The following is a 72,089-nucleotide window of genomic DNA, read 5'->3' on the forward strand; positions in this document are numbered from 1 at the left end:
AGAAAAAGAAGAAAAAAAAAAAAGCTTTGTCCTGTCTATATCTAATTTTTCTCCCTGTTCTAATCACCTTCACATTGCACAAGAAATAGTGGATTCATTCTGTCAGTGCAAGTGAAATATTCCCCAATTACTGCGTATGTCACAAGGGCTAAGAACAACAGTACAACATCTGTGATGGAGCTGAAAGTTTTGCAAAAACCTGCTTGGCCAGCAAGTGCTCTTTCTCTCTTTATAGCTTACTAAGCTCATTATGTAAACGCACAGGATGATATTAAGCAAAGAATTTTAAGACTGAACACTAAGAATAATTTCCCATGCTGATGATTCTGTTAACTTCGTGAGAGAACTATGAAACACGTAAAACTGGACTAGAAAAAAGATTGGTAAATGTGTCCCAGGAACATCCATCCAGCTCTCTGAAAGATGATTAGATACCCTGAAGGATCTTCTTTATCTCTGATTTCTGTCATCACAAGAAACTGGTGACATAATGCTCCTGAACCATTGTTTGTACACCCTGCACCACTGCAAAGTGTTATTTTGTTATCTGAACCTTTGGTGCCTGTGCAAACGCAGCAGTTCATTGTTGTGGTAAATGTCAAAGGAAATCAAGTTTGAGGGAAAACTTAGCTTATTCTTAGTTTCTATAATTAACTGTATGTAATAATAATTAAGTGTACTATTCTGTATTTTTCTCATGCTTATTTTCTATATTACTTGGTTATACCCTTTAATTATTAACAGTAAAATAAGCCTACTCTTTTTACTCTGGTGTCTGAGTTTAATTGGCATCCTCAATCAGAATATAAATTGGCGTCACGAGTGGGATCCGACAAAAATGCCATTATTTAAAATCAAAGCTAATGTGTCAATTCCACCCGACATTCCAGGGTGGGAAAACCCTCCCTACAGCTCGCTGGCCCAGGAGTGGGCTAAGGTTGGAGGACCACGCGAGCAATGGGAGAGTTGGCTAAATGGAGCCAAACTTTGTATGACAAGAGTATCTGTTGAAAAAGGAAAAGAGACTACAAATTTAGGTAAACGAGGGTGGATCTTGTTAACTGCATATAAAAACCAACACCAGAGTAAAGAGAGGCTGTTGTTAGAACGCTCCCACATGGAGCGACAAGTATGTGATTTGCAGAGTCAAATTGTAATGTTACAGTGCCAAAATAAGTTGACGATAAGTTGGATACTTATCAGACTGTAGCTGAAAGACCTGCAGTACGGGTTGCACAGTATAAGTATAAGAAAAGGAGATGACAAGTGACCTTGGAGAGTGGGGCCCCCAAGGGAGTCCAGGGAATCGAGATACTCGAGACAGCCCTAAAGGCAGTGAAAACAGTATTTTTCATAAGGAAATATTTATGGCTTTGTTAAAAGACGGCATGTCTCTTGAAAAAATTGTCGGTGTTCCAACTCACGAGCTGTGGCGAATATATAAACAGAGAGAGCTCAATAAACCTAACAAGAGAGTGCAGAGTTCTAAACCTAAGGATCCAGGCACAATTCAGCCTATGGTGCCCCTTCTCGAACCTCAACGGGACCCTCCATCTGCTCACGGAGGGCCCCCTATGAGTGGGTCAGCGGTTCCGGGGGTAAAAGAAGATTGGGCACCGTTTTCTGACTTGTACCCTTTGCAAGAGGCAATGGGTGAACTCATCATCTTTGCTTATATGTGGAAATTCCAGTTGAAATTACTTGTACCTGTGGAAGAAGAGCATAGGATAGGAGTGTGGTGATCTGGAAAGCTCAGACAGGTTAATAAAGGAGAAAGTTTTGGCAAGGAAACTGCAAGGGAGAAGGGACAAGAAACAGGATTATGGGGTCTTTTATGAGAGACACTTGGCCTGGAGTGACAAGCGGGTGCTACTGTCACCCCAGCTGCCAGTTGTAGCAGACATTATTGTTCCTCCTGTGACAGGGAAATTCTCATTGGCAATGCATAATAAAGCAAGCTAAGGTCTCTGACATCTTGTTTTAGAATCTCATAATTTATGAGATGCAAAAATTCTAGAAATTATTTTAGTTGCATATTTAACTACAAAGTCAGGAGTGTTATTTAATTTTATTCTTGTGACAGGCCTTGACCATGCTTAGAATTGAGAAGGAATGAAATCCCTTTTAGCACATTTTTTTGTATTTTCTGTTTCTGAGGATTGAATAGAGTTCTGTGCATCACCCCCTCCGTCATACCTATTTGCACATCCTGGGAAATGACTGTCCCATAAAGCCTGTTCTGCCCATCCTGTTATTCCACTTCCTTGATGTGGTATTTTATCCCTTTGTTACCATGACTGGTGTCTGAAAGGAAGTCATGGGCTGTTATAACTGCTTTTTATTTTCTGCACCGTATATCTAATCATCTCTTAGATATCTTATTTACTATTGCACAGTTTTCTAATGGCTTACAGTTATGTAAATAAGAACACACAATTTCTTTAATCTTGCTTGATTCCTTCCTCCCAGATCAGTTTAGAATAATAGAAGTGAGCTGCTCATTTTGCATCCAGTAGATGCCTCATGGTAAGCTAACACCAGGACTTTTTTAATTTGAAATTCATTGCTGTGTCAAGCTGAAAGATGCTTTTATTTAACACAGGAAAACAATTGGATGCCTGAGGCGCCTGCATTCTATTCTCATCTGTCATTAATTCACTATGTGTCTTAAGCGATTCACTGAGATCAAGATGTTTACATTCAATCAGCTAAATATATCTGAATAAACAGCGTGATTTTACAATTTTTTAAATGAATCTGTGGATGTTTAGAGTATCAGAAAATCATACTTCAATATTAAGTGCTTTCACGTGAATTTAAATTCCTAACTTTTTTAAATTTGAAGACTGAAGATTTTGATTTTTCCCTTGGTTTTGACTGTTTTAAGAAATGCTTGGGCTTTAATACCTTCAGATAAAAATATTTTATAGAAAAAAAATATAATGATATTCATGGAGAAGGAAAAAATTATAGAGCGTAGGAAATAAGGAAATAGCCACTGGGTTCCCTTTCTCCTTGTTCCGTCTACCTCCTTCCTACCAAATCAGGAAGGAACTTACATTCTGTTTCCCAATCCCTGTGATTCTCATCAGCAATCTAGCTCACTGATGATTTTCTGCTCACCAATGTTGGACATTTCATCAGAGCAACATGATCTGGATCATTTTCAGCCAGTTTAGTCCCTTGTTGCGTGTTTCTCCCTTATTTGGTTTTGAAAAATGCTATGAGCCTACAAATCAGCAGAAGTAACTGAATTTTTATGGAAATCTAAAAATTTCTAAAACACATTTTGGGATCAGATTCTGCTTGCAACCTTAAAGTCTACATGCATTTAAAATGTTTTCTAGGCTAAGCTACATTTTAAATGAGGATAGTAAAAGTCAAGAATATCTTTAAAGCCTGGATTCGTTCTGCTGATGTTATGAAAATATGAAATAAAACCACCAAACTTGAATTAAACTTATGTCAAGAGAAGCCAGTAACTAAGTGCTGATCATACAACCTGTGTTCTGGCTACCACAGACAGATGGGATTAAAAAGCCTCTCGTTACATATACCCCAAGGAACAGATGGATATGAGTACTCAGATCCTGTTTTCTCTGACCCATTAGCAATTTCTCATCTTGTACCATGAAATTAAACTGACATGACCTTTTGGGTTTGACCCATTCATCTGCAAGTCACTATTTGTATGCTGTGTCTTGAAAATGTTTTCTGGCGCAGCAACTAGTGCTGCAAAGAAAGAAAAGTGTTTCCACAGACAGGAAACTTTAAAGCACATTCCTCTATATTTATGTAAGAATTTTTTATATAGTTGTATCTAAGTAGATAGTAAGTCAAAATAGTCTACAAATCTGCAAATGCAAAAACCATTTTCTTCTCTTATTTCATTTTTGCATTTACTCTGTTAATTTTGTAAATTACTCTTACACCTTTGAAACAGTTTATCAGGTCCCCAATTCCATATAATTTATTTACAAGATAAGATTGTCCAAGACTGATATAGATTTCAATTATGAAACTGTAAATCAGATGTAGCTTCAGTGAAATGACGGTGAGAATCAAATCTGTTATACAAAATAATATATTTCCTTCTTAATGGAACCTTGTCCAAAATCCAATTAGTGAATTTTATTTTTATTTTTTTATCTATTTCTATCATATCTGCAACTCCAGACGTCTGAATTTTTTTATAATGAGAAGAGAAAATTTAATCTTAGCCTGCCCGTGGACTTTGCAGTAGGTGTCTCAAATCCTCTTTTAAGAAGTGCTCTTTCTCAAGCTGCCTCCTGCCCACTGCCAAATATATGGCTTATTGTATCAGGAATCCCTTCAAGAAGACTTATTGTCTTTTTTCCAAGAATGTCTCTTAAATCATCAGATCCAGGTGTTTCTGTTGGTTTTTTTCTTCAGTCAATATTTCTCTACTTCTTGGTTTCTCTTTTCCTAAAACCTGTTTATGGTAATCATTCTGGGCCCATAGTGTTTGAAATATCATTATTCAGTAAGGCAATTCCAGATGCTTCTTAATGAAACGGTATTTTCTACATCTTCATTCATTGCTTCCTGTTTCTGAAAGACAAGTCTCCTAAAATTCCAGATATCATAAAGCTTACTTCACACATTCAAGCCTATTCATTACTTTGAAAATCATAATGGATCAATTAAAAAACAGCAATGTTAACAGAGATGAAAGAAAATTACATGTTCAGCCTTTGAATACTTAATTACGTGAAGGCTTGTGTGTGGTTTCTGTTAATTTAAGTGTAGACTGTGATAGGACTTCATGTACTTCTTACATAAATAATTTCTCTTTGAATTGGAGGATGAATCTAATAGTCTGCTTCATTATGCAATCTGAAGAGCGTGAAAAATAAACATCTGAAAAACCATAAACAAGAGTCATGGCTATATAATTACAAGATGTTCCAATATGTTACGTCATACAAAAGGGATTTAAGTCCTGAAGTTATGTATATGTAAACTGGTAAAGGCTTATGGCTGAGCACAGACCATCCCCATTCAGGATTTCAAAACTTGCATAATGCCTTACCAGGATATGAGGTGTCTCATCAAGATAAATTTTAGCGGCTTTTTATACTTCTGAAATGATCTACTTCAAAACTTGATTTCTTCAAGTACATTCTGTCCTTGATAACAAAGGGACACTTCTGTTGTGACTTCTTTTAACCTTCTTCTGATTGATAATCTAGATGATTGCCTCTGATTTAATCTTGACTGATTTTTAGTGTTACCTGTACTCACCCACCAACTCACAAGTTAACCAGTCAAGCACTAAAAACCTAAAGCTTCTTTAGAGTTGTGAATTAAACATTAGCATACAACAAAGAGTTAGTATAGATATATTTATTTCTGCCTCTTGGTGGGTAATAATAGAGCATTAACTCTTCTTTTGTTCCTAAGAAACTTAGAAAAAAAGTTGGGGGCATTTTTTTCTCCATGGAACTACCCCAGGCTACAGTCGTCCTGAAGTCAGTTAACAGTCTCTCAAGAAGTAACAAGATACTTCATAGTAATATGTTGACTACATTTACCAGCTAATTCTAAATGTTTAGACAACTCTACAGTGATTTTCTGTATTTCTGTAAAACACTGTTAGAATTGAGACCATTTCAGCTAAAACCACTGTGTATAGAAAATATATGTTGCCTCCTAACTTAGTTAAAGCCCAGGGCTCTAACTGGGTAGACATGCAATCTGGAAAAGGTGTGGGAAACCCAACCTAACAGAAAAACTCAAGGCATCACTACTCAATGACTTCTTTCCCTTCTGTATTCCTAGTGTGTTCATATTTGAAATGAATTTGAAATAAAACTGCTGTTCCTCAGTATTGCTATCTTTGGTTGGTTAAGATAATCTGGTTCATTTCCTCGTTGTTAACAAACCTGAAGGACACATTCTGGCTGATGACAAAGACAGCACAGAGTCAGATGAGGACAAGATTGGTGTCTGTACATTAAGAGGCAGTCAAGAAACATGAAGGTTCTCTAGGAATCTTCAGCAAATTTGTATCAATTATTTCTGATTAAACTTCCTTAACCAGGAAGACTCATCTCTAGATACTGATACTAAGTACAAAAAGAGTTGTTATATGTATTAATAAGGCTGTGGAATGATCTCTCCTGAGTTTGTGAAAGCCATGACATATATGTGGGAGGCCTAGTAAGTGCCAGACTATTTCTGTCCACTTAATAATTTTATTTAACAGACAATAATCGGTTACTGTTTTCACTTTATAGACTTGGTTTGTTGTTCTTCTGCACTGATTACGTACCTTAAAAACTGCAGGAGGAAATGATCTTTGATAGATGATTGCAATCAGGATGATAATACATAATTTTGATTAATCAAGAGAGTTTGATTAATTTTGATGTTGAGTTTAGAATAATCCTATGCTGGAAGAAAGAGCTGTTTGCTGTCATTCAAAATGGGTAAACATATAGAGTTAGGAGACTGCTTATTTACAACTCTTTCAAACACTGAGCTGTAGATTTCCTAAATTTTGTCTGGAAAAGGTAAACAAGACAATACTGTATAGTGAATTCCACATCAGTGACATAAATATTTATGAGTACATACATTGGATGCAATGCCTATCTGTTGCCTGAGGTGTCTGGAAAAACCCACATTTATTTCTGTGGAGCATTTCCTAAAAGGCTTTTGATTATTATGTTCAGTATCTATTTTTTCTACCACTTTTTTCCCTGTGATGTCTGTGGTGCCATTCCCACAAAAGTCAAACTAAGCGTGTCTCTGTGAAGTCCACAGTTATGACCTCCTGACAGTCTGTTAGATACTGTAGGCACAAGTGAGAGTAACTTTTAACTGGAAGTCACTTCTCTGTATTCATTTGTGTAGATTTTCTTAAATTTCCTTAAAATTGTCAAGCAACATACTGCATATTTATTTAGGTATGTGGTGGTGCAATTCTCACCCCCCCTCACCCCTCCTTGTTGGGGTGCTTGGTGCTAGGTGTGATTCCACCCACCTCCCCTGAGCTATACACCAGTTTGTGGAGATAAGGACTGATAACCTGGCTCCTGCTCTCTGGATTGCTCAGAAACGGTTATAACAGCCCATCATCTCCTGAAGGCCTGGCACACCTGTGCCTGGGATGTGGGCAAATGGGAACAATAAGAGTTGCACATTCATCCAATTCTTGTGCAACTGCTGGAAGGCACCGGATGGGATCTGACAAAAGTCAATTCTCTTGGACCCTATAAATTGTGACCACCAGGGAGACCCTTTGAGCTCTCCTGGATCGCAGCGGGCCTGTGACCAGCATCTCCCCTGAGCTGGAGCCTCTCAGGTACCAAACCCTTGAGGTGTCGTCTGCTGCCAGAGCTGACGGAAGGCCGGGGCGAAGTCAACCCACTCGAGTCTCAATGATCGCCCGTTGAGGAATGCCAAGGGGTTGGGAGTATTTGCTCTAAACTCGAGAGGAGGAAAACTTTACCTCGAGCTAGCTTCTCTTTCACCCATCCTTTCTCTGCTTACTGGTGTGTGTGGGTACATACTTCATTCTACTGGATCCGAATCCTTTTGCCTCTGTGTGTGTTTGTAGGTTTTGTGTTTGTTTATGTGCATGTACATATGTATGGATTGAAGATACCATAAAGTAAGTTAGTGTGAATCTTGTCATCTTAGAATCTGTAAACAAGTCGCTATTTTTATAACATTTTCTGCATTATTTTGTAATGATCAATTGCTGTTAGTTATTAATAAATCTAGATTTCCTGTTAAATCATTACCATGTTAATACTTTCATCCGCGACAAGGTAACATTTTTGGCATAATTCCCTATTAGTTAACATGATCTTTCTACTTCTTTAACAAACAGAACAACCATGTGTAGCATGAAAGACCAGGAAAAACAGTATTGGGTAATGCACACTGCATATGACCAAAAGGGTGTATTAAAAAGATGAAAGAAAGGAACCGATAAAGATACGCTGGGCCACTGACTACCATTAAAATCAAACCAGCCAATCCTGGCATTCTTATTAATTTCAGGACAACTAGTAGAATTAAGGTACCCAACTTTGGAGCTGACACAGGTTGTGATGGAGTCAAGAAATACAATTTTAATTACTGCAGGCGTTAAACTAGCATTACAGATTGCATTTGTTTCTCCTGCATTCTCCTGAATTACTTCTGTGGCAATAATTAACTTTATGTAAAAGGTGTGTGTTCCAGTGCCAGGCAGAATCAAATCTACTGTGACAGAAAGACATTTCATTCTGTTTTATTGATCTAGTTACTGTTTCCTACTGTAAATTCAAGCAGAACTGCCAGGGTTACAGAGACTAGGAGAAGTGATAAAGACACCTTTCAATCACTTTCTGTGCATGCCTGGATGAATGCAGGGCACTGAGCATCTGTTCTAAACCAGAGACATGAAAGCTATTATAAAAGCACAACCTAATGCTTCCTTCTGGCCTCAGTGTTTGGTCTGGCCTATAGACATTCTCATCTCTGTTACACATAGATAGGAAAAAGCACATTGAAAATCTGTTATGGTAATATCACCGTTTGCAGTTATGGATTAGTGGAAAAATGTTGTATGTTGTGCATGAAGGTCAGCATACAGTGATAAAAAGAAGCATGTCTTCAGTGCTATTGCTCCACGCACAGCCAAAGAACCCTGAAGGTTAAGTACAAGTTGAGCCACAGACATCAGATATGAAATGCATTCCAACGTTTATTACTACTGTAATAACAGCAAGGAACATTCCAGCTATAGCGGATAAGAAACACTTCAAACAGCTGAGAAGGTGTTCCTAGGGATAAATGCTCACTTAATTTGCTCACAGCTTCTGTCTGGAACACCTGCATGTAAATACAAAGGCCTGCAACAAAAAAAAAAAATTAGAAGCCCTGTCTCTGTTTCCTGGTGTTAGAAAAATTTTAAACTTAAGTAGCGAATTGTTATCACTAGTTCTTAAATGTTCTTTTGAATGCCTCTTTGTAGCTCTCTCTGAGGCTTGCTTACATTGCTGCCTGGCCTCAGGGAGCGATGGGATCACAGAATCACCTATGTTGGAAAGGACCTTGAAGATCATCTAGTCCAACCATTAACCTAACACTGATAGTTCCCATCTACACCAGATCTCTCAGCGCTATGTCGACCCTACTCTTAAACACCTCCGGGGATGGGGATTCCACCACCTCGCTGGGCAATCCATTCCACTGCCTAATAACCCGTTCTGTAAAGAAATACTTCCTGACATCTAGTCTAAACCTTCCCTGGCGCAACTTGAGGCCATTCCCTCTTGTCCTATCACTTGTTCCTTGGTTAAAGAGACTCATCCCCCCTCTCTGCACCCTCCTTTCAGGGAGTTGTAGAGGGCCATGAGGTCTCCCCTCAGCCTCCTCTTCTCCAGACTAAACAACCCCAGTTCCCTCAGCCGCTCCCCATCAGACCTGTGCTCCAGACCCTGCACCAGCTCCGTTGCCCTTCTCTGGACACGCTCGAGTAATTCAATGTCCTTTTTGTAGTGAGGGGCCCAAAACTGAACACAGTAATCGAGGTGCGGATGATGATGGCTATAACCAGTATTCCCCTCAGAAATAAGAAGCTTCAGATTTCAAGGTCTCGGTCAATGCATCCACTCCTCAGAGTTACGTGGACTCTCAGAGGTGCTTTTCAGTGCAAGCGAACACCACGGAACTCTTGACCGATGAATACAACATACAGATAAACATGAGAACAATTTTCTAATTCAGATGAAAGCACAATTGTCACATTTTTGTTCTGGTTTCAGAAAAGTTCTACAGATCATTTTTTTATGGTTTGCAAAAGTTAAAGGCTGTTTTGGATCAGACGACATTAATTTAAAACACTAAAATCAAGAGCTTAGAGACTGTCCAGCTTTCTTAAAAGCAAACTAGAATAATCTGAATACTTCACAACTCAGTATACCTACACATATTCTAAACCAGAAAAATGTCAATCTTAACTCCTTTAAAAACAAATCAGTAAAGTTTATGAGGGAGTTAAAAGCAAACTAATTTCAGAAAATATCACTGGACAAGCAAATATTGCCCAAGAGGAACTGTACAATGAAGGTGAACATGTTTTTAAAATGTTACCTGTAAAAAAAAAAAAAAAAAAAACAACACCCAGAGTTTTTCTTTCCTTCCTTCATTTCTTCCTTCCTTCTTTCCTTCTTTCCTTCCTTATTTCCTTCCTTCCTTCTTTCTTTCTTTTCCTTTCTTTCTTTCTTTCTTTCTTTCTTTCTTTCTTTCTTTCTTTCTTTCTTTCTTTCTTTCTTTCTTTCTTTCTTTCTTTCTTTCTTTCTTTCTTTCTTTCTTTCTTTCTTTCTTTCTTTCACCAGGGAATACCAATATGAAATTTAAAATAGGAATATAATATTTTGATGACTCTCAGTACCATATTGCAGATTTAAACCTGGTTTAGGTATGAAATTTAAAACCATTGCAACTCTTCTTTCTCTCTTAACAGCTGCTGATTCATATAAAATACAAACCACCACAAACCACTATGTTGCCAGCATTTTCTGCACATTCTGTTATAGCAGGAACAGAAGGTTGATTTGGCAGGAAAAATTTCTACTGTTTGAAGAAGTTTGCACATTTGAGTTTCTTTTATCTAAAAGCTATCAGCATATCATGTCTCTGACTAGCCAAATAACCTCATATAAAAACATTAAAAGAAAAGGATGGGTTGGGTTTTTTTCAAAACCAGCATGCCTAATCAGACTTAGGTTACTAAATTTCAAGGCAAGAGTTTTTCTTGCATGCTCAACAAAGTTCTAAACTTCCATTTTTACATTATGGATTTGAATATTTTAAAGGAAAGAAAGCACGTTTTATATGATATGACACCAAAAAAGGTCCAAGATCCCTTTGCTAATGCAATGGGCTGCCTTTAAAAGTACAGAAGTCAACATAAACATTTACAGAGGCCTTCTAGACCTATAACTTACCCACAGAGCATGCAAAGCTTTTCTTCTAAGAATGCCCAGATGAGTTATAAAGGTATACTTAACTTTTATGTTCTCATGGCCCATTAAATCTTTTTTAATGCAGTATTATTTTGAATCAATAAGTTTTGAATGTACCAAAGTACAATAAGCTGCAGTTTTCACCAAAAACAGAGCTTATTATTCAAATATGTCTATTTTCATCATTCATTCACTAAACAGTATTAACCTTGGTCTTAAAAATGTCGACTAGAATTCTATGGTTTATTCAGGCAAATAGACCCTTCAGGTTCTGGAAGCAGTGTTAGGCACAACTTATCCATGCAGGAATTCCTATTAGACTCTTGTCATTTAATACAGTGCTGGTGAATCTTCTTTCTGCTCCAATTTTTTTAATTGTAGATTCTGAAGATGACTATATTGTTTTAATTCAATGTCTACATAGCACTATTCTCAGTGAGAGACTACAAATGCAAACTCTGTTTTAGGACTAAATGTTGCAGAAGATCATGCAGGGAAACAATTTCAATACAGATCTACTTTTTTTTGAGAAAACCATTGCATTTCTAAATCTGTTTCTGTTGGAAGATAATGACGAGCTGCTCCTCACTTCCAGATCCTGCAGCACTGATAAATTAGCATCGTCTAGTTCCCACCTGTTTTTGAAGTCCAAATCAGCAGTAAATGGTTCCTTGTAAGGCATTATTTTGTCACTATGAGTGGTTTCTACTCTGGCTGAATTCAAAACTAAATATGAGCTGTAATGACCAAAATTTTCTTTGTCATACACAGGCAAGATACCTGCGATCATCCGAGAGAGCTTCCTATGGCGGTGGCTAAGTGATGGCTAAAATATTATGATGTGAAACTGGCAAGAGATCTTAGACTCTAAAAAGATTTATTTGAGAAAGCACAGAAGAAATAAGTACTATCATTTCTCACATGTGCTGAACCAAAGGAAAGAGTTTTAGTTAGAACCTTGCTCAGAACGACACTTTATGCCCTCAGCCAACATTTGTGCCAGAACTGGGATGTTCGACCAGCACTCTCAAGGTCTCCATTTGACATTTAAACCTCCAGGATAACCTTTGTTTTATCCCATAGTATGCTAAAAGGATTTTATTTACTGGAAGCAAAGCCTTAGTCTCTTGTTAAGGCCTGGGGCAGCCAGTGTGGTTTCATATGACAGCAAGGGAGGGCAACCAGCTTTTTACAACTGTACCTAAGGGTACACACGTTTTCCTTTGCACCCCAGAAACACAGTACAGCAAGACTCTTCGTGGCATTACACTTCAGTTATAGCAGAGGTGATCTGGAAAGGAACCATAAGCATAATTTTTGGCTTTGTCTTAGCTGTCAGTTGACCACAGCCAACAACTACTTGCTCACTGCCTCCCCACCTCTCTCTCCTGCTTCCGCCCCAGCAGGGTGGGGGAGAGAATTGGAAAAGCGAAAGTGAGAAAAAAATTGTGGGTCAAGACAAAGACTGTTTAATAAGGGAAGGAAAGAGAAAAAAATCAAATGATACAAAGCCATCACTCACCACCTCCCACACACGGGCTGATGTCCAGTTAGCCTCAAAGCAATGGCTACTTTAAAAAGATTACCCCTGAGACTTCTTGCTCTAAAGATGCAAAATGGAGATCAAACTACCACTTACAAGCTCTGACACCTTCCTTGGTTTTAAAAAAAAATATTTTTTCTTTTTTCTATTATTTTCATCTGCCTCTCTAATTCTTCTCGAGAGAGACTTACATTAACAAACTCTGACCTTAAAGATTTCTTACTCAGTTTTACAGGTCATGAGGTTTGAGCTATTCAGATAATGTCAGCAGCTGTTCTTGATGTTTACCCAGCCTGAACTGCCCCTGAACTGAATGTTTGTCACTAACAAATAAAAAGTTCTAATGAGTTTATTATTGATTTTTAAAGTTTTTCTTTTTGGAACTTGTTTTCATACACATGCATAAGAATGCTGTGGAATGTAATAACTTGGAATGCACAGGAGGGTTCAGTTTCTGTTCTAGTAACTACTTTCATGCAAAACACTTTATTTCAGGTCCTTTTCATGTGCAGAAGAAGTTGTAGCTGAAAGAAACCTTGAATTTTGCTATCTAGGGCTACTTGTCCTGGCAGCTTAGCCACTGACACAGAGGGACTGCTCTGAGCACAATTACAGAGATCATAATAAATTAAATAACCTTTCTTGAGGATGAAAACTATGATTTTGTGTTTAGTGTTCTAGATTACTAGCCGCTAACGTAATCTGAGAGTTTAAACGAGTCACTTTTTCTTTGTTAATTTTCTAAAAGGTGATAAAAACCCCTCACTTCCATTAAAATCAGATATAGCTGAATATCTTGACAGATGTCCGCCTCAGGCATGCAGGTTTTTATGTTCCTATGCAAATGTTGTCAATTCATTTCCTAAAGCAGTTAGGGACATTAGAATTTTCTTGGCCTAAAACTCATAAATACGACAATTTCACTTTCAGAAGGTAGATAATCATTGACTTTAAATCCTAATAATGGCAGCTGTCTCTATACATTGGATTGTAAGATAGAAAACTACTATTTTGTAATTAGTATCCAAAAACTAAGGCGCCAAGAGTTATTATTTTTATAGCTTTGCTTTGCAGCTTTCTATAGGTCTCCTTTTCGTCTCTCAAAATTACGAAGTAAGACACTATTGATAGGGAGCAACAAAAGTGGCTGCACTGCCAAGCAAATTGAGCTGGGAGCCAAGGGTGACAGCAGGAGAGACCAGAGCAGTGCTCTGCCAGGTGAGGGTTACAAACCCAACGTACCTGACGAGAAAGTCAGAGAAGACCTGGAGATGGTAACTAGGCTCATCCAACAGCTCAGGGCTCAGTGGATAAGTCTGCAGGGGTAGAGCAGATCCAAGATCAGGTGTAAGGGATGAGGCTGAGCACAGACACAGCTGCAACACGTCAGGTAAGGCTCAAGGATGAAGGCCTGAATTAAATGCAGCTTCCAAAGAGAAGGGCAGTAGGGGGAGGATGTAGACAAGACTTCTCGTAGATCTGTTGATAGAAGCATCTTTCCAAGGTCTCACAGCTGCACCGTATCAGCTTTTAGGCTAAGGACCTGGGGAGGGGAAAAGAGATTGTAGGCTCTGCTGGTGCAGGTAAAGCCCTGACAGCTGTGCAGGTACTGTGGGTCTGAGAAAGTATAGAACTGGTGAAAGCTTCTCCCCTGTTCAGGCAAAATTCAGATTCATTCTACTGCTAGCGTAGATTTGGGTGGGAGAAGATAGATAAGCGAAAGTCTGAGAGAAGGCTATGTAGCTTGCAGGGGGTAGGAGTAAGTATCTCTTTAATTTTTTTCACTCTCTTCAGCTCTTTATCTATATTCATGGTCTGGACTGTTTGATTTCAACCCGGATTTAGACATGCTAGTCTGAACAAATCAAGATTTTGTGCACTAAGGATGAGCATCATGTGGTTACGTTGCACCTCTTAGCAAAACTGTTTCGACTCAAATATTATGTTGAATAGTAAACACATGAGGGATTTGTGAAGGAATAATGACAAAAAATAATGTTTCTTCATGAAGATGTTATTCAGATAAGGCTCTGTGAGAAATATCTAGTCTTTGATTGTTTAAATATAAATTGTAGCTCCAAAACAGATAAATTCAGTGGATTTGAGGGTTGTCTGTTTGCTTTTATGCTTATAAGAATTAAGGTACATTTTTCTAAATAAGACACTGTAGTATGAAATAAAATGTGAACTATACTAGTTTTAACACTCATTTTTTTTTTAATGCCCTTTTATTTTTTTCTAATTCACTGAAAAAAAGTAACATTACTGTCTCTTCAAATGCACAGTAAGTTTAAAGCTGTTGCCTGGACCACAGATGGCAGTACATGTTTAAGTATGACTATATCTAAGCAGCTTGTGTCAGAATAGGAAGAAACTCGATCCTTAATTGCTCTAGTTCAGCTAATCAAGATCAAGCAGCTAATCAAGATCAACTATTATATTTCTTAGACTGTGTGAAGACAAACCCGAGTTTAAAAGGTTGTAGAATGTGTAGGAAAGTAATATTAGAGAACCTGAGAATGAAACATGTTTACATCCTAAAGTAACTGTGGTTATAGTAAGTAATGCTGTAGAATAGGAAATATTCTGTGTATTGTCTGCTCTGAGTCCTGGTCGCTTTTTTTTTTTTTTTTTGTTAGGCAGATGAATTAGCTTATCAAAGCTAGACATGGATGGATTTATTAATGGCCCCGTTTCTACCCTGGCATGTATGAGCTCCAGCATTTTTTTAATCTCTTTTGTATTTGTTTACTTTTCCTAAAAGTAGATGGTGGTTACCGACAGCTTTCAATACAATTACCAGAGGCTGTCTCAGACTTTCAAGAGACTATTATTTTAAACAGAAGTATGCTAAAAAATGCTAGGAAGCTATTTACATCCAATAACAAAATGCTAGTTTTGGTATCCGTAACAGTTAAATAATTTATCTGCAGTAGTTAAACATTTTCATTTCTGTAACACCCTTCACTATAGCTCTCTGATAAATTCTGAGGGACGAAGTGGTTAAAAGGATCATAGAGAACCCACATAGTGGAGAAAAGTAGTCAGAGAACAGCTGGATCCACATACCTTGTGGCTCACGTTAGACTCAAACAGGGACAACTGGAAGAACTATTAGGCTTGATTTTTACATTTGAGGCTCAATCTTCATTAGCAAAACAGCATATAGGCATTCAGGGATAGTGATCCAAGGTTTCCTTCTACCCACTAATCTTCCTAAATGACCAGAGGGCAGTATGGAAGAGAGAGCTTTTGAAAAATGATGTAGTTACTAGGCTGTTATCTTAGAATCCTCTGCATATTATTTACTATTTCTTTTTATAGTGATGGGGGGAGGAAATAAAGTGATGATTACATGTATGAAAATAGCTGTAGTAGAATTTCTTGTCTCTAGAAGGAAATGACCTTGAATTCAATTCCTGCAGAATACATAAGTAGCATTTTATTGCTAAAAGGCTGTGTCTTTTGAGTTAATTTTCCGACTTAAAGTGAGCATCTAGCTCACAGAACTGTTCTAAAAACTCAGTCATGTCACTGTTCTCAGCTTCTAATGACTAGATTACTAGACAGCTGTATTTGTATGGAGTTCATGGTAAAGAGGTTTTGTATCATTGCTATCTCGTAAAATACGGGGGTTTTTTGTTTCCCCCTAAATATTATATGACCCCTGGACATTTACACAGAAAAGTCTATTCCTCCTCTGTCTTTATTTTACAAGGTTAATGTAAAATGAGCAAGGTCTTCAATTGGCAGCTCTCCAAGGACCGTACTAACAGTCTTTTCTAAGGATTCTCTCAATTAATTCCTCTTTCTCATTTATATACATATAGTGTGTGTATATATATATTTAAAAGTTGAATACAGTATTACAGTAAAACTCAATGCTCTGTATAATGTAATTATTAACTTCCTTTTTTTGGTGGAAATGTCTACCAGAAAATGCGTGATACCTCCTAGGGTTACATTTACCTTCTCCATGATGCCTGACACTCAGCCACTGATTAACTGGTATCTTTTATCTCTGGTTTTTCTTTTTCTGGCTCTTTCACTTCCAGTTCATCATCTCAAAGCAAGACTTGCAGCTCTGTGGTCTTCAAGTGCTGGACTTCACGTGCAATATCATTAATCTTTTATCCTTTTTCTCTGCCATATCATCAAGACATCACGAAGTTAACTAGGTTGTTTTTTTTTTTTTGCAGTGGAACTGCTCCTCCAGTTTTTAATCTTAGCTGTCCACTAACTCGAGAGGACCCTCATCAGCATGTAAAGGTGCTTTCAGCACCACTGATTATACTCTTGTGGGATTCAGCTTAGAAGAAAAAATTGCTATCGACTCGCTATGTTTGATGACCTGTGTTGCAGTCACCACTATCAGCTCCTTTGACTGTATAGATGGTGGGTTTGGGTTGCTGTCAGTCTGCCTAATGTCTCCGAATGGCAGGCTGCTGCAGGGAAGCATAAACAGCACTAATAGCTAGGGTAAACAGCAAAAAAAGTTTTGGTTTGATCTTTTAGATGAAACACACCACTGTAATGTTTAAAAATTGAAATCGGTTCTATTAATAATGAAATAATAACGACATGCACACTTTATTCTAGAAAGCATTTCTTAATGAAGCCCTTTTGATTTAGTTAAGTGCCTACACATACAGTTTAAGGGCCCAAATCATTAAAACACATGACTTCTTTCCATTTAGAGAGAAACTGTGGATACTGCGTAGGAGGTTTGATGTTTCACTGAGTCAAAAAATTAAAAATGTTAGGTCAATTCATACACAATTTTGGCTCTGTGTGCATATGTGCTTTGCGCCAACATCCCAATTGTAAGCCAAGCCATTAAATTAATGTCCTATTTCTGAAGCACAAGCTTGCAGACAAACAATTGTAGGTATTGAACAAAGAATACAATTTATTTTACTGTTATTTTTTTTAACCACTTATAAAGAGGTTACTGGTGACTGAGCTCAGCATCTTTTACACTTGTAGAAACAAAGAAATACAAACCAATAACCAACATCAGACAAAACACTTTAGGGGCCAATGAGTCAGAACTCTTTTTCTGCATGTTTTGTAGTACACTTCATTATCCAATACAAGAGTGAAAAAGATCAGCATGGGGGGAAAAATGGAAGACTAAAAAAATGAAGCCTATCACATTTTCCTGCTCCAAGTTAATATACCTTGTTATTTTTTTTTTTGGCCTGCTTATGTTTCTGTTGATAGAAGATACAGTTTCTCTGAGGTATCCTATTTTATTTAAAATGTAGTGCGTTTTAAGTTATTGTTTTCTCTACTCGACCTTATTACCTCTCACCCTCTACACCCGTCAGATGAGAGGCAGTAATTTATTATAAATAGCTGTGACACGCTGTGATGCCTTACCAGTGCGATACACGGTCATGCAAAGTAACATACTTTACCAGGGAAATTACCTTCACTAGAGGTGCTTCAAGGGTAACTTTTTGCGGGGTGAAGGGAAAAGAAGGGTATTTTGTCAAGCTAGGAATACATAGATACTCTAACTTAACATGCATATTTACTACGGTGTCCTGGGTTTGAGTGAGGGGCGGGGGGTTTTGGTATCAGGGGAGGGAACTATAGTGGTGACCCCTGTGAGAAGCTTCTTGAAGCTCCTCCGGCTCCAAGTAGAACCTGCTTTTACACCAAGGTCAGGCCAATTAGCCGCATCTCTGTAATAATGTATTTAAGAAGGGGAACCTGGGAGGAGTTGTGGGAGTTGTGAGGAGAAGGTGCGAGGAGAACAGCTGTGTGAACACCGAGTGGAAGGAAGGAGAAGGAAGGGGGTGAGGTGTGCCAGTGCAGAGAGAGCACCCCTGCATCCCGTGGTGAGAGGGCAGGGCCACCCTCCTGCCACACATGGGGGTCTACAGTGGAGCAGATACTGATTTTCAGTCTGTGGGGGGCCCCACGCTGGGACAGGTGACTGCACCCAAAGAAGGTTGGGACCGTATGGGAAGAAGGCCCCGCTGTTGTAGTTTGGCTCTGGGAGGACTGTGACATGCAAGGGTGACCCACGCACCCATGAGAGTGACTCATGTCGGAGTTCGTTTGTGGAGGACTGTCTCTTGTGAGAGGGGGATCACGCTGGAACAGGGGGAAGAATGCCAGAAGTAGTGCTGCCCCCCCAGGTGGAAGAAGCAGCAGGACTGACCAGACCCCCATTCCCTGCCTTCTGCACCACTTAGGGGGAGGAAGTAGAGATATGGGGAGCAAAGCTGAACCCAGGAAGAAGGTAGGGATGGGGGAAGGTGTTTTCAGGGTGTAGTAATGCTTCTCACAGTCCTACTTTGTCTGTTAAGTGTTGTTGTTTTTAGTGTCTGTATTAAATTTATGTTTTTTTTTTTTTCTTCCCCTAAGGAATCTGTCTTTTGCCCATGACCATAATGGATGGATCATCCCTCCCTGTCCTTATCTCAGTTCCTGAGCCTTTTGCTTACTTTCTCCTTCCCAGTGCTGGGAGGGACAGGGGGAGTGAGTGGCTGTATGGTGCTCGGGTTCCCTCTGAGCTCATACCACAACATAAGGTAACAATGCAGAGAAGGAGTGTTATTTTCTAAAATGAGCTAATTTTATCACTGAATAGGATCTAATTGTACTTCCCTACCTGATAAGGTTCAGGTATGGTACACCACCCCCCACGCCACCCTATTACCTATTTTGTGTTATGCTTGTTTTAATTCTCAACTTCAGATTATGGGGAATTTTATGGCATTTAAAGTCGTGCTGCTTTTGAAAATATTAAATCAGGCAACTGCTCCCTCCTTTAGCTATTCTTTCCTGGGCTGAAAGTTGATACTGAGTAACCGCTGTTACTCAGTGACGCAATGAACTTCTGGTTGCAGAGCAGTAGTAGGGATATGGACGTGATGGTGCTATTCTCCAATCATAGGCTGATGAAGCTGCCTAACTTCAAATGACAAAAAGTAAGTCTGATCTCCCCAAAACTACTTTTCATCAATTTTACCATCAAGTGTCCTGAAAACAGCAGGTCTCAGGCAGGATTTAGAAAACCAGCAATCTCCAGGGTCAGTGGACAGTGTGAGAGGGAGGTGTAGATTGCTGTAACAAAGATGCATCACTGAGTGACGGAGAACAAAAATTGCAGTCGGTTATCATCATCCTAATGTCATGTAACACAGAAATACTGCTGTCTGCTAATTTGTAACCTGACATCTCAGCAGGCTTAATATGAGGTAGTGATTTCAGCATACTTCCAAAATATAATTCTAAAATGAGAAAGAAAAAAATTTGTTCTTTCCCAGATCTGCGTGTGACTGCTACTGCCTCTGAACAGAAAGTAACAGAGATGTGTGGTTTCTGAAATTCATAACTCGCTTTCAGGGAAGCACAAATTCTGCTCCTGATAAACATCACAGTTTAGGGTGCCACTTAACAGGGAAAACTTTGTACGTTTTCACTGCCTTTTAATGATAATCAGTGTCAATCACCAGCTCATTACAAACCTTTTTAATGGATCATCAGAAATGCAGTACATGAGGGGATGGTCTTTCTTATCCCACTGAAAACCTGTTGTACCTGCTATTTACTTTAAGGTACAAAATATAGTCTAGAAGCTAGCAGACAAAAAAAAATGACTACGTCCCACTCTAATGATTTTTATTGGAAAATCTTAATCTCTCAATCGACGTAAAACTCCCTAATGATTCTTAGCAAAGAATAATTTAACAACGAGAGTTGCATGTAAAGGAACACCATGTTTAGACGTCTGGTTTTTTTTGCTTTACGTCACAAACCTCAAATTAAATGAGAAAGTTGCACTGTCTTTCAAAATCATGCCATCCTCAAAAATTACAGCGTGAGAATTGGGCATCTTTACTGATCCTTTCACCTTATTGTGAACAGTTTTCTGCTTCATACATTTTGCTTTTGTTAGTGTTTGTTTGGGGGGGGGGGGTTGGTGGTTGGTTCTTTTTTTTTTTTTTTTTAATCTAGACAAAAACTGAGGTGAATTCTTTGTACTCTACCTCTGAGCAGCCAAGGAGATATGGATGAAGTCTATGAGCAGTCTAAGTGGCTGACCCCACGCTGTAAATCAAAGCAGATCTGTGATTTACTCCAGTTTACACAGTCTAAACCAATTCACTGTGGAGTTGTCCAGCAGTGGAGTGCTTAGTCGTGGTTATAAAATACCTGCCCCAGCCGTAGGTATTTTGGGGAGATTTAGAAGTTGATAGTTTGAGTATTCTGCTAGTTCATTGACATATGAAGAAATCAAGTACACTATGGGAAATTCCCAAGCTGGGAGACCTAACATGGTTAGATTTTTTTTTTTTTTTTTCTGGTGTAAGAACAAATCTGTGTCTCAGAAGATTTAGTATTTGCTTACTTATCACAGCAGAAGTCTGGGATTTAGGAAGCCTGGGTTCTGAGAAAGAAAATATTCTTATTATATGACAAGTCTGTTGTCATGACAAGCAGGTTGTCACGCTTTATTACTGCAGGATGCTTTAGTTGAACATGAACACGGTAACACAGGACACTCATTCAAGTAGATCAATGGAGAGAGCTGTTGCCTTCTGACCATCACCCTCATTTTAGAAAAATCCCCATTTGTTACCAAAATTCTGAAGCAGAAAGGAGCTGTGTTGGTAACTGGAGAAGAATATAAAGTAAATATGTAAAAATAATCGGTTTAATACATTTTGCTGATTTCCCCCTCCACCCCCCATCCCTTGTATTTTCTCTTAAGGCAGGAGGAAAGTGAAGTCAGGTACTATTAAGCAATGGACATACTGAGTCTCACTGTCAAAGGCAAGAAAATTCAGCCTCTGCTTTAAATGTGTGTCATTGTATCCATCAACATTTTTTGCTCATTATAAATTCATCCTTCTGATTACTTAGCACAAGTTTCTCTACTGCGCCAGAGCTATACGTTTCTTTTTTAAGAAACAAATATATGTGTATTAATTGAAAAACATCAGCGGTGGGGTTTTATGTTTGTTTTGGTTTAGCTTTTGTTTGGATTGTTTTTTAGTGGAGGGGGGTGTTGGGGTTTTTTGTTGGTTTTGTTTTGGGTTTTTTGTGGATTTTTGTGGTGTGTTTTTTTTTTTTTTTTTTTTTAAGAAATGGTCTTAAAACTTGGATGAGAAATAAAATTTGGATAGACTAAAAGTATATGGTTGTACCCGTATGTGGAGTATAGATGTGTATGACAGGAAAACATTGCTGAAAGCTCAGCAGTTTTAGAAGTTAAATTACAAGTATCCATGACATTTTTTGGTCTGTATCATGAGTGGCAATCCAGTCTGTATCTTTTCACCACCAGGTTTTGCAGGATTTCCATTCTTTAGCCATCTCTCTAAACAGTAGCTATGTCCTATAATTCCCTGTAGATTAATAATGGACACTTTATATGACATCATAAACCAGAATTCAAGAAATAGGGAAGAGCGATTAAAAATCTAGAAGGGAGATGTAAGGGCAACGTGAAATAAGTAGCATTTATTAGTTGTGGTTTTATAAAATAAAATCATATTCCATGGGATAGTAGTACTTTTCAAAGCCTGTTGCTCAAACTACCAGCTAAAGTAAAAATCTATAAAACCTCTGTAGAACTGCTGGTTTTAAATGGTATTTTTCAAGGGGACTCTCCCAGTGCTTTAAACCCTGTAATGATTTTCTTCACAGTCCTCAGCAAATTAGTCTGTTGTTCTGATAAGTAACCAATGGGTCTCGCATGTACTGTACAAACGGAAAAAATATAGTTTGATAACGGGGAAGGTGTTGGTTTGATTGGTGATTTTTTACATTTTCTTTTTAGACTTAGAAAACCCCACAATAGCAGTATTCCCTTATGAATTCATAGAATTCTTTTTTGTAACATCTTATGTTAAAATATCTAGTAAATTTAAGTGCTCTTTGGACTACTTAATGTTGTTTTGTTTTCAGTAGCACCTTTACAGTTGTGGAAAACTTTGGCTTAGCTATTACAATGTGCTGTCCGATAGATCAACAGACCTGGTTCTGTCCAATGAAATATCTTTGGTTGTACCCATCTCTGAGTTTGGAATATCTTGAACATTGAAGAGGGATCTCTGAACTCAGGGAATGTTTTCTGCTGTGATATATGTGAATTATTATTATTGTTCATACGATGTATTCCTATTGGCAAATTTAGCACGCAATTGCAGATGAACTCTTGCAAAATGGAAGTTTTAGAGATGACAGAAGAGTGAAATTAATAAGATAAAAATTCAAGTGTGGTATGCTGAGCTTCATGCAATCCATGTAACTATCTGAACTTCCTTTAAATAAGTAAATATATATATATATAATTTTTTTCATAGAAATACAACATTTTCCTCTACTTTCTACCATCCACTCTTTTAATCTCATTGGACCTCTGTGTGCTTCTTAAACATGTTCTTGTTTTTCCTGGTGACTGCAGCCATGGCCTCTGTCTTTGGGCTGAACTGCAAAGCAAAGCTGGGGGGGCCTCTGTGCCTCTGTGATTATGGAACTGAATAAGATGCTACAGCCCAAAGGTGATGGTATTTGGGTTTTTTCAGATTTGACGTACCTCCTTAGATATCTCTACCCTGCTTCCATTTCAGTTATTGGTTCTATGTTACTCACAAGTTAACAAAAACAAATGGAGAAAGAGAGCAATGTATTCAGGAAACAAGAAAAGAGTGTGAATTCTGGAGGATGTTAATGTACTCTTTTCATTCTTTATTTTTAATTGTGCTATTAATGAGGCCTGATATTCCCACCTGGGAATTACTTGACAGAAATCAAAAGAATTTTAATTACTCCAAGAAAGGTGATTGATTAGAGCTACTTTTTCTTTAATTGCATGTTCATTCACTTAGAATCTAATACAAATGATTATTTTTTAATTACTAAACCTTTAACTGGTTCTAAAGGAAGACGACCAAAAAACTAGAAAGCAATATTTGTTTTACAGATGTATAACCTACACAGTCTTTGTGAGCAATCCTTTAACTTAATTTTAAAGTTTTTATTACATTTCTGTCAGTTAAAATGAATTTACTGTTTCATCATAACTAATTTTTGCTGCTTCTTCTTCAGAGGCAACTTGAACTGGCTTCAGTGGAATAAATTGCAAAATGCAGGACAAGACCTGATGCTTCCTGTTCAGGTACTTCCATATGCTACAATATTGCAGTTAGAAAGCGGAACTGTTCTTCATCCTTATGAACTGGAAAACATACTAAGAAAACAGGTTAAAACTAAATTAAAAGGCATAGATATGAACTTCTGTGTGATTAACTTTAAAATGCACCTATAGACTTCAAAAGAGATGTAAACACATAATGAACTCCCACCCACTTACCCCATCTCCTTTCCATACAAACTTCATCGTGCATAATATGCCAAATACTGCAAAAGCAAATGAGTTTTCACCTCCACAGCAATGGCTCTGACCACAGAAGGTTTGTAATGCTTGGTGTCTGCTCTAGTATGCATTACCATCTGGTGTCCAGTTGGAGAACTACAACATGCGTGTGTTTGTGTGCATGGGTGTATATATATACATGCACACATCTATATACACATATACGTATGTACGTGCAACAGTTATGTGCATTTAAAAATGTGCATAACCATAAAAATGTGCATTACCATCTGGTGTCTGATGCTAAAATTATATCACGTTGAGTTAGATTTAGAATACTCTGTAGGGAACTCACAGTGGAAGGATCCTGAAATGTTCAGAATACTTGTTTAACCACAAATTATTTAAAAAAAAAAAAAAATGTATCAGAAGCTTTTGTTAAACCTAGTATTTTGTTAATGAAATATAGTGAACATTGACCTAGAGCCACAAAGAATGGCCATATTGTAGAGGCATTGAACTGGAGCTTAAGTGGTTTGGGCTTTGATTTTTGGTTTCTTAACATAGTTTTCACTTCTTCTGTGCTAGAGTCAGTAACTGCGATCTTCCATATAGATGGCACTTAAGAAGGCAATTAGTTATTTTCTAATTTATATTCTAGTTCTAAAAGAATTTATATCTATTTGTGATGCGGCTGACTCCAAGGTTCTAATTATTTGAATTCATTATAAATATGACTGATGAAACTCAGGAATTTGTATTTCATATTTATAGATATCTGTCAGTTCATGTGAAGGAGTTTTTTCTATTGACTTTCAAATTATGTATTAAGGGGCTTTATTTATCTGATGGTACCCAAGACTGAAAAAAACTACTGTTTTTCTCCAGGAAAAATCAGTGATGTAACTGTTCAACAGTATACTAGTCAACTGGGTCAAAAACATTTTACCAGAATTGCTAATGGGGAACAAAACTGGAAGGAGAAATAAATTGGATGGACCATAGTTCTGGCAGATATCTGTGAATGTAAAACCTATAAGGGGAAAAAACCCACCATACATCAATATCAACACTAGCATGGAAGTCCATAGTTCATGCAGAATAATGTAGAAATTGAGCTTGGTTTTGAGAGTGAAGGAGATTGAGTCTGTCCTCAAAAGCTGAATTTACAAGTAAATACCATTGGCAATTCACATTACAGTCAAATTAACTCCAAATTAATTCATCTTGATTAATGTTATGATGAATATCAAAGACATTAATAATGATCAACCTATTTATTGCAACATCTTGCTGACTGGGATAATATTTTGTAAAACTGGCACTAGCATTGTGCATCTGTCTTTGCTATTTATGTAGACCTAGATGCAGAATAATTTATAGGATGACTGCTACAGCTCTAAAAATGTAGGCTTCATGAGCTTGGCTGTTTCCGTGCCTGATTGCAAATTCACTGGCACATGCCAACAGGCTTAGTGAATGCCAGATGAGTTTCTGTTTCTTCATTTTGTAAGCTTGTGTTATCACATACCAATATATTTTCGTTCCTGAATATAGACTAACTACTCAAAAGTGATGAACTTAACTTACACACTTTAGATGCCTTTTCCAAAAGTAATATTAAAAAAGTTACAGGCAAATCAAGAATTCTCTTTATTCACATATCTCGCCATTGGATTTTAAAAGACATTTTAACCTCTTTGAAGTTTTTTAACCCACTCAGCAGGACTATTAGATATAAAGTTAGACATACATATAACTCTGGATGACCGACATCTGAAACTCAAATGTACATGGTGTCTTGCATAAGAATGGAATTCCATATCTACTCTAAATGGTAGTGAAAGCTTAACTACTTTCCAACTGTCCCACTTAGTAGAGGAAAAGATAGCGTGCTTTGTCAATGGTAGTAATTCCTAGAAAACAGCCGACTTTTTGCATTTTCAGATATTGTACAGACATTAAGGAGTTAAACTCCGTTAACACATTTCTAATAGAAATTAGTCAGAGGCATGATTTTTCTAAAATAAATAAATGACCAAAATATTTTCCTCTCTGTCCTTTTAAAAGAAATTTTGATAAACATTTGACATAGAAACAAACCTTATTCATGAAGAAATAATTCAAGAAAAACGAAGTGGCTGATTACTAAGTAGATGAAATCTAATGATAGGATTGGAATTAGTTCTGTTGGCCATCAGGAAAAACATGACATGTATTGTGGCTTACCATTTCTACAATTAAATATGATCAGAGGCAAAGAAGTAGTACAATATGACAAAATAAATGCCTGCTCTTTTATATAGAGGGATAATTAGACATGTGCTCCAGACAATTCTGAAAGATGGAGAGCTGAGGGGGGGGGGGGGAGGGGGCTGTGTGTTTTATTTATATGCTTCTTGATACAGGATTAAAATTTGCCAAATCTATTGTTAAATTATAGGTTTTCTTGTTTTCTTCAGCTTTAACGCAGAAACCTGATGATAATAGACCCGAGCTTACAAGCATGCAATAGCTAGTGCATGTTCCATTAAAAAATTACATTATTTTTTAGTGGGAGGGGTTATACAATTACATGCGCTATTTTAAGGATGTCTTCTGCTAGCTCCTGACGTTTTAAATCTGTAGTCTAAATTCTTCAGGAAAACCAAATTCCTGACAGACACTAAAAGAGCCTGTTATCTTGTGGGAGCTTGTGGGAGCACAGTCAAGGGATTACTCACCTAATACAGGAAGGATACACTTAAGGACACTAACGGGCTCTTTTAGAGTCTTTCAGGAATTTGTTTTTCCTGAAGAAAACCAGCATAACAGCAAGCTGCTTTTTCTAATGGCTAATTTACTCTCTGGTAAACAATGGGTGTTGTGATCTAGTCTGTACCAATCTACATTCAGTGATAACCACTGGAGAACAAAGATAACCTTCTTGTTGATAACTACCACATTGTAAAGCCCTCTCTTACTTTTCATTTCCAAGTTTATGCTCTTTTGAGGTTGCTACAGCAGCTCCTTGAACTTCTTTTATTGTGAGGCTCTGTTCACATTATCAACATTCACTCTGATTTATGGACACGATTGTTACAGTAGTAGTCAACAAACATCAAATGAGAGGTTATATGTTCTCCTTAATCTTACTCAGTGTTCTTCTTTTTGCTCATCCAAGGATAGCATTTTTTATTTTGGGCACAGCACAGCGCTCAGAGTTCATTCATCATTATCCATGAGTCGTGTTCAGAGTCATTCTTTCTCACGATAAATTTTATCAGGATAGGTTTTGTTATCATGACATTAATTTTTTAATTATGTTACTTGACCTTAAATATTGATGTATCATAACGTTTATTTATTAGTCTGTTTTGTTGTGTTTAGCTTTCCAAGAGATTCTGCAGAAAGGTGGTGGGAGCCAACATCCTCTAATTTAGTATATGACCCTTGCTAAGCCTCTCAATAAGCAAGTGCTCTCCTATATTTATAAAACATCATCCAAGAAACCTACTCTTTTGACTTCTTCAACCAAATCTGACACTTGGTGCTACCATAACAACAGTGATGGAAGCCAAAGAATCTGTTAACCCTTTTCTGACAATAACTCACCCCATATATTTAAAAATCTAGATAGTAGGTAGCATGGCCTATCAGGAACAGATTTGCAACAATAAAATAGTTGGTGATAAGGACCTGGCATCCACAATACAAGCATTTGGGTGGGATTTACTTCAGATTTGCTTTAATGATTTACAATAAATTAAGCTGACATTGTAGAGACACCTTGTGACTCTGATAAAGGCATGTTATTTAAGGAAAAATAAAAAATTCTTACACCTTTCTAATTCTTTGGTAACTCCCAGATAATTGCAACCATGAAAGATTTAACATTATAATAATGTAAATCTTCCCAAGACTTTTCAATAATATAAAAGAGAATGACTGTATTCTTACAAATAGGGTATTACAAAGCTTCTTTTTATCATCTTTAGATGTGTAAGTGGAGAGCTAAATTGCTTATTTTCTCCATATTTCTTGATGCTTTAATTTTTTTTTTTATAATATCTTGATTCTTGCCCCAAACTTGACTACTATAAACTGTTCCCCTTTTGCCACCTTTTAGCTCTCTTAAATAGTAAGGTTTTCAAGTTTATTCTAGCTGACCTGTTCCTTAAAACAATACATACCCCTTAAATTGTGGAGGAAGTTACAACTGTTTTAGACAATATTTCACAAAATCGAAACACTTTCTTTATATCTTTTACCATATCAAACATTGACCTCTTTAATCTTATAGATTCTCTCTTTCTTGTATAATGGCAAGTGTGGAACTGTTGAGAAGATAATTTTATAATCTCCTTTTCCATTTTGACAGCCAGAAATCAGTTATACTTCATGATATATCCCAATCAGAAATCTAACCAGAGATCTTTACTGCATGGATTCCTAGCTGCTGGCTTCAAATGCGTCAAATTTTAGAGTGACTTCTAAGATTCTGGGATTTAGAAAGTAAATGAACTATTCTTTCTTCTGGTTCTTACAGAGTGTACAGTCCATTATATTTAAATATCTTGTCTGAATACTCAGAACTCTTTGTTTAATGTGCTTGATTCCCAAATACTGTGGACTGAAAAACTGATCCATTGATTGGCTCGTTGAATAGTTTCACAAGTCTCCATTTCATTCAAACAACTGAAATTCCAAAAATGTCTGCAGTTTCTGTAATGAAACATGTTAATATCTGCATAGCCTCTGCACACTACAGGCTCCCCGTCCTAATGTCACCTTCACATTTGTTATGCTGCTGGAAATTACTGACTGCCAGGCAATCTCCACTTCTATTTGACCTTTTGAGTCTTTTCATTTTTCCTTGAATCCCAGCTACTAATGTTCCTCAACCTACTTGAAGATTTCAAGGACTGGAATTGGTGAATACATTATTGCTACAGTCAATCTGTGCATTATCAGATTCATCTCCATTGGTAAAGTTTAGGTTTTCCACTCTCCTTTCCACTGAATGCCAGAGTTACACCTGTGGTAATCTTCAGTCCTGAGTGCATGTGTGTTTGAGCTAGGAGCAATCTTTCAGCACCAAATGAGCAGAGTTTGGGTCATAACAGAATTCAGCACAGGCTTCCTGTTGTTATAAGGGGATGAACTGTATGCACGTGGCAGACATTGGTATTTACATGCACAGAAGTGGTAAGCAATCATTTTTTCAGTCTAACTCTCCAAACATTTAAAAATTATTTTTTTCTCTATGTAATACAAACACCAAGAAAGCATAATATGGTGTAAAAATAGGAATGTGGAAATCCATTTATTCCTCATAAAAAATAAATATGGCACTGCCCAAGGTGGTGTTTTGTTTGCAGCTTTCTTAATTTTCTCTGAGGGTGCAAATTTCCAACAACTTCAAGCCGCTTTTATCTTATCTTTCAAGTATTTAAAGGAAAAGCTAGATCACCTTGCATGTGCTCTTCTATAGTTTTGCATGGTGTGTGGCTATTTCTTCCCTTAATTTAATCTTTCCCTCAGAAATTCTTCTCTGACGCACTAATTACTAGATACACCTAAAGCAAAACGTCTCTAACTGTGTCCATGCATGGCACAGGTACACCACCACCTTACAGTTCTGATGCTTGATGCTGTGTTTTCATAGATCTTTTCTTCTATTTCTTCCACTTTTAAAAGACATAAATGACAGAAATCAATAACTGTGAAATAGAGTGGGTGGACAGAGGAGGAGGGCAGCATTGTGCCAATCTTAGACACAAAACCCCCTTTGTACAGCATTCTTATTTGCTGAATTATCATACTGAGAACTGAAAAGAAAGAAAAGTGTTCTGTTCTTACAATTATTGATTGTAGATTCACTGCGTTTTACTTCTGGGCAAAACAATATTTTGACTAACAGTTTATTCATTGAAGGAATTGGAAGCGAGCAGTGGTTAAAATTATTTCTGGATGCTGGTCAAATTCAAGCAAAATTTTCAGATTACAAAACGAAGGGAGATTTTTAACTCATTTTTATTTTTGTTCTGAAAAGTTTTCAAGATCAAATGGATCTAAATGTAATGTAACAAGAATAAAAGGTATACTTCTGCTAGTCTGAAAGGCAATATATATAATTTAATCTGAAATTTTGGAGGCAGAGATTATTAGAAAAAGATAAAGGGATTTCATTAAGCGTTATTTTGAGAACATATCACCCTTGCATCAGAAATAAGTTTATTTGCACATTTTCACCTTGGTCACATAATACCACTCCTGGGGTATAAGTAATAGCCCTCTATTTTTAGTGGATTTCAGGGATAATAAAGCATCCCTGATTCTCTAGCTTAGTAAATGACCAGTCTCAGAGTGTTTATTTTGCAAAAAGGACCTTTTGTTTGCTGTACTTCTTTAGTGCTGACTAATAGAAACAATACCAGCTCCTTGACCTCCAACAAATGTTAGCCTAACACATGAAACATAGACCTCTATTGAATGTGGATAACTGCAAATAAATATGAATGTGAAAGTGTTATGATGAAACTCAAGGACATTCCAGATGCATGCTAGTAACCTTCTATTGATGTATTTTTTGTCCCAGCTGAATTTCCAAGCTAACAATTTGCACGCCTCTTGACTATCAGTTGACACTGAATAGGAGTCTGTTTTGAGCTCTCTGTACATTGGTCCAAATTCTGAGTGCTCACCAGAAGTTTAGAAAATGACAGTATATATGGACAACGGAACCCTATTTCTTTTAGTTCACCTTTCACATGTATTGGGACCTATATGTGAGTATGTACTATCCAACCATTATTTTCATTAAATCTGTTTGAGGATTTTCAATATTCTTTCCAGCAGATCAAATTAATAGCTTCTTGTGTGCATATTTGGCTTTCTCAGATCATCATTTACTGGTTTTAATTATACCACTCCAGTACTATCAGAAGCTATTGGGCAAATTGGTGAAATTCAACAATATGATTATATTCTTTACTTTCTGTCCTAGCCAGTTTTGAAATTTCAGGGTAGGAATTCACTTTTATATGTTTTCCAAAAATAAGCTAATTTTTTTATACTTCTTCCATGGTCAGTGGAGAGATATCTAATGATCTTAACATAGTTGGGATGAGCTCTTCTCTGGAACTACCTATTTCACATCATTAACTGTAAAGGGAGTCAAAGCAGACAGCTAACACTTATACAACTAACTTTCAGATATCTAATATCCTTTTATATTTTGAAAGGTTTTCGGCTTTTTTTTTTCCTTCTGAAAATCTAAATATACTATGACCTTCATCAACTCTTTTGGAGATACATTTCATAACCCAGAGGATAGTAATGACATTTTTCACTGTTAGAGATGCTGATTTTCCTATTAACTTTATAAGCGATTGCATTCTCTTTAATTATTTTTCTATTTTTTTTTTATTTTATTTTCTAAAGAAAAACAATGTTTCAAAAATTCTTGGATCATTCTAATGCCTCTCTAGAAACTTTATTCTTCTCTGGTACCGTTGGTGATTTAAGTGTGTCTTGTCTACCATACTCATGGCATGTTCATTGCCTCTTGTTAGCAGTGCAGAACTCACAAAGACACGATGTTCAGTAATAAGCTGCTGGTGATTCCCTCTCAAACTGTTCAGATAGAATGAGATAACAGAGAATTGACTTAACCAAACATTTGGGGTCATGTGAAAATGAACTACTTTATGATGACTGGTCCCGCTGTGTTTCCAGAAGAATGATTAAAATAAGAATACTTTGAAAGCAATCAAAACTTGAAGCTTAGTTTATTTCAATATTCACTAATTTTTCCTCAAATACAATAAGACAAAAACTTACTCCATTCCAGTTGCTGATAAAACCAGGATGTTGTTTCATGTTGGACGCCACTTACCATTTAGTTTCAACATCTTTACTGAAGCTCTGCTTGATGTACAATAATGTGAGATGAGAAATCCAATTTTTTAAAAGGAAAAGTTTTCATTGGAAATTGAAAGTGGTGAGGTTGTCAGCTCCTCAAATGATGCAGGAAAATACGATAAATAAACTCTTTGAAGAGCTAAAGGTCACTTGAAATGTAGCCAAGACCTTGTTTCCTAAGGCCTACTGAATGCAAAGGATGTACTTTGTGTGGGAGCTACTTAAAGAAGTAGCTGCAGACAAATGAAATTATGAAACTATTCTACTGTGTTAAAACCAAAGTCTGTTTATGTTTCTTATACAGTATTGGAAACAAGTCTGATGTACAATAACTTATTCTAGTTGTTGTTATTTCTGCCTGAGATTTTTTCTGTCTTAGTGAAGGAGAAAGTTTTCAGTAGCTATCATAAACAAGCAAGTTTTCTTGCAAGAGAACCTATACTTTCAGAATGCCGTGGTGGTTTGAACTCAGCCGGTAGCCAATCACCACGTGGCCAGTCATCTAATTCCCCCTCCTCCTCAGTGAAATAGGAAATTTAACTCTATCCTGGCCGAAACCAGGACACAGAACAAGCAGCCCTATCAGTTATTCCTGTTTGTTGCAAAGTGAACTTTTAGATAAATGATCTTTAAGCAAAGGACTTGAAGTCTAGAGGAAAATTTTGCAATTTTCTCACTGCTCATGCTCTAAAAGTAGCATCTTATGTTCTACCTTTAAAATATTGTCCACAGGCTACTAGTTTTGTGGTCCAGCAACTGTAGAAAGCATTAAAGCATCTAGCTGCTTTTCTTCATACACCAGAGGGACAAATCAATCATGATAGAGAAAATAGAAGCAGCAGCATGTAAGTACTCCAAACAAAATGCTGTAGCACAAAGTCAGCTGGGTTAGTCAAAATGTATCTTTCTCATCTCACTTGCAGAAATAACTGACATAAATGGGTGAGGGTCTTCACACATTCTCTTTTCTTGACTTCCCTCTGTGTGAACTAGCAGTAATAAAACTTTTCTGTACTGAGGGAATAAGATAAATCCATTTGTCTTTATCATGGTTTCAGAAAATGTTGTCACAGGGACCATAGAAAATCTTGCAAGTAAAGGGAACTAACGACCTTATTTCTCAAAAGCTACTGAACAGCCATCAGATAGCAAAAACATGTCAGCTCTGAATTAAGTGACACCTAAACCACTAAAATCCTCTGAAGATCCTCCCAGAACAAACAACATTCATCAAATTGTACTTTGTATGAGTACGAAAACTATTGCCTTAGAACGGTCATCTGTTTCTTGATGTTTTGACCTTCTACTTCTTGGTGGAGTTCCCCTTAAGTATAAATGACTGAAGGTGCAAGCTAGATATGTCTTAGGTTTGTATTTCTGCAGTCTGTAGGTTTAGTTACTGTGGTGGTTTGACCTTGGCTAAATACCAGGTACCCACCAAGTCGCTCTATCACTTCCCCCCCTTCCCCTTTTTTCTCAACAGGGCAAAGAGGGGAAAGAAAATAAGATAGGAAAACAAAACAACCCTTGTGGGTAAAACAACAGCACTTTTAATATAAGCAAAGCGAAGCAAAGGTCCGCGCGCAGAAGCAAAAAAAAGCAAACAGATTTATTCTCTACTTCCCATGAACAGGCGATGTCGGGCCTTCTCAGGAAGCAGGGCTCCCATACACGTAGGGGTTGCCTCGGAGGACCAAGGGTGACCCCACCCCCTTCCTCCTTTCTCCCAGCTTTATACTGAGCAGCCGTCAGATGGTCTGGAATATCCCTTTGGTCAGTTGGGGTCAGCTGTCCTGGTTGTGTCCCCTCCCAAGATCTTGCCCACCCCGTCCCACTGTGGGGGGGGAAATGTCAGAAAGAGCCTTGGTGCTGTGTAAGCACCACTCAGCAGTAGCCACAACACCAGTGTGCTATCAACACCCTGCCAGCTCCCAACATAAAACACAGCACCATGAGGGCTGCTACAGGGGAAAAACAATTCCGGCTCAGCCAGACCCGGTACAGTTGCATTTTCACACTTTCACTACCAAGAGTTTATGTATAAAACTATCACTGCATACAACTTCTCTCCTGAAGATGATTTGTAATCTTAGGCAAAGAGGTATATATATATATATGTATTTGTTCATTTTGGGTGGAGGAAAATCTTGTTTGTCCTTTTAGGTATCTATCTTTGATCTTCAAATTTATAATATTAAGTTTTGAGAGGAGAGTAAAAAAAAGGAATTTCTTCTTTCTTTAAAATGTTTTAGGGGTGTTTCTTATTACCATTTTACTATTTTGCTTGGTGCTAAAGACAGTGTTTTAAACTGTAAAACCAAAAAAAACCCATAATTATACACGCACAGCACTAGTTATTAATAATTGAAGACCACATCTGTTTAACTTAGTCCTTTACATGTGAGGTGTCTACAATGAACACTACAAGTCAGTAGCTTCTAAAGTTGAATTTATTCTATTCACCTTTTCAGGAATTGCAGGGTAATCTGTGCAAAATCTGATTCATTAGATTTGAGGCTTTTTTTTCTTTAATGTCCTCTTCAGAAATATAATCAGAACATAACCTTTGAGAACTTTTAACCATTGAGTTCAGATTATTTGGGAGTATGCACACTCAGTTTATCTGCCTTTTTGATAAATAATGCTGTTTTGATAATAAATGAAAATTCATCCTCCTAAGATTTTTGACCTGGTTAGTTAACCCAAGTGCTGAATAACAAGTGCACTTGTTATGGAATTGCTATGGACTATATTACTTGCTAATGGACTTTGGGGTCCATTAACATTGCTTGGCAGACATACATTATACTGTATTAATAGATAATAATAGTGTATTATAGATAATGCATACTAGTGTATTAATAGATTATAAAATAGGTGAGCTGAAGGATCTTTAGAACTGCTCAACAGCAGCATTTAAATGTTTTTGAAAGTTTGGTCTTCACACCTGTTCAGTAGGTACTGGTTGTCTTAAAGTTTTAAAAATGTATAGCTAAGTACCTCAAACATTTGTCCAACAAAAGTGCTCAGTTAGTCAAATCTTAAAACTGCTTAAAAATATAGGTAAAATTATTTTAACTTTTTAATAAATTGGCAAACTTTAGGTCCTGTAAAGGTCAATTAATTAGGCTTTTCATTACATTCTAGTTTTCAGGCATCTCTGATAAGAGCTAGGAATAGAAGTCAAAAGACCTATTTCCTTAATTATGAAATTATTAGAACTTCTTTAAATTATTGTGTAATAAAATACTGCTGCTGCTGAATATGATCTTCCAGATCTTTCATTATTTTTTTTTCTGAAGCTTCAGAGTGATTGGCTTTGTTTCAAAGAAAAAAAATAAAAAACAAACTTTCCATTCCACAGGCTGTAAGAAACCTCTGTGATTAATATATCTTCTGCAGCTTCATATAACATTCCAGGAAAAAAGAAAAAAATATCTTGCTGCCTGAGGTAATGTACAAAACGAGGTCTTTTGAGGGGAGCAAATGAGGTGCTAACTGAGGAAAGCTGTGTCTGACTGAAGTGGAACAAGCAACAGTAGAGAGTGCAAAGATGGAAGGAATAATATTATTTTACTATTGTTTTTATTCCATTTCTGTCTGAGTTCTCATTCTGAGTTTCCACCTCTTTCTCTCATATATGTACACGTGTGCACAGCAGGGAACATGTGTGAGGGGCTTTTTTTTTTTCTCTTTTAAGATCAATACATTTTTACTTTGTTGTAATTTATTTTTGGCCAGCTATCAGCTTGATGCACCAACTGGTAAAGGCCAAGTGTGAACTTGCTTGCCAACATCGCTTATGTATTTCTGTCAATTTTTGCCTGCTGAAAACACTCTTTTCTGCAGCAGCCAGCAACAGAGAACAGAAGCCAAGAATCAGTGATCAGATCTTTCTTTTCAAATTGTACCGTATTTAGAACCTAGAGAGGAGGCAGTTTATGTATCTCCATTTATAAAAGACAATGAGATTTAATTGAATTATTCTACTTTTATTGCTGGTTATTTGAAGGTTTATAAACAGAAAACAAATTTCATTGTTATGAACACGACGGCAAAAAAATCACAGTGTGAACATACTGAACTATTTCTTTTTCTCTGGTTTACAGCAAACCATAGAGATTAGACTAAAAGTTTTGAAATATCAACTTTTCAAAGTTGGTAAATGCTCTCATCTAATTAGCACGCAGTAGACTGAGGTACATGTTACCTAAATGTAAAAATCAAAGATGAAATTCTGAATTTGAATGAAGCATTGTTTGAAAATATATGACTATACAAAAAGCAATATTTCTAAATCCAAAGAAGTATTTGCACAGATTTCTGTGAATCAAAAGTTCTGTATCTGGTGTCCTCAAGAATCCATTTTGTGTCATAATACATCACCCGTTATAGATATGTTTCTTGTTAGGAAACTCTCTTATAAGCGTGAGATGAAGAATAAATGTTTGATATTTAATACTTCTGACAGAAAGTAGGTAAATTGTCTCTCTAGTGTGGAAAGTGTTGGGGTGGTTTTTAGCTGTGGTGTTTGTTTTCTGGCTACAGCACCTATGTGAGCTGTAACCAAATTTGCTCAGTTAACAGGAAAACCACTGTTTTGTTTTTAGCATTTGATCTGACATTGAAACTCAGATCCAAAAAAGACAAGCTAGATTTCACAGAATCACAGAATCATCTAGGTTGGAAGGGACCTTGAAGATCATCTAGTCCAACCGTTAACCCAGCACTGACAGTTTCCAACTACACCAGATCCCTCAGCGCTATGTCAACCCGACTCTTCAACCCCTCCAGGGATGGGGACTCCCCCCCTGCCCTGGGCAGCCCATTCCAACGCCCAACAACCCCTTCTGCAAAGAAATACTTCCTAATATCTAGTCTAAACCTTCCCTGGCGCAACTTGAGGCCATTCCCTCTTGTCTTAAGACAGTCTTACACACCAGGTTAATAAAAATTCTGAAGACTGTTTTTCCTTTTGTGTATTTATAGCTGCTCAATGTCATTAATTTCAAATTCTGCCCTCTTCTGTCTCACAGAAGCTAAACACATCAATGGGGATTCAAGAAATCAGCATTATCTTTACAACCGAAATCTTCACTAATAATGACATAACTGCATAAATGGTAACCTAGCTTACTTTCCTATGGTTTACCTGCTCAAAAGTTATATTTTTTAAAGAAATTAAAATTTAAAATGAAATTGTACATTGTTCTTTTGACCTAAACTCTTTAGAATCATAGAAAACAACAAACACTCCATGTTCCAGACCCACGCAATACAGTAATGCCTCTATAATTGTTCTCACTTTTCCATGTTGTATAATTTTCTTAAAATACTTGTGCATTTAGATCACCATGTATTTTTAGCTGTGTTTTGCTTTATGTCAGGTTTCGCTGGCTGACAGGCAAGTACACTTGCTTTGTGTGTTGGTAGTAAGGCAAGTATCTCTGGAATATACTTGCTCAGTGACAACACACTTTCCATGTTTTTCTTCCTCAATACGTAGATCAATCTGTAAGGTTGTGAGATGTGTATTGATACATATCACTTTATAATGTAATAATTGATATAACATCATGTTTGACCCACTCTTTCTACAATGAAAAAGAAGGTCTTTGTGAGAAAAACATATATATTATTATTTATACATAGTACTGTAATCAGGGAGGGAGAAAATGAAAGCTAAAACTTAATATTATCTAATATATATAATAATATAATATATAATATAATAATATTATGATATTTAACATTTTCTGGAAATTTGCTAACTGTGGACTATCAGTGGTTTCAAAGACATTGCAGTGTACTCACTAAACTATTAGAATTTTTGAGAGATAAACTTCCTTAATTGCATGGTACTATGGGATTTCTGAAAAGCTAGGAATCGGGTTTTCTGTTTAAAAGTCATTAAACTTCCTGTAAGTCCAAAGTTTGAGTCTTAGACATTCCCAGTTTTGAAGACTGATTGGTTGCTTTTTTTTTTAATGATTTGATGTACATAAAAAATCTTGTGCAACTTAGGTTTGTCAGAAGATACACCTTACAGACTTACATTTTCTGTTAGGTAATCCTACTTTTGACTGAAGAATATTTTATTTAAGCATTAAATAAATGGTCTAAATGTTTTCATCCCGTTTATCACTTGAAAGTTATCTTTAGTACCAAGGCTGAGTGATTGTAAAAATGTACACGAGCAACGAAGAAAATCTGGGTTGGGACTGAAGGAAAACAAAGGGTGTCAGCTGAAGAAACAAGGAATCTTAGGGTGGGGTACACTTCTACTAGAATTTGGTAGAGGTGTTGAAAGAAATAAAGAGAAATAGAGAAGGATTTTTGAGGACTAAGAAAACAGAAGACATAGACTAAATGAGGATAAGGATATGTTTAAAATGTATATGCATAATGCATTTTCTAACTTTTAAAGCTCTCACTTTAAAGCCTTCATCTTTGCTTTTTATTTCAATTAACTGGATATAATACACATGTAAATACTACTGAAATCATTGTATGATGATTTTTAAATCCAAATCACTTAAATACCTGGCTCTGATAATTAGGAATTTACACGCCTGTTGTACTTATTTATTTTGGTAGGATTTACTTCTAAAATTTTTATCTACTCATCTGCAAAACTGCTTAATATGAGATAATTTTGAGCAGAGATTAAGATTTGTTCTCTTTCCAACCCTCTAAAAATGGGTAGAGTGAAGACATTACTTCCAAGTTATTTTATCTTACAGAAAAAAAATTATGCATCTGACACACTGGATTTATTTGTGATACTTAGATGTGCAATTTTTAGTTTTTGGAGAAGTCTACATCTGTACTAGTCTTTCTTTTGGTCTTTCTATAAAGGTGGATTTATAGCTCTCACCTCTTTTATTTGTTCCTACTTCCTGTTAATTTGGTCTTTTTGTTGTTTTGTTTTTGTTGGTTTGTTTTGTTTTTTTGCTTGTTTTGGTATTTGGTGTTTTTTATGAAATCTTGGGGTTTTTATGGAATCTTCCCATATAACTAATATATTTTCTGTCTTTAATAATTTTTAAGAAAATTGATTATTAAAATTATTTTATCTGGAAAAGTCACAAAATAGTTAATTTTAGGAAGTAAATCTCTGGCCATAATTGAATATTAGTGTGTTAGAAAATCTGTTTTGTAGTTGTAGGTCTAACATGGAACTACTTCTTCCTTTGTATTAATTAATTTAACGAGACAAGTCATGTTCATGAAACAATTCTTTCTCTGGTTATAATTAAGCTTCATTATCTTTTAGCTACATCAACATTTTTCCGGTCTTGCCTTTTTCTATCTGAATTAAATGCTAAAAGAACACAATTTTTTTGTGTGTGTTAGTGCAAATACTGGCTGAATATAAGAATTTTCAGTTTGAACTGAATCCTCAACCTTGTAATGCAGAGAGGAAATACTTCAGGGCAAGGAAGTAGGATTGGGCAGCTCCCACAAAGGAACTCGAGTTTTTTAAACTGTACCCTGTGCGTGCAAACAATGGAAAGGTTGAGATGGCCTGTTCAGCTTCGTATGGGAGCAGAGCAGGGCAGCACTAGTGCAGGCTGAGAAAGGCCGAGCATCTCTTTTAACTGCTGCCCAGCAGCTGAGGTTGCTCTCCAAGCTCCAAGAGGTCTCCTTGAGTTCTCTTTCTGTGCAACGATGAACCAGTGGGGTTTTGGAAGGCAATAATTACAACCAGTTAGCAAAGGGCCAGCTGATACATACCAACTGTGTGAGTGCTTCCAACCTCCTTCATGGAAACATCAAGCAAGTTAGCTCAAACCCCCTTACATCACTAATAATTTACTGTTCAGATTATATCTATTATATTCTAAGATTACTTAAATTCAAGGAAAACAGTTACACACACACACACAAAAAAAAGAGGTAGTAGGAGATGATGACTGGTACAATACTTTGAATTTGAAGCATATTGTTATAGAAATTGCCCAGAAAGTATGAAATATGGGTTCATCTTCCTTTTTTATCTGAGATGACTCAGACTAAAGCTTGTACTTCCCATGAGAGTGTCTTGATCCCAGTGAATTAAGTGATGCTAGATGAGGCTGTTTTCCATCCCTCTTGTTTAAACTGTGCTCCTGGACAGTGGGAACTACAGGATTCCTGGGATTTAGGGTGCACTAGTGGAAGCAGAACTTTATAGTGTATTTGAGACACTCCTTTGAGAGTTCTTGTTCTGTTCCCAGTTGTATGTATTTTACCTAATAACTATTTAATGCAAACACAATTGAGACCCTATCATTTAGGGTAATCAACTGAGATTTTTACAGTTAAGTTTTATACCTCTCCATGATAAACCAAGCTACAGTGTAGCGCTTCCCCTGGGCCTAATTAATCTTGGCTTCATTTTTTGTAAGTGGACAGCTCCAACAAGAGAGGTGTATATAAGTTGTTTGTATTGGTCCTCTCATGGGAGGTAGGAGATGCAGGTTCAAATCTCTTAGGCAGGAAAGAAAATTAAGCCTAAAAATCTGCTACATCCTACACACACTTGAACTGACAGACAGCTATAAAAAGGCCTAAACAAACTCTCTATAACCGTTTCCTTCTTGAAAAATTATGTGGGAATTACCTGGCTTCATGATCCTGCTCATGATTACATATGAGTTTAAGACTAAGATAATTATCCTAGTCATAGCTACTGCAGTTAGAAGCAAGGCAGAGGCGTAATTCTAGGTGCTTGGCAAACCTTAATAGTTTAACAAGCTTTTTCAGAATTTGTATTTTATTTTTAAAATTCCATACAGGACCTATTCCTGGCTAATCAGTGTATTTTAAATCTACTGTTAATGAAATGAAATGATGAAATGAAATTATAATTTAACCAACTGCACTCATTAGAAATCAATGCACTTTTTTCCACCTTAATCTTCAGAAAGCTTATATATCTATTTCTATGATAACGTTCCTTAACCATATGCTATAATGCATATGGATGTGGAAGTTCTAAGAAAAGTATGGAATAAGGCTCCTATACTGTAAGAAAAAAGGAAAACAAAAGGGAAAAAAAAAAAAAAAACCCACAAAAAAAAAGCCAACAGGTGATCTCAGTCCCAGAGGAAAATACTGCAAAGCTCAGTGTTGAATATTTAGATGTAAATCAAAATTTGTCTTTTGCCCTTTCCAAGAGATCCATAAGTCTAAACGATTTATTAACAAAATACACTTATTAGGATTTATTTGCTTATAGGGAAAACATTTCTGCAGCATTACTAACTAGAGACCTACAGCTGAGATTAGATGGACGGGGGACAATAATCGACAGTACTCACTTGTTTAGGAATTTAAGACAACATGCATATCTAAGTGACAGATACAGGACAGCTAAGACATGAGTTATGAACAGAAGCAGAGTACATGCAAATGCTTTAATTTCCATAAAGAACAGATTAATAAAAATGTTTTAACTGTCATCACTCTGAAAACAAACACAAACTATGCTAAATATTTGAAGACACCCATTTTTAGATGAATTCACTTTCCAACTAATAAATGTTATTACTTTCTAATTTCTATTGCCAACTGTTTAGCAGCATGCTGCTTATTGCTTATCATAAATAACAGTGTTTTACTAATAGCTTTTTAATGAGTAATAAATAATTGCTCCATTAATATGAAGTGCACTGATTTGTTCTGCTGTTGGACTCATTCCTCTCCTGCTTTCTATGCATGTATTTTTAAAAAAATGTGGATGTTTGTATTATTTTTAAAAATGCAAACAAACCTGAGATAACCATCTAATAGATACTTGCTGAGAGATTGATACTTTAAGGGCATGAAGATGAGGCAAGTTCTTCTTCCATCTTTATGACTACTGATATCCTATGAAAGTACTCACTTTTTCCACATTGAATTTAAATTTGATTTGCCACATTCATTTGGATAAAAATAAAATAAATGGAGGTCAAAATATCTACTTATTCAGCCAATTGTCAGTCGATGCCTCACTTGAATAAAAACTTACTATTCCATGATAATTATTAAATGTATGGAGAAAAATTGCAGGTCAAAATCCATAAAATTCTAGGGTAATTACATAGTAGTTCAAATATTTGGTCTAAGAAATTCAAGTTATAACTATTTTTATCACAATAAAAACCACACACAATCTGCTCCATTTATTCTCTTTCCCCCTCCACCCTTTTTTTTTTACCCCCTCTGTTTTCAGCCATGTAGAGGGCCCATTAATTTTGCATTTTACGTAGAGTTCCCCTAAGTCTTCCTCCAGTACATGAGCACATTCAGAAAGATTTCATATCCTTTTATTTCAGCTGAGATACTGGCTGAGTGAAAGCTGAGAATAAATGGATTAAATACTTCAGGATTTCAGTTTGTGAATGGGATTTTCTTCCTAAAGCAGAGGAGAATCAGGGTGCATATTTTACATGAGATTAAACTTGAAGCTTCAGTGGTCTTAACTGGTACACAGCTCTTGATTAAGCTCTATGCACGGATAAGACTTTTGCTTATGGGAATATATTTTAAGATATACTTAAGATATAGGTATAGAATTCTCTTCAGTTTTAAGCTCTGAAAATTCATAACGAGGCACATTTGTGCTGCAGTTATATTAGTATCATATTGTTAAATTGGTAGCTGTCCTCAGTGGTACGGGATAATGACATGCAAAATTTTATGTTTATGCTTCTCGTTTTCTGATGAGATACTGTGTCTCCTATGGGGCTTTATTTTCCAGTATTTTTATACCTATAGAATTCTTCTGTCTCTAGATAAAGACTCCTTGTGACACCATGAGCCAATTTAGAAATGGATTTTATGCCTACAATGAGAATTCTGGTTTTGTTTAGGGAACTTCTGTGGATTTTTTTTTTTTTTATCTGCTTGTTTGTGGGAGTTTTTGGTTGTTGTTGTGTAAAGAATATACTATTTTTCTTCAATTGTTTCTAATAGAATACCCTTGATCTCACCCCAAATTATATTGTCGAAATATAACCTGTTTCTTCTGCTGACTAAAAACTTCTGCTCTACATTGAGAAAAGTCCGTTTATATAAAAATAATCTCTGAGGTGCATAACCATTTTGAGAGATTTACTAAGTGAAGCCCCTGATTCTGCTGGCTGTTTTGCATATTGTTTTATCTAAGTCGATATAAACATGCAGATGCAAAAATTGACCCAGAACTGACCCAGTAGCTTTAGAATTTCCTTGCAAATATTGAATGTGGTCATAGTTCTAGCATATTCAAACTTGCCTTGGACAAAAAAATACAGAATGATATTCCTATAACTTGTCATCAAACTGACTTCTTAAATTCCATATTCCATAAAATACATTGCATAGACTAAGGGAATATAAGAGATTGCTCCAAACCAGGTTTCATCCAGAAGCCCACTGACCATCTGTCCCTATCCAATATCGGGGTGGGTTCTTAAACCAAGAGCGAGATTAAGACACAAACGAGGTCAGATGCCATACAACCTTGTGAACTTTATTTTCCGTAACAATTGATAATAGCAATAGGACAGAGAGAAAAAAGAAAGTCAGAATCCCTAAGCCAGAAAGTGGTAGAGAATGCAGCTAATTACCGCCACCACCAGGGATCCAGTGATGTTCCGTAGGCTCAGCCTCGGTGCAAGTGATGGTGCTCCAAGCTTCGCCGAGGTCCCAGCTCCAAGTAACAGGTGTCGAAGAAGGTTGCACCAAGAGAGGAGTACGCAGTCCTTTTATTGTCCCAGTCCCCACGATTTCTCCGAAGAGTCCGCCCATTTCCACGGAGCTCATTGTAATATGTGCCGCCCTGTGGTCCTCCATACGCGCATGCCCAGGTGTTCATCTGGCGGGGGGGGGGGGTCGACCTGTGGTGTCTTCAGCCTTTGCATGTCTTCCTCGCCCTGATTTCCTCTTCACCCAGCTCGCGTGCAGGTACAGCTTAGCAGGCGCTGCTAAGGCTGTCGTTGTTCTTGCTTTGAGCGGATGTCGTGGTTTCGTCTGGGACTCTGCGTCTCCTCCAAAGCGTACTCCTTCAGAGCAACAGGATGCTGAGGCCAAGAAGTGGTAGTTGTGAAGCAGCAATGTTGAGACAAACAAAGTCTAGCACAGTTCCTTACACCATCATGGTTAGAGGTCTGGCTTGTAAACCCTTCTGAGAGTCTCAGATGTGGTGCTGCACTAACATGGGCACACAGCTTTTGGACGGGTACTCATAAGTTAGGAAAGGACTGCTGAGGGGTTTGTGATAGTCAGTGGCCGCATTGGCCATAGAGACCAAGAGGTGATAGAATTTAAGAAGCTGAGGAAAGTGAGAAGGGAGAGTAGCAGGTTAAAGGACTTCAAGAAAGCAAACTTTAACTTGTTCAGGGAAGTAGCGGGCCAGATCTGTGGGAGGGTGCTGTGAAGGGCAAAGGAGACATGACTGATTTTCAAAGACAAACTCCTTATAACACAGAGGCAGTCTGCTCCATTGTACAAGAAAATGTGGAGGTGTAATCAGAGGCAGTCTGGGCGACTGGGGAAGTTGTCACTGAGTTCCAATGCAGAGGGAAACTGTTACAGCAGTGATTTAGCCAAGCAGAAGCCTGAGGCAACCAGAAATTATAACTACACAAATCAGGAGATATTCAATATTAGTTTGCCTTGAATCTAGCAAAAAAATTTTTTTTAAGTTGGCCCAATCTATCAGTATTTTAAACACTCCTATCACAACAACCTCTTCTTTCCTGAGATAGATATGTGTATATATACGTATGTACGTATATAGACACACACATATATACAATACACACACATGTATGTTCACTTGCAACAATGGAGACATGCTGCCAAGAGTAAGCTATAAGCCTCCTCCAGATGGCAGAATTAAGAAGTTCACTCAGCTGGAAATGAAATTAAGTAGCATGAAGGGCATAAAGAAATTTGATTTGATTGGAAATCTAACTGGCAGCCAGTTATAAATGACATTCCTCAAGGGATGATACTGGAGGTGCTTTAACATCTTCATTAATGACTTGAACAGTGGGATAGGATGCACTGCCAGCAAGTCCACCGGTGGCACTGAATTGAGGGTGGTAAACTGGAGATCAGGGCTGCCATTTAGAAGGCTCCCAAACAGCTGGAGGTTCAGGCAAAATGTGAAATCGTGCGTTTATGACAGAATAATCCAATGCAACAGTACAAACTGGGTAGATATCGGCTCTGGAGAAACAAATCTGGTGACAGACAAGCAATTGAATATGTCAGGAGTGCAGCTCTGTAGTGGTGAAGTCTAAGGGGTGGTGAAGTCTAACATCCACAGGTTCATTGGCAGGGATGTGGCCAGCAAGTGAAGAGAACTGATTGTTGCACTCTACTAGATACTTATGAGACTGAATCTAGAGTACTACGTCCAGCTTTACATGCCAATAAAAAGGAAATGCTGTTTCTCTTTTATGAGATTAATTCACAATTTTACCATTTGATTTTTTAAATCTAAGAATGTTTTAGCAAGAATTCTACCATTATGTGGAAATAACCTGTGATTCCAACAAGAGCTAAAATTAGTCCCTATATTAATTATATGATTTACCTTAGAATTGCAGGAAAACTCAGTTTGGATTAATGGAAATCAGGACAGGTTCTTCTGTTCATTAATCTAGTACCCTGCCATTGTATATGTTGCAGCATATAAATTAAATCACCATTTGTTATATTTCATCTCGGAAAGTATAATTTAGGATTTTGCCCCTATAATAATGAATAAAGGCTGTGATTCCAGGGAATCACAGCTCTTAGGATTAAGAAGATTTGTATAACATTAGCTAAATTTATTCACGGGTACTTCACATTCATTTGCTCTATTACCGTCACTTTTCTGAAACCTAAGTAACTACTTCGTGGTGTTTGTCTACTATGTCATCTTTATGGAGAGTAATCTTTTCCTCGGCATTCTATCAACCTTTATTTTGCCAGGCTAAATAAACAAAATTCTTCCAGTTACCATTTCTGTAGCAGCTTTCTTCTGAATTTTGTTTTGAATTCATCTTTCTCTACTAGAGCTGATCAGAGCCTAAAATGAAGTCTTAGCAGTGATTTTTGCAATACTATTAAAACTTCTGATTGAAAGACTTTCACCAGTACACCCCAAGTTTGTTTTAATCTTCTTCACCATATTATGGTGGCAGCTCAACATCATCTATACATTGAAATGTACCGTGTCTCCCTTTTCTTCTACCTGATGATATCTTCAGTAATACCAGACATTTTGTTTACCAGGTATGCTGCCTTGCTTTTGTATAACTGAATTCCACTCTATCTCTTTTACTTTCAGGTTATTCATTGCTTCCTCCAGAAATTCTGTTCTTCTCATGTGGGGGATGCCACCAATATGTTTTATCAACACTATCTTATTCCTAATGTTGTAGTTTGTAAATGAAATTATATAAAACACTGTTTCCAGGATAATCCTCCAAGGATTAGCAGGATTTTATGCATCCTTTTATTATATTCTGTCTCTGATGATAAAATTTCTCCCTACCTTTCAGTTCATATACAATCTCAACCTTTCCCCATCCCACAAGTTAAGTATAGTATAACAATAAAACCACTTCTTTACTTAAGAGCTGATAGATAATATCCATATTACTGCCTCAGTATAAAAATTCAGCAGTAACAAAACCTGTTTAGAACTATTTTTGTTGACCCTGATAATTCAAAATAATTCTAATGCCAGCTGTGTCTATCAATTTGAGTCTAGGGGAGCATGTTAATGTCTGGCAACCCACATATGAAGCTATTTTCCTCCATTCACTCATTGTTGGAAAGAATGAAGGAAAGGAAGTGTGACCCAAAATAGAAAGATGACCCCTAACTAAAAGTTCCTTTGAAACATGCTTCATTTAAAGAATTGCCAAACTCTTTCATAATTTGACATCACCTTTGAGAGTAATAAAGAAGTTGGCTGGAGTCCAAACCTGAAAATAGTGATTGGATACTGGATGCAAAGCTTCCATTTGAAATATTAATTATTAAAATTAATAAAGAATCTTAAAGACAGCCATTAAGTAAATTCAAACTCCTCCAGATCTTTACTGGATGAACTTAAACTCCCTTCTCTTAATTACTTGTACTTCGCTCAAAGACTTCATATAATGCAACAAGCATTTTTTTTCCTTTTCAAAACCTGGACAATATTGAACAGGTTTCTTATATGCATAATGGACTGGACTAACATTTTTTTTTCTGAAAATTCTTGCTACAATTGGTTTTCTTGAAACAACGTAAAACTAAACAGTTTGAAGCATGACCTTTTAGATCAAAATTTGGTTGCTTTGGACTTCTTAAAAAACAGTTAACTTATGGTATTTTGACAAAGTTTACAGCAAATCTCAGAGCTGGGCAAACATGGATGTTCAGAATGAAAAAAAAAGTATCGGGAAGTACTGTGCTAGGATGAAAACCAGGTGCATTTTGGGTGAGTGAAATAGGTGATAGGTTCTGCATATTAGTGTTAATTGCTGGTAATACGCAAAGAAGGCAAATGTTCTGAAAGCTTTGTTTTTCCAGCCTCCTGCACATACCTATGATATTAATCCAGCATATGGCTACCTGTTCAGCTCAAGATCAGAAAAACAGATAATATGTTGGACGACTTTTCTGGTATCATCCATACTGCCTTGTAGTTCACCAGGAGTTTAATCTGCTCGTCTAAATTCACATACAACTTTAATGACAGAAGGAAACATCAGTCTAATAAATAATAAAATTATTTTTATCATAGAATTGAAGGGACCTCAGAAGATCATCTAGTCCAATCTTTCATGGAAAAGGGAGCCTAGATGAGATTATCTAGCACTCTGTCAGTTACATTTTGAGAACGTCTAGTGATAGGGTCTCCACCATGTCCATGGGGAGGCTGTTCCAGTGTTTTATTGTTCTAATTGTAAAAAATTTCTTTCTAATATAAAGATGAATCCTGTACCTATTGACCCTTGCTCTCTCCATGAGATTTCTTGTGACGAGGGAGCCTCTGTCCTCCTTGTAGCTGCCCTTTAAGTACTGGAAATATGTGATGATGTTCCCCTCTTTTTTAACACATGGTCGGACATCACTTGGTAAGAGTGGTTGGACTTGATATCTTTATTCTGATATTATTTGTAAAAGCAGTGGTTAATTCAAAGCTTTTTCTTATTAAACATAATGCTACTATAAGAATAACAAGGGATGACCACATTACTGCATTGCTCTTGAACTACATGTTCAAACGAGCTTTCATGCATCCCATTTTTGTGGTTTGAAAATCTCAGTGATGGAAATACTGACAAAAAAAATGTATGCCATTTATATCTATAGATGTTATATGTAAAGAAATTTGGATGCTTTATTTCAAAACATGTCTGTAAGTGAAGAGAGCCCATTAGAGTTTAAAATATCCACTGGAATAAGGAAATCTTCAAAGTCCATAAATTTGAACCATGGTTTCTTATATTTTAGCTGAGTAGCCTAACCATCATTGGTTATTTTTGTTTAACTACATCCTGTCACACATTTTTCAGTAAAAAATATGTTCAGCATATAAAATGTATTGATGCAGCCCAGGAAAAATAAAGTAACCCTTAATATCCTAAAAATATTTTGTGATCAGAAAGCTGTTTTCTATATGTTTTCTTATCACGCTGCTTATTATTCTAACAGATACCTTAAAAGAATGTTACTTTAGAACATGCAGTTCAAATTGTCTATGCGTGCTCGGCGTGCCTTTGTGATTGTGTAGGTGCTGTAACAGATGGGCAAAATGCCAGATTGCAGTGCAGGGAGTAATAGAACAGAAAAAGCAGTATGAGGCCTCATATTCAGACATATAAAGTGCAGTATATTTACTGAATTGACACCTTCTTTGTGGTGGCTCTAACCATAAAACACATAGTACTTGGAGGGGAAAAGAATACAAGTGAATTTATCAGCATTTACCCTGGTGTCAAGAAGAGTTTTTTTAATTATTTAAATTTTCACAAAAATCCTGTTCAATTATTTACTTAGATCACTGATGTCATTGAGAAAAAGATGAGGAACTGGAGAATTACTATGTCATTATCAGATTAGTTTAGATGTCTAAAGAACAAATATTCAATTATATTTCATTTCCACTTCCCCCCTTCCCATTTAATGTCACCTCTAAGAGTAAACAAAATAAAGTTTGTTGGCATCTCTTCTGAAAATGTTGGCATCACTTCTGAAAGTGCTCTGCAAATATAATTTCTCTCTAAATAGAGTGAAATTAGATCACCCAAACGCTTCACCAAGTATGAGATAATTTGATCTTAGATAGTTCTTTTTAATACAGAAATTTTTGTTTTCTATTACAATTGTATTATTAATAAATTGTAGCAAACAAGAAGAATAGTAGATGTAATTCCTGGGTCTTCTATCTGAAAGTTTATAATCTCAACACACGGCATGTAGAATTCAGGCTGTCACCAAAGTCTTTTCCATGATGTTTTCAGGCATTCCAAAAAAAAGAACATCTTAGCTCTTTAACAGAGATACCATACGTTCTTCATGCATTATGATGTTTACTCAACGATAACCTCATTAAAATTCGAAGCGTGCAAGATTCTTTAATCATCAGTTCAAACCTGCCTAATTAGAATGTTCTCATTAAAATAATTAGTCCCTCTCCTGAAGGGCTAATCCATTGATCTGTATTGCTTCTGTGTTAAGCCTTGAATTAATTCCCTTCCCAGGATGAAGATCTATCAATAATAAAAGACCATGAATTAAATGCTGATTAAAGAGATTTCTAGTTCTGCATGTAGTTTTAGTAATAGAAGGTGTTTGTATTAATAATATTGTACTGTTATTGTATCTTTCATGTCCGCAACCTGCTCTATGTCTGTATCAAACTAATATTTCATCATGCTTGTTTTGTATGATGCATTGAACCTAAAGGGCATGTCTTAATTATGGATACCCTCTTTCTCTTCCTCCCTGTTTTTAAAACATTTTCAGATATGACCAAACTCTTTCCGCCCAACCAAAATCACACCACCCTGAAGCAGAATTTCCAAATAGAAAGTGTCAGTAGAAAATTTCACACTGAACAATTTTTATTTGGGAACTGAAAACTATACAACTAGTGTTGGGCAACTTTTATTAAAGACGGAGCTTGCCCTTCAACATCTGTGTATTGTGAGCAGAACCAGCATCTGTGGAAGGCTACATTTCAACTCATTGCACATATACTAATCAAGTAATAATGATTGAAACAGTTGTAATATAATGAGGATTTTCTCTCTACTTCTCCAGAACTTGTTATACAAGAACGAGTTCAAAAAGAGAGGAATGTTCAACCCTGCTGAGCTCTGTTCACCATTTTTATTACATATGAACATTACAGAATGCTGATCTGTGCAGGCTCAACACACTTCTAACAGCATATTTATAAATGTTTTTATCTAAAACTCAACATTAATTCCAATGAAACACTATTGTGATTATTAAGTCGTTGCCTGAGGAGTCTGGTATCTTGTGTCTATTCCTCTTTTTCTACTGACTCGCTTCCTGGCTTGCCCTCACTCCTTTGAACAAAATGTTTAGAAACTTCAAGATATATTCCTAAATCCAAGGGTAAGCAACTCCCTCTAGAATTTCCAAAAAGAGTTACAGGCTCTAATCATCTCTGCTCAACTTAGGAAATATTCAACAATGTCTCCAAGTGTCAACACTTGAAAAGAGAGAACAATAATTAACTCTTTTTTTTTTTTTTTTTCCCCCTGTATTTTTCCAGGATATCACAGGACACTCCAATTTATTAAGGAAGATAAAAAGTGCTTTTAACTTGCTTGATAAACAGCTCATTGGTAAGTCTCTTTTTTCTGATAAAATGCATTTTGTAGAATATTGACTCCTGGATTCTCTGTTCATTTTCTATCTTTTCAATTGAATTAGGCAACTAACGGATCTAAAAATTGAGACAAGAAATTATCAATATACCTGAAGCAGGTGGGTTTTTTCCCTAGTTAAAATTATTTGAAGGCAGAACATATTTTATGCTATGAAATAAACCCTTTTCTTAAACTCAATACAGCCGCATTGCAAACAATAATTTCTATCAGTAAGAGCAGCCAGTATAATAGGACTCTGTTAGAATAAAACAACAATTATGGAATTTGTGTTTAAAATCTAAATAATTATTCTACAGTTTGAAAAGGAACACTGCCACCCCCTGTGCACATATTAATAGCTAGAGATCCTAAGATCCAGAAAGGCCAGTGTATCTTTTCCATAAAAAAAGTAGAAATACACAGTAAACTGGCAGAATTAAAGCAATCCAGGTCATTCAGAGTTTGAAAACAAAGAGAAGGTGAGAAAAGATTGCATTGAGAGTTAGCACAGAAAATTCCACCACAACCAAGCAAAAATTAGCTTTTATCTTTCATCCTGGACCTGTTCTTTTGGTCCTTGGCTACTGATGTGAATATCATCACATGGGTATGCCAGGCAAAGTTATGCAGAAGTTCAGTGCAAATGTGCAAGAGAATTTCAACAATGAAATTCAGATTCCGTTCACTTACAGCTACAGGTGGTAGGTTCTTTCCTGAGCCAAAGAATCACCAGTGTTAAAATGTTATGATAGCAGTTGAGACAAATTTCTTCAACTTTACTGAATTCAATTTTTTTAAAATGACTTGACTGCTTCAGCGTTGTTATTGTTGTTCTTTGTGTTGGGATAGTAGGAAAGCATTCTGAGTGCTTTTGAAATTAATGCAAATTGCAGGCTGTGCAGAGAGACTGTCATGCTAGTGATAGCTGGGTAATTAGTGAACGGCAATCTTAAATGCACTAAGTCCAATTATATATTTCTGGTTGGAAGTGAACAAAACAAATACAGATTTTGAATTCTGTCGTGAAGTATTAACAAGTCTTTGAAAAGTTTAGGAGCCGAAGCCTAAATTGACATGTTTAGTACCTGTATGGTTTTTTGAATATTTTTAGTAATGCAATTTAGGAGAAAAATAAAATTTACAGAGAAGAGTTACCTTAGACACCTTGTCTTGGTAGTAAACAACAACTTCTCTGATATCTCAGAATCACTATTATGCTACAAATATTTAATAAGAGTCATCTTTAAAAATGTCTTTCCTTACATTTTAATACTTGATTTGCCAGTAGCCTTGCAGAAGGAAGAAGAAAAGAAATCAAAGTATCTTACATAACAGCAAACATACGAACAAAAGAATAAAATATCCCTTGTAAGAATATTTGCATGTGTAGGACATCATTAAAGTCAAAGCTGGAGGAGGAAACTTAGAACTGTAATTCAAAATTTCTGTAGATTTGAACTGGAAAAAACCACAAATACATAATAACAATATTTTTTGTTAAAGACATTTTAAAAATGTATTTCATGATTTATTTTATACATTGGTTTGACATGTCTAGACTTGACCTTTGAAGTTATAGTATGATAAAATTTAATTTAGAAATAAAAGTTGTTTTGAAATGAAAAATTGCAAGAATTGATTCTGAGAGACACAACATGCTGTTCTCATGGAGCATTGTTTCCCAGGAATAGTTTGTTATTCTTACTGGAGTTTTGAAATTCTTAAAATAAAATCTTTATAGAGCAAAATCAGGTTTTATGGAACTTTTGTTGGAAAACAGTATTTCTTCACTGTCATGACAGAACTGTCACAAAAAACTTGAGAACCTCCAAGACAGTTTTCCATGCAATATCTAGAAAACAGTGTGCTTAATTGAATTCTTGCCTCACGTGAAAATAGAATTTCTCAAAGAGGACATAAATATATGTAGAACGTGGCATTTTTAAAAGACATGGGTCAAAATCTCACTGCTGTTGCACTCAAGAATGAGCTGAAATGCTCTGCCTTTATGAGAACAAGACTTATAAAGATCCACCTCTCCTTCAGATTGTCTAATTTTGTAAAATTTCAGAAAAGTCACAGGTGGCAGCAAGACAATAGTATAACCTGTAGCAGCATGAAACCTAAGGCAAATACGCCTTCACTGAGCTCCGGTCTGCCATTATTTAAATCGCTCTTTCTGCAGAATTTTTCTTCTACAGTATGACAAATATTGGAAGATCTTCACCCCTATCTAATTTTGCAATTGGAAAGTTGTTAGAGCGTTAATAACTGAATTCTGTTTAGTGGTGACACTGCTGTCATTACATAGGGAAATGGTGACCCATGGTTATCCATGACTGGGTATCTTGCAGCACGTGTTCTCCAACACGGTATCTCATCTCTCCTGTCTGTGCACTGACAGTTTATTACCATTTCAGCCCGGTGAAGACCACAAAATACATGACTAGATGCCCTTTGTGCATCTGGGAGCAATATTATATAGAGGTAATTCCATTAATAGAACAGATTTTCCATTACTTTATTTTCATTTTTAACACATGTAATTATATTAAAAAATGACAGCAATAAAAGAGAAAGAAGAACTGTTTTATATGGGTAAAAGCGCAGCTTAGTCATAAATGAAAAACATCATATTCAAAGCACAGGTGGATAAAAGCAGTGCTTATTGCTTCCTTTATTATAGTTTAAATAATTTATCAGCTGTACATCTTATTTATTGATTCTCTGAGCATGCAGAAGGTTAAGCAATTGAAAATATTTTCCCTCCATTTTTATCAAATTCATGATATGTGATTGATTCATAATTTCAAATACTGGAAGTAAATGATGCCTGTTCCTTCCTCCTGTTGGGAATACTATTGAGTAAGTCAATACTTTTCTTTAGGAAACCTGGTATTTTTCAGAAAATAATGATTTTTTCAGACAAGACATGGAAGTTCTACCATCTTTTAGTCTAGACTGAATCTTCAGGAACATCGTGAATATGTTCTGCCACAGTAGGCATGATATTGTAATTCCAAATCACAATTCTGTCTATATTGCAAAATAGAAGTATTATGATTTTTTTCTTCCCTTCTCCTAGCTCAGTACCAGTTGCCAAGCTAGCAAAGATAATAAGGTGGGACAAAGTATAAAGAATAACCCCAAACCACAAAAAAAATATCCCACACTTCCTATCTTTTCTGGTCTTTTTAGACCATTTGATTCTTTTTTAGCCTTTAAAAATATCCCACACTTCCTATCTTTTCTGGTCTTTTTAGACCATTTGACTCTTTTTTAGCCTTTAAAAAAGGCTAAAAACTCTCATACGCTCATACTCTCCCCAAAGAGAGGACATTCTGAATGTAGTAGTTCACAAGAGATGATATGGATCTTGCTATTCTCTATTCCCCTCAGCAGTGTTTTAAAAAGAATCACAGACAATTTATCAGGTTAGTGTTTACAAGAGTTGGACATTAACCTATCTTCTTCAAATTGCATTTCAGTGATTATGTGGTGACTATTTAAACATCCTGTCCCTCTTACTGAAAACAGCACTTCCGCAATGATAGATCTGCAAGCTTTTGCCTTGGACACACATCAGGGAGGGAATAATTCCTGTGTAAACAAAGGAAAAAAATCCAGTTTTAGAGACACATACCAAAATGAAGTGTCAGTTTGCTGTCTTTATAAATTTGAACAATGACTGGTATAACAGAAAAATTACCTACTTACTGTGAGAAGTACCTCACTCTTACTAAAGTCTATAAATGTTTTCAGGTGTTGAACAAAATCCTTAGTTAGCATGTGTCAATTGTATTGATTGCAAAGGATCTTGAATATCCTGACTTACACTAGTTGGAGGTATTATCCCAATGATTTTAAGAGAAACAGGTTAGGTCTCTTACCATCACCATGGACTAACAATTTTTCTGCTTGTGTCACAGTTTACCAAACTGAAAGAATAATAATGGTCTCCATTTCACAGACGTACTGAGAAGAGTGCTAGTCCTTTTTTCGCAGAAGTGTTCTAGCAGTCTTGAGCGTATTATGCATATATCATCATAATCATGACAACAGAAACAAATAAAGATAGGTAGCAATATGACAGTTTTCTCAGCCTGGACAAAACACAAGCCAGATTTCAGAGGATAAAGTCTTGGTAAGCCAAAAAAATTCTGCATCTACTCAGAGCTGACTTTGACAATGGCAGACTCAGTCATCAGCCGAGACGACTTTACACTCGGAAGACCTGAAGAAGAAAAGTGGCTTACTTTTAAGCTACATTATTGCTCCCTCAATACTGCAAATTGCAGTGCTGTGCATGGAGTGCCAATCTAGCCTCAAAGAAACCACGTATCACATCAAAAGCAGTGGAGTCATAGCAGCACAACACTTGGCTCAGGAAAAGTAATTTTGGTAAGTAGTTTATTTCAAGGTAAGAAGAATACAAAGAAATCTCTCTCTGCTACTGTGCCACCCGTTAAGGAGATACTCCTTGGATTGAGTCAGTACTGTACCCTCGATTGTTTTCTGTAGGGCTGGCGTTCTGATGAATTATAGCAGCTGTTGGGTGCTACAGAAGCCGTATCCTCCATCCCTCTCACTGATGGAGACTGCAACTTTTTTGTGACACCACCTAGTTCCCTTCACATGCTTTATATTGGAAAAAGTTAGAAGTAAAGTACTTGCACCTTTAAGAGCTAATGTTCCCCTTCCTGGGACATTTTGGTACAGACAGAAAAAATTCTTCTGTTAAAATCTATTTCCTCTAGCATTTGTTAACCTATTGTTTTACTGTTTAAGACTCCTCACAGCTCTAACTCAATTTTTCCATTGATAAACACCAAATAACACGTCAGAGCTAATACATAAGTTTTTTCTCACACCAAGATTCTTCTCTGAAGTGCAAATTTTCAGATATCCTCTCAGGGCAGCTTTTAGTGTTAAGCAGCTGAGATGTTGCATTGTCTAAAGACTATATAAAACTTAGACATTAACATGTCATGGAAAGAGATCTGTGCAATTTTGATGTTCTCAGACACGTATATTGTGCAAAGGTTTTCTTCAGTTATGTTGCAGCATAAAGTTTCAAGGCCCATACACGAGCTTTTGGTGTTTTAGAATTTTAAAGATCATAACAACTCACCCTGGAAAGCTACGCAATATAGTTTATTCAAGTTGCAATATCTACTATATTATCAACTAAAAGTATTCCAGTATTTCTTTCAAATGGTTCTATCACTTTAAATTTAGATTTTCTCACGAGAAATAATAAATTTAAACTAAGTAAAACATTTATGAAATATCCTTTTAATATTTCAGATGTCAACAAAAAAATATGGTATGGTCATACTTTCAGTGAGGTTAAACTAAATCAGTAGTACATCACCACTAAAGAGGTACCAAATTATACATCAAATACTTTAGATATACAGATGGTGAATATAACTCTATTTTCCTTTTTTATTAAAAAAAAAAAATTTAATGCCCTGCACAGAAACTTTATACACAACTTTTATACGTAACTGATGTCATCTATCTCGACTTGTGCGACGCATTTGACACTGTCCCACACAACATCCTTGTCTCTAAATTGGGGAGACATGGATTTGATGGATGGACCACTCGGTGGGTAAGGAATTGGCTGGATGGTCACACTCAAGGAGTTGTGGTCAACGTCTCGATGTCCAAGCGGAGAGCAGTGATGAGTGGCATTCCTCAGGGGTCGGTGGGTGTTGGGTGTTTAACATCTTTGTTGGTGACATGGACAGTGGGATCGAGGACACCCTCAATAAGTTTACCAATGAGACCAAGCTGCATGGTGTGGTTGACATGCTGGAGGGAAGGGATGTGTCATCCAGAGGGACCTGGACAGAGCATGAATTTTTCATACCGTGTTTTTAAATGTTTCAAGTTGCTAAGCATAATATTTGGGGACATACATGAAAATTTCATATTTTCCATTTTAATTTTGATTTTGTTCTTTCTCCCCCTTAAGTGAAAAGAATAAAAATCAACCAAATAAAAACTGCATCTACCACTTTTCAGAAAAAGAGATTACAAAGTCACTGGTGAGAGTTACAGACTGACAGCAGAACAGTAAATTTTAACTTCAAAGTGGATTTCCTCTTCTGCATTCTTTCTCTAGATATATTGTATACCTAAAAAAAAAGGTTGGGAAGGAAACCACAGCTGTGTCTTTTTATTAGGGACAATCCACTTTTATTAAAATTGTATGAAAAGAGAAGTAAAAGCTTCATGTCGCTTTAATAATTTCACTAGCCAGACTACAAGCTCATAAAAGTCAATCCTCTTGAAAAAATTTTTAAAGCACCTTTTCATTTTGTTTAATAAAGTTTGATTTTTATAAAGCCTTCTACGTATAGAAAGTACATGCAGTTTTTATTACTGAATCACAGTGATTTTTTTAAGTTAATGCTTTCTTACAAGCCTAACTTCTTCCCAAGGCTTTAATTATTCCTTTATGTCAGTATTTGTTTCTTTTCTGTTTACTTATATAATGAATTATCAACAAATAATATTCAAAGAGCTTTTCCTGATAATTAAAACAAATCCAGACACAGCCATTAATTTATTTGAATTACATTATGACTGTAATTTTTTTCTTGTGATAACATTTGGAGAAGTGCAAACCTTCTAAATTAATTTCTTAATGAGTAGCCAAGAGAGAGGAAATGGTGTGCACGTCTGTTAGATTTTGATATTATCAACTTGCTGACTGATCTTGAGTGGCATTTAGAATGCGTTCCTGGAAACCTTTCACCACGTGACTATTTTTTACTCAAAACACATAACTTGCCGCATTTGAACTGCACCTTTTGCAAACTGGATTGCAACTGGCACGAGTGCAGTTGGGAAACAAATGGGATCCTTCATGTGAGCTGAAGTATTCGGATCTTTGTGACACTGAAAAGGGTGTATGGTTTCTGCATCTGATTTGCCCCTCGGGGATTAAATATGAAAGAAGGATGAGGAGAGATGGCTGTATTACTTTTAACAGCCAAATCACTGGAATAAGTTGTGTTTTGAAAGTCATTGTTATTTTTTTTTTTTTTGCATGTGTGGCAGGGGGGTTCCAGAGGATGTGAGCTGCTAGGTAATCCTTAGGGCTAGGTGATTAAGAATTTGAGGCTCATGCCCCAAACTGCTGAATCTCAGCAGTTTTCACGGTTGTCATATGAATATAATAATGCTTACCTTCTCCTCAGGGAGAAGGTGTATAATTAGCTATCTAATATATGCATGTAAAGCACTTTGAAACTCTCAAATGAGAGATGACTCTGTTACTGTGAGTAGGCAAAAATTCTTGTCACTGCTTCACTTTCTTTTTCAAGCTGCAATATTTATTGTGCGGACCATAACATCTTTAAAACACCTGGTAAATCACAGTCATTTATAGTACAGTAAAGACTATAGTGCCTACACATATTTCAGATCAAACTATTATCAACGTATCTTAGCCTCTGTGGAACTTAACATGCCAAAAAAGGTAATGATTGTTGCATAGTTATGGCTTAGTTTTTCCTCATTGAAAAAGAAATGACAACTATAGTGGAAGGGTTCAGTGTACAGTGAAATCTGGGCTCATCCAATGAGTGGAAGGAATTTGAGTGTCAGATTCTTCTCCGTGTGGGTACTGACATGAGACAGAGAAGAAATGCATTCACAACATGGGATAATTTAGCAATATAGTATAAGGTGAATACCTCAGCCTGCATGCCTGCTTCTCTTCCCCTGATGGGTACAGCAAGGACTCGAAACCAACACAACAGGTTCACTGAGCTCACATCATCTCTCGGTTGTCATACACCTCACTATCGACATTTTTTCCCCCCATTTCAACTCTGTCTCTTGCTTATTCTAGAATGTGTGGTATTTGCATATTGTGATTAGAGACTGCATACTTAATTTGAGAATATATATGTTCTCAGAATAAATCTCATAATGGGTGCATTACTACACAGAAAGATGATATTTGCCACTCTGGGAAGAAAGATTTATTCTTTAGGAGTAGGACACTCAAGGAAAGGTTTATTTATGAATCAGATCTTCCAGAATATGGCATAAATTTCCATTTTCACAGCAATTATTATCTCAGTAATTTCTTAGTTTATACAGCTCTCAGTTCAAGGCTCGTTTGTTGCCCTTTTCATTTCAGTGTGTTTTAATTATGTTGTATATAACATAATATTAATTTAAATAAACAAACTTCTCCTTTGGCTGCTTTTCCTTTATCTTTCTTGGGCATTTGGATTTAGACTTTCAATTTTTGCTGATTTCAGTAAACCTTTGTTCATACACAATATCCAAATATGACTCAGAATAAGGTCTGAAGCTCAAATGAAGTCAGTGAAAATACTTTGAGACATAAGTAAGAGTAATTTCTTGTCATTGTGAGTGATGTGTGCATCTGCAGGTCCAAAACAGTATGGTGATTCGGTGGTGACTAAAACATAATGGATATTATTTTGCATTAGAAAGAGCTCCTGGACTTTACTATCCTCTCTGCTAACTAATCATGCATAAACCATAATTGTTATCTAAATTCTTAGTTATAATACATATTCTTGCTTTAAGCAAGACATTAGATGCATTATGTACTTGGAACAAAAAGGACATTAAATTAGGTGTTACATAATCTTTAAAAAAGGATGCCTTGTTAGTCAGATGTAAAAGTGCTTAAGCCAGCTCAGTTTCTCCTTTCAAGGCTGAAAGATCCCTACGCAACCGCACTGCTGCTTGTGTGCGTGACCAGCATAGTTTAGTTTTAAGGTTCCAGGTTACAAAGACATCCCTAAGTTTCCTGTGCAGTATTGGAAAGGGAATAATAGAAGTTTAGAGTATACTTTCATTGACAGAATCAGTCCTTCACAAAAAACCATTGTAGATGTTTACCTCCTTGAAACCATAACAGGAGGGGTGTTGTGGGGAAGTGGACCATAATGGCAGTGGATACTACCTCATCCCACAGATGATGCAGAAGTGTTACTCCTCTGAATACAGGAAAGTTAGCTCTCTGATTATTGGTAATATATATCTGAATTACTAGTCAAAAGATGATTTTTGAATAGAAACCATTTCCTGTTCTTCAGAAGTGATTACGTTGCAATTAACCAAAGCATTTCTCATTCTCTCCACTGTGCAGTAACACCACAGTGGTGGTCTGCAACGGATAGAAGCCTAGATAATGGGACAAAAATTATTCTGCTTTTGAAAGACGAAATAGTTTTAAACAGCCACTGTGAAACAGTAAAAGCTGCATTCTCAGGTGTTCAGACTGCACACTTTGTGCCTTGCTTTCTTGTAATTTGTAAATGATTGCTAACTCTTAGTGACATCTCTTCAATGAGTACCTGACAATTTGAATTTAAAGTACCTGCCCTCAAACAAATAACTATTGGATTTCAGGAAATATTAGAAAGTGAAGGCTGAGTTAACTTTTATTTTTATGTGAGCATGCACATGTGTGTGTTTATTTGGGATTATAATGACTTGATTTCTTTCTCTCTCAGGGAAAGCTTGTGTTGAAATTGGAAAAAAGTCAAGGGTGATTGAAGAATTATTTTTCAGCCCATATTAAATTCTTAGGAAGGACTGTCTTTCTTAGACTACCATCAGGTTCAATGGATTTTATTTTGAAAATAAAAAGCTTGTCTGGAGTAAATAATGTTTTTAAACTACACAAGCAAGGTTAGAATAGTGCATCCAGGGCTAAAACATGTATTTTAAATGTAGAATTTATCACAGAAATAAAAAGAGAAGCCTCTAAAAATAAGGAAATAAAATAATCTTACACTACTACCGCTGTGAGCTATCCTTGGAGTTGTACATGTTTGGGGCCTCTATACACTCTTTATTGTTCTTAAGCCTGGAGAGATCTAGAGATTGTAACTGTCAGCTGTAGGTAAAGGGAAACAAAGTTTAACATCTGGTCTTCATGGAAAACCGCTTTCCTATAGCTTTCTCATTTAAACAAGAGAGCTTTTCATTAGGGAACATATGGTCTTGTTAATGTGAGTACGGTCTTGCTATTGTGTTCATTTTAAGTACATTCTCGTGCCAAGGTCAAAATCAACATCTTTAAATCAAAGCCAATAGCCATCAGACAGCCAGTAATGATTTTAGAGCAACCACAACAACAAGACAATCATTTGCTATATAATTAGTAAAACAATATTACTATACTCAAGTATTATCACCTATTATGGTGTTGAGGAAAATGGGTGTAGAAGGTTCTTAGAAAAGTTTTATATCTGACAGCTCCTGATTACAGACTTTTACTAAATTGATTAATCTTTAGTCCCTCCGTATTCATTTTCTTTTGATGGTCTACCTGCAGTTCTTGGGGAAAAACAAAACCAAACAGCTACTGGTTAACATACAAACACTCCCTCTGGAGAGATTCAGCATATATGCTCCTAAACATAGGATAAAAGTCTTCGCACACTCTTGTGGTTTTTCTTACAAAGCGTCTAATCAATCTGATGGTGTTGATCACCATGTCAATAGCAGCAATGTACCAGAAAATTCCCAACAGCAAATTGTAGGTCACAATACTGGTTCCCAGTTTATTGTCTTCAGTGCCCCAGGTAGCATGAAGTGGTAAAGTTGATGGAGTCACAACAACAGAAGGAAAAAACAGGTCTATGCTGAATAACAAATTATTGTTCTGATTCTAATTAGGTCTTTTTCATAACCATTCATAAACATAACTTCTGATGATGATAATCTCTTGTCGGAAAGAATAGTTGCTTCTAATTGCTTTGTTAGTATGGAGAAAAGAGCTGTGAGGCAAGAGCTATTAGAGCAGGCGTGGCTGGAGGTTAAATGCATTTCAGTGGCTTCTGATGAAGACAAGCAACCTATAAGCTCAGCGTGCAGACAGAGTTGGATAGAGACAGTCCTACACCATGTATGCACATTTACAGGAAACTACATTTGCGAAACTAATTTTGCTGGAAGGCTGCAATTCTATAACAAGAAATATCATACTGAATGTGGATTAAATTATTTCAATTCCCGACTCTAACATTCTACTGGGAAAGATATTCTGCATGAGTGATAAGGTTACAATCATGCTTTTATGTGAAAAGTGGCATTTGAGTTAAAGCAACTGCTAATGCTCTGTGCAGATATTCCATTTTCATATCCAGCACATGTAGTGATAAAATATCTAAAATTTGAGAATTTGAAGTACAAAGGAGAATGTGAATCAGCTCTTTCAGAAGGTGGTGGGCACTATTCAGGTTGCTGGAGAATAGTGATTTGGTGGATTATAGAAAATGAAATGTGAGGCTTACTTGGGTGTAAATAACTCCCAACCAGCATGAGTTTAGGTGGAGGATCATGTGGAGTATGCATACTTCAGAGACAGTTCAAGCAATGCATAAGTTTCTATCAGTGGCAACAGTATCACCTAGCATTTGGTATTCACTTGTATGTTATAGAAGGTTTTTTAATGTTTTTGTTACACCCTGTTAAAATAAACATCCTTTACAAAGAAGACAAGGTAGTAGAGCTCTGAATTAAAATCGTGTTGCTTTACCTATAGAACAGCTTCAAGATTTGATTATCAGTGTTTGCTTCATCTAAAGGATTTTGTTTTAATTGAAATTCAAATTAAATTAGAGATCTGTACTTATTTTGCTGCAAGAAACAATTAATTGACTCAGTTTGCAACACAGCAAATTATCAGTAAAAAGAAAAAGCAGAAGAGGAAAGAAAAAGATAGCAGTGAACGAAGTGTATGTTCTTATTTTGACATACGTAGACATTATTTCTGTTTGAGTTTGAAATCCTCCCTGCAATTCTACCAAGACTCTCCTCATGTTCAAACAAGACTTTGAGACACAACGCCACACTGCGTGTGTACTGCATCTATACATGAGAGGCCTGAACTTAACGTTTGAATAGTTGTGGTGGTTTGACCTTGGATAAATGCCAGGTACCCACCAAGTCGCTCTATCACTTCCCCCCCCCTTCCCTTTTTTTTTCTCAACAGGGCAAAGAGGGGAAAGAAAATAAGATAGGGGAAAAAAAACAAAACAAAACAAAACAAAACAAACCCTTGTAGGTAAAACAACAGCAGTTTTAATATAAGCAAAGCGAAGCAAAAGTCCGCGCGCGGAAGCAAAAAAAAAGAAAACAGATTTATTCTCTACTTCCCATGAACAGGCGATGTCGGGCCTTCTCAGGAAGCAGGGCTCCAATACGCGTAGGGGTTGCCTCGGAGGACCAAGGGTGACCCCACCCCCTTCCTCCTTTCTCCCAGCTTTATACTGAGCAGACGTCAGATGGTCTGGAATATCCCTTTGGTCAGTTGGGGTCAGCTGTCCTGGTTGTGTCCCCTCCCAAGATCTTGCCCACCCCGTCCCACTGTGGGGGGAAATGTTGGCAAGAGCCTTGGTGCTGTGGAAGCACCACTCAGCAGTAGCCACAACACCAGTGTGCTATCAACACCCTGCCAGCTCCCAGCATAAAACACAGCACCGTGAGGGCTGCTACAGGGGAAAACCAATTCCGGCTCAGCCAGACCCAGTACAATAGTCTAGTCTAGTGCTTCAGTATGTAACATGTTTGCCTCCATGAACTGAGTCTTTAGTTACCCTTTGTGCTGCTGCGTGTTTATTTTGTGAGAGTTAACGGAATGTGATGACTTCCATTTGACTTTGTGAAAGTATTGGAGAAAATGTTTCAGATAATAAAGCCAAACAAGAAGGAGATAAAAACACAGGATATTATATTTCACAGACTACTGAGTCTATCATCATAATCATCATCATCAAACAAAGAAAAAAATCTTGGATTTCTAGTAAGTTAGTGACACTTTGAAACAGGGCTGCATCTATCACTAGATCTCTGCAACACAGTCTGTGTTTTGAAGTGAGCGCTGAGAAGATGAGGCCTTTTCTCTCAACCGTACCTTCTGATGACTGATGCTATCATGGGTTCATGAGGATGCGTGTACATACGCACACATGCACTTGCGTCTTATTAAATCTCAGATTTACACTGCTCTTCCGCTGCCAGCATTCCCAAGGCGTTGTCCAAAACAGGCCTAAATTTGCTGAAAGCACAAAGAGAAGTAAACACGCATTACTAAGTGAATTACTAAGTGAAAATTCAAAGTATGAACTTGCAAAAGCTCTAATGGAGGATCAAAAAGATGCGGTTTCTGTCATTCAGTTCAAATGCTTAAAAGCTATGCTATGTCTCATCTAGATAAAACTGTAAATGGAAGGTGAAGCTTGATAGACTTTTGATATACATCTGTGAAATTACATTATCTTTGCTTGTTGGGATCTGATCCTTAAATCCACGTTCACACTTTACTCTGGATTTATATTAATATTTTTTCTGTAGCAAATGCTGTAGGAAAACCCCTTTGATTTAGGTTTTTGCGTGGTACTACTATGGACTGCAAAATTCAAACATAAAAATCTTCTTCCAGCTCTTTCATGAACATGAATAAATATTTTCAAAATCATGTTCAGTTGCATTGTATTAATATTTAATCTTCTAAAAATCTTAATTAACCCTGTCCCAAGTGTTTATTGATACCTGGACAAAAAGAATTTTAAACTGATTTAAAACACTTCTGAAATTTCAGTTCTCAGAAACTGTTGAGACTTTAGGCTACACAAATTTTGCAATGAAGACGTTGTGCCTCTGGAACTGTTTCATATTAGCATGAAGGGGAAACTTGTCAAGTTACTGTTGTAAAGATCTTACTTGAATAAATATTCAATAATGGTTAATAAATAAGGATATGAGTCAGATCTTAATTTAAATAAATATTCCAGAACAGATTTTGATTTTTTTTTTTTTTTTTTTTTTTTAATTCCTGGACCAATTCTAATGGTGAAAGGTTACTTAAGTTTTGGGAAATGTTCTTTTTTCAGGTTTTTTTTTTTCTCCCCACTGTTTGGACATTACTGGCACAAGCCGTTTTGCTGTTCTCTATAAAAATTATTTCTTCTCAATTCATAAAACATAAAGGAGTGCTATTGTAAAACTAGATTTTACAATATCACAGCTTGATATTTCATACACTAATATTAAGCTTCAGAAAAACAAGTGGCCATTGTAAGCAACACAATAAACTTCCCTTACTTTATTCTTTATTTTTTTATGAGCATCAACCCATGAGTAAGGCATAAGAACGTTGTCTTGTTTAGGCATAATTTAACAAGAAAATCCCCATTTACACTGCTTCACCAGTGGTACCATTTTTTTTCAAAAATTTAGCATAGAATCATTAACTTCCATAGTTTTTCACTATTATGTTTGTTATATTGGCTAACCTTTAATTTTTAATTAACCTAGTGGCTGTAAAGAGAAGAACCTGACAGACCTGAGTCTAAACAAGGACTGCTATTTGTTGTAAGACTGATGTAGATGAGACTTGTCCTTCACTTTGAAGAAAATGCATTGCTATTTGAATTTACTAGTAATACTATTTATGAATTAATTTTCATGAGTAAAATGTGATAACTGAGGCTGCCATAAGCATGCGTTATGGGGGATAAGGTTTTTTTAACAAAAATTTCCAACTGCTAGTGTATTCCTTCTCTGCGTCTGCTTTGCCAGCCCAAATGCTAACTTGTCCCAGTGCTGTCAGAGACATTCAGAGTTATCTGAACTAAGGCATGTCAGCAGTTTTCATCCTCATAAAGTGTTACCACAATAGGATATACATCTGGCACGTAGCCTGAAGCAATCACAAATCTAAAGCGGATGGTAAACAAAAGTAAACGTGAGATGCCAATACCAGTTTCTGACAGCACACTTAGGGAATCCTCTAGAAATCGAAGTGTCAAAGTCAGTTCAGTCCCTAGGCAAGTTTGGTGTTTGGATCACTGGGAACATCAGTTTCCTATAGAGCAGCTATTGGCTGCGAGGAACTAATCAACATATTGTCTCAATGGAAAATGCAAAAGTGATGTCTTTGTTTCCTCTGTCACAAGCTAGTATGTTATTCATAGGGATACAGTTAACAGGGTGAGTTCTTATAAGCATGTTTTGAGCACTGTTTTCTATAGAAGCTGGAATTTTTAACATCGCTACCATTGATCACAGTCAGTTGAAATCCTGCTGTATCCTATAACCTGGAAAAGATGGAGTTGTGTCTGAGCCTGGATGGGAGAACGCCAGCTGCCACCTTCCTCTTACAATATCTGGATGTCACTGACATATGACGTTCTTTCCTTTGGCTTGTTAGTGAGTGATTGCTTCTGGCTGGTACTAAAGGCCAACGTGTACCTGGAAGTGCGAAGTTTTGGATGAGACATAAAATTTTTTTGAAGATCCTACACCACTTTTTCTTACAGGGTAGGCATTTGAATCCTGTTCTGCTGGCTAAATGTTAACTTGACTAATTATTTTTCCCCCTTTAGAAGCTCTACCTGAACTGTCAGTGGTTAGTCCTATGGTAAAGATGCTGTGTCATTTGTGGCTCTGAACTCTTGACTAATTCTGGACTGTGCTGCAAAAGCTGCATTTCAACTTGAAGTGGCTGTTTAACAGTAATGGTTGAAGTTATATGTAACATAGATCTGTACATAAAGTGCTTTGGGCAAATATAGCTGGTATGATTCAATTTTATATATATTAATAAATATTAAGAATGCGTGGTACTTTTATTCATTCATATTTACAACAAAGTGTCTATGGAAAGAAGCTTAAGGAAGAAGACACTTCAGATATTAAACAATGAGATAAATAATACTTCATAAGAAGGTAATGAGTTTAACTCACATATATAGCTACTTTATTACCAGACTCTTGTTTTGTGACCTGCATGAAATGAATGTGATGTTTTCACAGTTTGGTGCCTACACATCAGTAGAACACCATATTTCACTAATTAGACTCTACTTTTGCCAGGCCCAGATGGCGGCTTGGCTTTGCTTGTAAATGGCTGACCTATTTTCTTGACATGCATAGTAGATTCCTCCAGATCCAAGGAGGACTTGGAGTACTCCATATGGTTTTGTTTGGGGCTGCAGTTTGCAGCGCTGTTATTTAATAGGTGTTGAGTTAGTGAATAAACTCTTGAATGTCTGAGCAAATCATCACGCCTTGCATTGGCTCGAAATGTCTAAAGTATTTTAAAAATTATACTACTGAATATATTTGCTTTGTAAGTTCTTTTCCTTTTACCTTTATTAGTAATTTTAACAGTGGTCATTGCAACTAAATACTTATTTTCCGTTTGTACCAAAGTTCTGTCTGTAATCCTGTTCAAAGTCTCTGGTGTGATACATTTGACATTTTCCCATGGCTCTCATCAAGTTCCAAACTTGTTCCAAATTTATGCCCTTGTGCTTTTTTTTTTAATTATTTTTTTATTTCTCTTCTCAGACCTTGGTGCCAAAGAGTAATTGGCAGGGTTTCTTGGTCTTCTGCACTAGTAGTTACATCATTTCATTTCCCAAATTTCTTTATTGCTAGAATGTGTTCACTTGGCCCTTCATACAAAAGCATGAAACAGCACCAACAGCAGATGACAGGACGATAGCAGCTGGTTTGGCATTGGAAGAGGCAGCATCAGGAGCCTCAGCAGGAGCAGGGAACGGTTTTTGTGGCAGTACCCTCTCGCTGCATAACAAAGCCAACATGCTCTTGGCTTTCTTGTGTGAAGGAGGTTCTTCTGGTTTGATTAATTCTGTTTCAATTTCTCTCCATGGAAGTTCTTATATAAAGAAGGGAAAGAGGATGAAAGCTATTTTTTTCTGCCTTGTTTCAAAATGTACTTGAGTGTTTCTATGCAGGTTTCTGTTGCAGCAGGACGTTGTAAATGGATCCCACAGAGTTCTTTGTACAGATCAACCACGGTAAATGAAATTAATAAAGTAGAACAGTACAAAAAAAGAAATTGGAGATGAAAATAAGTGTAGAATAAGTGCTTCATTTTAATGCAAGAAATTATTACAGTGTTTTCTCCAAGCCACTTAAAATGTGCCAAGTGAAACAACCCATGGCTCTTCCCTAGAGGGGTTGTTCTGTTATTTAACAGATCTCACTCAGGAAATGTTTATTTGATATTTACTTTACTTTTTCACCCTTGATTTTACCATAAGCATTGCTTTTAGAAATTAATCAGGTTCCTAGGTGGACTGCAACAGTTTTAAAAATTAAAGTCTTTGTCTCAGTCTTTTTAGAAAAAGTATGTTATTTCAGGAAGATTCTGATGGAATATTAGGTTGGATCAAATTCTTATTGCAATGAATGTATATGATTCAGAAAAATAATGAAGCCTGCTGAAGACAGCTAATATTCCATCAATTTGGTTTAAAAAGTATTTTTACAAAATCAACTAATTTGTTCAATATTATTGTTAAGTTACGAATTATTCATACAGCAATGTCTTTTCTCTTTCACCAACTCTAGATATTTTACCTGGAGTATTCTTCAAAACGGTTTCCAATGATTTTACTTCCATATAATAAATATACCTTCATATTAGTTAAATAACTCTGATCCAAGTGAGGAATTACTGAAATGCCTTCAATATATCGTCTCCCAGTTCAGTCTCAAATCACTTCTACCTATAATTAATCACAGATCTATGGTAAATGTTGCTGGTCACCGTGCAATTCAGACAAATGGGATTGAGCAGTATCGTAGGAATGAGTGGGTTTGATTGTATTTCAGATTCTTTCACTATTAATAAAATTGGGAATAAAAGCCTGACATTGATTTCCTGTGTGTGCTTGTATTACTCTACAGCACTTGTACTACTAATAAAAAAGAAATTTCTTATCATTTCATTTGTAAGCAGAGGAAATTGGCTATGTAGAATAAGTCAGCAAATGAGAAAAATATGGAAGTGCATGCTTTATAAAAAGTCATTTCTCTTACTGTTTTATTGTAGTATTCCTTCATTCTAGCTCAAATATAAATTGAGTAAGGCCCCATCTGAGAATTTACAAGAAAAAACTATATGAATCATTATAACAGAAGCAAAGTTGACTGTGAGTGAGAATAAATGAATTCTATCCTACTATCACTATAATTTCTAGAACATTACTCAAGTTGTGATGGAGGTCTTGTTTTCTCTTACAACACAAAAAGCATGTTGCCACCTGTGTCTCACAACGTATCTGTAAGTAACAGATTGCACTAATTATGTTAGCGTTTCGCTGCCATGCATTAAAATGCAATGCAGCACTGGGTATGATTTATAGTAAAATGCACCATTTTGGTTTCTAAGGCTGATAAGCAGAGAAGCATGAATTATTAAACTGAGTTGCAGCTTTACAGAAAGGCAAGTAATCAAGATTTGCTTGCACAAAACAAGAAAGCTGTGACTAATTTCATATAATGATGTTTGCCTAACAAAATGGTACATTTAAAGGTCAGCTTAATAGTGGAAATATGATTTCAAGGGAAAGGAGTACCTTTGATTTTGCTATGTAATTCAGCTGGCACATACACAGTAGAGTACTGAGTTTCAAGCAAAATAATGCAGAATGTTGCCATTGCTTCAAATAAGAGATTAAAAAAAAAAAAAAAGAGTTCTTTATCATGTATTATAAAGAAAAAAAAAATCAACAGTTTTTGGAGGGTGGCATTGCAAAGACAACAAAGACAATAAGGATTCAGATCACACAGAAGTCCTTGAGAGTGTCTTAATGTTCAGTTTACAAATCATAGTAGATCAGGATTGACTTGTACTACTTCAATTTTATAGATACACTGAAATGAAGTTCAAAGTGTATCTGGATTTTTTCCCTGTGCTTCTGCCCCTCCCCTCTGTTTCCAGTTCATCAGAAGACAAACAACAGAGATGAGTATGCATGAAAATTTTTCTTTCTACGTAACCAGAACTAAAAAATAGAAGTTTTTTGTTAGGACAAATGTTTTGTCTTTTGCTCAGTTCCTATGGTTACAAAATTCTTCTGTACCAAACCAATGTCAACTGTGAAAGCCTCAAAATCAGAGTACTTGAGTGAAAGGAAATAGCACAGACACATGCCTAAGGGTGTATCACGAGCTACAGTTTTAGGTGGATAATTTCTCAAGGTTGACAAAATTAGCATGAAACCTTTAGGTACAGTAAGCAACACAAACAAGTGGGGGGGGTAATAAAATTCAGAGGCTCTATATGCGCTGTAAGATGTTCACTTTTGTCCTGTATTTCGTTCTATACGAATGCAGAGGGCTATCTGATGAAAGCAGTGAAGGTCATGGTCATTGGATCTAAGCCAATATGGGTCAATTAGGAAAGTCTCCATTTTTGCAGAGCTAGTAGTCGTCTGGTGCGTACTTTCACGCTGATCCCTGGGAAAGAAATTGTCTTTCCCTACTTCTTGAGGATTTCTTTACTACTGCTTTACTGTCTGGGAGCAGTCGGATTTCACCTAGTTTTCTCTGTTCTGTTTCCTTCAACAACGTATCTTTGTGAACATCTCCACAGCTGATGTCTCTTCTTAGAAATACTCTTCCTGAACTTCTCCTACTTAGGAAGGTTTTTTTCCCTTTTCTTATCTAATCTCAACATGCTCTTTTTTAGCATAGGGGGCATTTCATCAGTTGTAAGACATCTTTAGTCAGCCTCTAATAACTCTTCTCTCTATATTACCATCTCCCAAGTTTTCCTTCAGTGCTATCATTGCTTTCCCTTACTCCTTTGTTTCCTTTAAGCACAAGGCGTTCAGTTCCTTTCTGCTTTACTCATATATCAAGAGCCTGAAGTTCCAAAAGAAAGAGAACACAAAGAAATTCATATCCGAGACACTCAGAACTATTTCAGCACTTCCACAAAGACTGCAAAACAGTCTTGTTATTTAATGATGACAGCCTAATTTCTCTTTCTGATGGCCTTTCAGTACTTCCAGCATTTGCATCAACTGTTTGCAAATCTTCAGAAACAGATTTAAAATATTTACAAGGCTTTGAGTGTTTTACATTTACCGTCACCTTATAACATTATTGATCTTGGATGTGGGTGCTTGCCTTGATTTAGCAACACCTAAAATATTTAAGTTCTACAGTTTGCTTTGAGTGTAACAAAATGAAAGAGTCATAGAGGAATAAAGAGTAAACTAATGTGTATCTAAAGAAAAATAACTTAGTTTATACAGTGTAATAAAGGTTTCACATGCCTCCCACTCAAAAAGCCTTTAGAAAGACTTCTTGGGGAGATAAATCGAGGGGCAGAGAATGAAGGAAGGATACTTTATGAAAGCAGAAAATCTCTTCCAATAAGCAAAGGACAAAAGATGTAAAATATAAAGGATGCTAAAAATCCTTCCTGAAGTAGTGTGCTCTCATTAAATCACACACAGTGGTTAGATATCATAGTGATAGGTTTTCCTTATTGGTGTTATTACTACTGCTAGTGTATATTTATATACTAATACCATCATTACCCATGGAATATCTGTCAGACAGACATGCAGGTCAGCTCTGTACTACTGTCCATATGTGAGACACACAAGGTACTAATCTGAGAACAGTTTATGCACTAAGCCCTTTATAACTTGCTGAAGAGGGTAGATAAGGCTGTGTCAAGTACCTTTGCCCAAAACTTTCTCTGCTCTAAACTCTGACAAATCAGCTGATTCTCATTTCGTTAAGAATATAGTAATAAAGGCTCTCGGTACTGAATCACACTTGAAATGTTACATTTCAATATTTATGTGGTTTCTAATATTTGGCTTCCCTACATCATTTGGAACCTAAAACCATTTCTGTCACACCAGAGTGATTGAGCTGAATAAGTACAAATACCTCCCTCCCTTCTCCTTTTGCGTCATGTATAGGCCTGGGGAAAGTGACCACTGAAAACAGGCAACTGCTAGAATAGACCTTGTGGCCCACCATAATATAGTCTATGTCACTGTAACCCTTGTTTAATTAGTATAAAATCATATGGGATATAAGAAACAGAAGTTCAACTTTCTAGTGCTTAAATCTCTGATTTATTATGCAGTTGTTACATGCGATTGTAGCTGTGAGGTTTTTCTCTCTATTTTTCTTCCAAATTTGGAAAACTTTGGGTTTATTCCTATCACAAACCACAAAAATCTTGGACGTAGCAAAAACCTTTCATGAGACATCTCTTCCCCAGTTTGATTTGTCAATCTATCGTCTCAGGATCCATTTGAATCTCTTAGAAAGAGATCATAATATTAAGTATGTGGCAAAAAATAGGCTGTATTACTATACAGTTAGATAAAATGAATGCCTTTTCTGTTAGCTTGTAGTCAGCTGGGTCTCATTATTCTTCTCTTTCTTCTAGTGTCCATAAGTGGTGAACTGCATCAACTACAGATATGATCTTACATTTTTTATTACAATGCGTTCAGCATATCCTTAAAAGTACAAAACTGTAATAAGACTGCTCTAAGAACATAGTTAGCTTAAAATGGTTCCTACTGCTTTTAGAATGTGATAAGCACTTTGAAATTAGCTTCTGTCGATACAGATATAACAGACACCACTTATACCAA

Source organism: Strix aluco, chromosome 31 (assembly GCF_031877795.1).
Source record: "Strix aluco isolate bStrAlu1 chromosome 31, bStrAlu1.hap1, whole genome shotgun sequence".
Taxonomy (NCBI): Eukaryota; Metazoa; Chordata; class Aves; order Strigiformes; family Strigidae; genus Strix; species Strix aluco.